Source organism: Harpia harpyja, chromosome 2, assembly GCF_026419915.1.
Source record: "Harpia harpyja isolate bHarHar1 chromosome 2, bHarHar1 primary haplotype, whole genome shotgun sequence".
NCBI classification, from domain to species: domain Eukaryota; kingdom Metazoa; phylum Chordata; class Aves; order Accipitriformes; family Accipitridae; genus Harpia; species Harpia harpyja.
Window position 1 is genome coordinate 42,642,396 of NC_068941.1, and position 72,089 is coordinate 42,714,484.

Below are 72,089 nucleotides of genomic sequence, written 5' to 3' on the forward strand. Positions count from 1 at the left end.
ACATCACCAAAACCAGTCAGCAGAACGCGGCCCATTACTCATGATCAACCGGCTTGCTGGTACAAGGCTTTCATAGGAGGCTTTTTTCCCCAGTCCTTCCCATTTGGGCATTGCTTGGTCGGCTGGCGCTGCAGTAGGACATCTGAATGGCGTGCGGGCTGTCCTTCAAAGTCCTGCACGCATGACAGCAAGTGCCGAGCGAGGGGGTGGCGTGAGCAGTGTGATTATTCTGTCCCTGCCGGCCTGCCGAGAAGGTGCTGCCAGGTAAGAAAGCAGCTGTCTGTGACCTTGGCCAGCTTTTATATGGCGAGAGGCGGGAGGAGAGGCCTTTTCCCACAGACCCTTCACTGCCAGCACTTGCTTGAGAGCTGACACCTATTCCATTTCAGTGCATGAAAAAAAATCAAGGCTTATTGAAATATTTCTTGTAGCGTTTGATATTATTTGTGAGGTGTAAGACACCTAAAGATACACCTAAAGATACTAAAGGTATCTTACCAAAGCAGCTCCCTTTTCTTGACTTTGTCACATATATCTCACTTTTATTAGTCATAGAAAGATATTAGCTGTATGCTCTTATTTAATGTGAACCTGAGGGGTGGATGGAATTCATTTCTATTTTATGCGTTGTCCTGTTGAGTTACCGCAAATATTCATCACAACCATAGCTGCATCAGGAGGCGCTTGCAAATGCCAGTGGATTTGCAGAGAGCCCAAAGGAGGCATTTAGGTGCTTTGCGTACAAGAAGAGGCAACAAGCAGCCAGGCTCGGCGGCTGCGGGAAGCACCGTGCAGGAAGCAGAGCCTGCTTCGGCTGCAGTAGCTCAAGCTGCTGGTGCCGACAGTCATTTGTTCCTTTTGTTCGTTTATGCCAGTCCTTCTAGAACAACTACAGCATCCTGGTTTCTATTCCTGACATAAAGTTCAGAAGGGTTTTGAAAAAATAAGCTTACCTTTTTCTCTTCTTGCAGACAGTGTTATGGGAAGCCTCTGGGCTTTGCTTTCTGTTTCAGGAAACAAATTCACTTTGTTTCATTTGCAAGTTCCTGTGTTTGAGCTGGAAAACCCTGTCCTGAGAGACCTGTTGCCTTAAACTGGCCCGTGGCAGTAGATTTTTGCATCCGCATGCATGTATGTGTGTGCGCGCGCGCGCACACACACGTGTATATATATGGCAGCAGCAAATTCTGAAGGGCATGGAATTATGTTCAGAGTGTGTCTATAATTCAGTTAGGAGAGGAACGTTGCTCAGAAGGTGGAGCTGAGGGTACCCGATATTTGGGCGTTACAGAATCAACACACTGCCTGCTGCCTGCCATGGCGTGTGGGCCAGGTCGCGTGCTCGCTTACTTCTCGTTTGCCAAAGAAGAGGTGACTTCCTTCACTTTTTATCTGCCATTCTACAGCCCAAAGCCCAAGAGCGCTTCACCATGAAGCCCGATGAGGATTACAGGACGTTGCAGAAAGCGTCCACCGATGTAGTACACTTAATCATTGGATAAAAAGTATAAAAAGGCTGGGAGACGATGCCTTTCAACTAGAATGGGGGAGGGGGGGGGCATTTGCTACCCTCTCGCTGACCCATCGCCGGCGGCGGGAGGGCCGGGGCGGGGAGGGGGGGCCGGGAGGGGGGGGGGAGCGGGGGTTCCCCCCGCTCCCCCCCCCTCCCGGCCCCCCCTCCCCGCCCCGGCCCTCCCGCCGCCGGCGTCGCCGCTCTCCCAGTGCCCATGTGCGGTCGGTCGGTCGGTCGGGACATGCTCACTGGGCGAGGACCGCGCCGAGGCTACCGCACATGCTCACTGGCCGCGGAAAAGAGCACCGTGGGAGGTAAGGAGTCGCTCCGGCCGCCGGAGGAGCCGCGCTTTCGTTCCGAGAGGGCCGTGAGATGGCTCGCCGCCGGTTGCCCGGTCGCCACAGGCTTTAATCGCGGTGGGGGGGGGGGGGGGAGGGTGGTGCAAGGGTCCGGCCCGGGAGCTCCGTTCCCGCCGGGCGGCAGCCACCGAGGCCCCGTCAGCACCGAGGCCAGCGGCGGTGGCGGCGGGGCCCGGCCGCGGCGGTGGGGCCGGGGCGGGAGGCGGGCCGTGCGGGGGAGCTCCGTTCGTTTTCTCCTCACGCTCTCCCCGCCGTGCGCCGGCAGCGTTCGGCAGCACGGAGGCCGCTCCCTCCCCGGTGCTGGGGCCGGTGGGAGACCTCCGACCGGGCCGGGGAGGCGAGGAGGCCGGGCGAGGGGTAGGGGACGCCGGGGGCAGCTCGGCGACCGTCACCGGCGCGGAGGCGGGGGGGGGGGGTTGTGTGTCTGCGGTTGCCGGGGGGGCTGAAGCATCCCGGTGGCTCCCGGAGGTGGAGGGAGGGAGAGAGGGGCAGCCACTGCTCCTTGAGACGAGTTAAAAAATAAAATAAAAGAAAAGTGGAAAATGCAGCTGGTGCTGAGGCATCTGCGAGGTTTCCGCTGGCCCAGGGACGCGCCTGGGAATTATCTGTGGGATGGGAAACAAATGGAAAATGCCCGGGGTGTCGCGCGGCTGCGATTGGGGGCAAGGTGAGGCCGAATCTGGCCGAACACAAACTCGGCTCCTGGCCTTTGGGGTACGCGCTTTTGCACGTGAGAAGTTAAAATATTAAACTGAACATGGTGAATAAAGCACGTTATTGTGGGTTGTGTTTAGTCATCTTTGCAAGGCCCTTTCAATGCTGGCTCCGCAGCGAGAATACTTCCTGCAAAATAGTTATTCGTGTTTAAATTCTGTGCATAAAATTAAATTTGCAAGCCTTTCTCATAACTAGCGTTATGAGATAGCATGATTGCTATTTTATCTGTGCAAGGTCATAGAGGGCTTGCAGTTCCCTGCCTTGTTAGATGACTGGTTGGTCACATTTACCTGTTTTTAATGCAGTTGATACATGACCTTTTTTGGTGAGGAATTCTGTTTCCAAGTTTCTGTGGATTTTGAGTTAGGCAGCCTTTGAAGGACATCGTGTTTACTTCTTAAACACACGGGAGCAAAGTTGCACTTAAATCTGTTCCTCTCTGCCGGTCTCTTAACTTTGGGAAGCTGTTTGACTCTCAGAAAATTGCCTAAGTTGCTTGCATGTAAGAGGTACAGCTCAACAGACTCTCTCTCCCAAGGCAACTAAGCTGAAACTTTTGAAAACAAAAACCAAAACCATTTGTTTACTTTTTGTAGGTATGTGTTCCCATTTGCCATATCTAGCCCTTTTAACATAAACTTCTTTCTTTTCTTTCGCCACAGACCAAAGGTTTCTCTGAAGCTTAATCTTCAAGATGAAGTTCTTACTAGCAGTTTTCTTTTTCATCTCGTTCTCCTTATGGGTTGAAGAAGTCTATTCCAAAGAGAAGTCTTCAAAGAAAGGAAAGGGGAAGAAGAAGCAATATCTATGTCCCTCGTATGTTCCTTGTTTCTTTTATGCTGTTGTATGATGGCGGTCCTGCCCTATTTTTAACAGTGGAAATTACGTGGCAATTGAAGTAGAAGGTGATGCTTTCTGCCGAAAGAATGGGGTTTGGGGTGGGAATAGGAGGAAGAGGGTTTGACCAGCATCATAGCTAAGTTCTGTCACTGAGTGTGTTTCTTCTGCAGCAGGTCCTCTGTTTTAATGAAAGGAAAAATCTAAGCCATAGTAAATCGTTTCTTTCTTTGTGCGGGATTCCAACCCAGTTTCTTGCTATTTATGGGGACACATAATGTAGTCCCATAGTGCTATGCTGTCTAGCATCGTGTTGCAGGTGTACTGAGAAAAGCAAGGAGGATGCAAAACTGTCATACTGAAATTCAGTTTCTGGTTAGCTTAGTTCTGTAAGAGAAGGCTTGTCCTACACATATTCTTATTGCATGTTGAATAGAACTAAGGTCTTCAGCATGTTCCGTCAATGATTTACAGTACTATAACATTTATGGAGGTGGATTGATTGTTGCTACAAAGCATGCCCTTACGGAATAATGTCTCTGTAAAAATACAGAAATTAAAATCTGTGATTGCCAGTTGAATAGAGAATGTATTCTGGATACCTATGATTACTTGATGTTAAAAATACTCCCTCTTTATAATGCCTGTCAAGTTTTAGGTTGTGATCCATAGGTCATTGCGAAAGTTTTATTTGTGAGCACCTTTTTTGTCATTTTCTTGGCTAGTCTTGCTCATCTCTTTAGTGTTATGGTATAAGTATCTGAGGAGAAGATTGATGGAATATAGTAAGTTGCCAATAAGTGTAGAAAAGCGCTGTGTCTGAAATGATCAAATTGTTTAGACAAATTTAAACACATTTATTCTTTGACCATAAAAGAAGAAGACTGGAAGATGAGACTGGCTATTTAACATTAATAGACTTTTTCCAAGCTAAAAAAAAAAAAAAGAATAACAAGACAGAAGCAATGTTTGAATAATACTTTTTAAAGTTCGAACTCTATTTAAATATTGACAGTGATGTTTATTTGTAACCCAAACTTTTTAGAAAGTTTATACGTATGGTGAGTGCTTTCATTCTTTTTTTATATCAAGCCTAAAAAATGAGATGTATCTTTGGATTTGAATACTGTAAGAGACAAGTCTCAAATGTGATCATGACTCATCTGAAATGACTCCTACCTATTCTGTCCCATTTGAATAGTTATGTTGAGCTCTGAATGGAGCTTTTGGTCTGAGCTACCATGAAGATTTGTAGCAAGGGGAGAAATGTCATAGTTCCCAGGACAGGCGTCAGCAGGGAAGTCCTGCGAAAGTGAGTTACACAGCTGGGAACTGAATCCAGATCTTCCATCGTCTCGCTGAAGCAGCCAGCATTTCCCCCTGTTCTTGACTTGGTCTTAATTAGCATTCAAAACATTGATGTAATTTTATCTTGATAAGTGGGTGGATTTTTAATTTGTTTTTCTCTTAAGCACAGTATTTCTTGGTACCCTGTTCTTTTTGATATCAGTTGACATTACAACTATTAATTATGATGTCATTTGTCACCAATATACTTGAAAAGCATTGAATAAATGCTATAATTTTCGAAGTGATACTTTTACATTCCAGCCAGTTGAAGCTTTCTGCGAAAATACTAGCGGAATCCAGTATTTGTCTGATGTATCACGTGTGCAGTGTTGCTAGCTAGAATTAATTGTTGTAGTGTAAGGCCTGTTGGATTTTCTGAATAATGAACAAGTTGTCTATATCTTCCTTGGCTGAGGTTCACAGCTTGAGAGACAACCACTTGTAATAGCGGGGCTGCAGGACTGCTGTTTTTGTGGCTGGCATCTAGAAGACCTCTCATGTGAATGAGCAATGAAAGTCAGTTCTGTCTTGCAGAGAAATTATCTAATGCTCTCTTAACTCAGGCTACTGATGGCAAACTTTCATTCATCAGCATTTTTTTCATAATCATTCACAAAACCTCTTGACTTGGTGACACTCTGTGTTATAAAAAAGGCTGTGTACTCTTAATAATCTTTTTCCTGTGGAAAAAAAGTAAGGAATCTTTCCTCAGAAACAAACCAAAACACAATGCAGTGGAGTGGGAATTAACTGACACCATAAGGGTTGACCAAAAAGAGTCTTGAAGTGGTTGAATGAAAAATTTACTAGTAAAGCGCAAAAGAAATATTTTAGAACAATGCCTTGTATCTTTTCTAAAGAAAAAAAGCAGCATTTTGCATCATGTATAAAATTGAATGGTACAAATTCCTAATGAAAACATACATTTATAAGTTAAAATCTTAATCTACCTTTAATTTGCATCGGTTACTGGTCCAATAAAATTTAAAGCTTAATTGTAATGAATTATTGCTTTTTGTGTCCTTACAACATGTGAAAGCTAAATTTTACCTCCTCAAGAGAACAAAACCCCATACTAGTAATTATATAAGGAACAGTCTTCTCTTTAGAAGCTTTATAATGAAATTCAAAGGTATGCAAATATTTTTCCAGGAAAGATTTATACTGAATCTGATGTTACTGCCTGAGTTCCTTAGTTTGATGTTAAGAAATGGATGGTTGTAAGGCTGGTTTGGGACTTTAGCATGAATTTGTTTGTACGAAAACTGAGCATACTTGAACTTTTCCTTTTATGGCTCTCCAGAATACAAGCCTTTCGCCAAATGTGCCCCTCTGGCATGAAGTTAACTACTATTAGAACAAGCTGGAAACAAACTGATTAGAAACCCCATAAAAAGTTCATTATTGTCTCATAAGCAGATACTTGCTTCCTTCAATTAGGAAAACTGTTTTGTATCTTAGAACAAAACCTCTTACTTGTGATTATTCATAATGCTGTACTTCTCAGTGCATTGTTTGATAGTGGCTTGATTGACCATCTGATTTTCATTTATTTCTGAAACTGTTTTTCCCAGCTTTTTTATCAAGGGTTTTCATGAAGCTGATGCTTAATCATTTGGTTCTTATTTGATGTAATGTTTGCTTAGAACAGATGTAAGATTTTACATCTTACATTTAGATCATTTTCCTTCTCTACCTCAGACTTTACAAATGAAACACAGAGTAATTATACTTGTTTCTGATTCCTGATTGTTCGCCGAGTAACAAAGAAATTGATATATTAGGGCTAAAATCCTATAACAGGGAGTTTTGCAGCATAAATCTGAGAAGCTGGCTTCCACAGATGCATAGTGCAATAAAATATAAAGCTTTAGTGTAACAAAACTCTTGCCTGTTGTCTCCATGGAAAATATATTAAAAAAAAAAAAAAGAAACAGGAACAGGTCCACCTCTTCAAGAAAAAAATTAGAAATTTTGTGGATCACAGTCTTCTGTTAACAAAGCTTATTTTGAAATTCACTATACTGTATACAGATGATTTCAGTATAGCTACAGATGGATTTAGTCACTTGATCTCTTTCTTGATCATAGACTACCCATCAGCTGTATTACCTCTGTTACTTCTTACTAACTTGTTCATAATTCCTCATAACACCTGTTTCTGGTAAATATGTTGGACACTTTGCTGTGACTTTTTCTAAGAGCACTGCTGAAAAATGTTTTTCCTTTTGTTAAGTCATGATAAATACTTCAGGTTTTTAATGATGTTTGAGCTTCTGCTGTTATTCCCACAATACTTAGTAGCCCAGAAGGTCTCTGCTCAAAACTACTTGCAAGATCTCTAGAGAAATGAAATTGTAAGGGAAGAGAAGTTTAGTTATGACAGTGTTAGAGAAGGCATAGAGTGTCAAATAGCAGCTAACAAAATCAGTTACAACTGTGCTCCTAATCACACCTATCCCTGTTAATTACAGTTTTAGTCGACTCAGCTGTTCACTTGCACGATGTTCGTTTCTGAAGATCCCACAGTGTCTCTAATGCTATGGCAATGCTAAGAGTATAACCTCAATCACTAAATCTCATTCTTTTTTCTGGATAGCAAGACTGTGCTTTTAAAATAGCATCCCTCCTCACCTTTATGTGTTTTTCCACATGGAGATTTATGTTCATGTAGATGATTAACTAAATTCTCTATGATACCTATAGAGACTTTTTTACCCATAAAGCAGGAGTAGAAATCATATTTTGGCCTGTATTCAATAAAGCATATCAGCTACTTCAAAAACTGTGAAATGGCCCTCTAAGCCCTCCAGAAAACATGGCTTGTGCCATCTGCCAGGGCAGAAGCTTAGAAAGGTCACAGATGCCAAGGTTCAATAAACAGCTTCTTTTAAAAAATAACAACAAAAGACAGTGGAACTGGGGAAAAAAGCCTTTGATGTGTTTAAAACATAGAGTTGTATGAAAGTCTGTCCTAAAATTTCTCTTGGTTAACTGGCAGCTTCTGACACGCTCTTCCCACAAAGACTAAAGAAGAAGTTCAAAGCGTGTCTTGTATCTTGGATCCTCTCCACCTTTCCACAGACCTTTTTTAAATTATATCAAGCGTTTGGGCATACATGGCCTTTCTATCTGTAATATGTGATCATCTCCCAAACGTCAATGGTGGGAAAGTGGAATCATCTTTGTCTTCGTTCCCATCTTGTAGAAGACACTGTTGATAGTTTGTGAACATTCTCATTTGTAGGTATGATGGGAGGGTTGATACAGTTTGTGGGAGAAGAAGGAATGAAGTTGAAAGAAAAGCCTGAATTTGGTTCTGGAGGCAGTTACATCTCACAGTCATTCTGAAGTACATTGCAGAGCCCGGGTCTGGTTCCTATAAAAATTCTTTTGCCCCATAGTAACAGCAGTTGGTCAATGGTTTAATTATTCTGTAGCATGTAACGCTCATGGAAAGCCGTGATCCTGGACAGATAGAGCCACATTCCAGGAGGTTTGGGAATTTGTATTCACAGTCGATAAATGCGCTGGGGAGTAAAAGATAAAGCTATATAAGCAAAACCTAAGTTCTTTTGTAAAACAGTAATTAAGCGTGGTAGGCTGGTTGTTGTTCAGTAATCCTCTCAGCGAGCAGTGTTTACTCCATTCTGAACACTGTAGTGATTGAGATGCTACAATCGTGCGGTAAAGTTACAGACTTTGTATTTCATATACAACCTCCAGACTGAGAAAATACTTGGATCTGCTGGTTAAATTACACCTCCTAAACCTAAGCGCAAGGAAAACCATAGGCCTAAATTCTGTTCTCAGCTCCACTAAATGGATCTTATATAGAATGTATCTCCACTTACACTTTCCACTTATATCTCCACTTATACCACCATACAAGGTGGTTGGCTTTTACTAAGATCCATGCATTGTCTCAGTACTTACCTCATTTGGAAGAAAGACTGGGACAAGGAACTGATGTGGATAAATTATTTTTAAAAAGTCTGTGGTTCTGCTTAGACATCTGGATGCTGATCGTGTTTCATGTCTGCATGCAGTATCAGGATACGACAAGACGCCCGTTATGCAGAAAGGTCGCTTAGGTGGTAACTTCAGTAGGATGCAGAGGTGCCTAAGATAGGAGCAAACTAGCTAATTTTAAGAAAAGGAAGCATTGTTGTGAGCTTGCTGTGAGCAGTACTAGTCAGGCTGGATGAAGTACCATACTAACCTGGTTCTCCTGGTTTGGGGGCTGTCATCTCTGTGGCGGGCAGATGAATCGGCTTGCTTTTCTCAAGTTTAGGGAATAACAAGGCACTTCAGATTACCCCTTAAGGTGTCCAACCCTGGCAATCCTGAGTGTGAAACCAAAGCTGGACTTAGAGGTTTAGACAAGGACTGAATTAGTGACACTAACTGAGTTATTCACACCATGCAATGTCAGGAAGGTTGCTTACATGCCCACATTAGGAGGCTGTGTTCTTTGGTCTATCTACAATAGGAGATGAAAGATGAGTTATTTCACCTCCACAATTCAGGGTTCACAATTCGAGGTGCCCAGTCTGGGTTTCTGTTTCAAATTCTGCTATGAAGGAGCCTTTCTCTTTGTTCACCACACTGGATTACCTCCAAATTTAGGTACTGAGGTTACATATCTAATTTTAGGTGTTTAGCTGTCAACTACATTTGTGAGGACACATAAACAGTTATTCAGAGTTCCATAGTTTTAATGTAATTTGAGTGATACTACTTTGCTTTGGAGGCATTGTAATTATCTTCCCTAGTAATGGAGATGTCACCTGGTACAGTTTGAAAATGTAGCTATTAGGCATACTAGAGATCACAGACGTCACTCAGAAGAATGATATAGTATCTCTTTGATTTGTATTAACCTGGTTTTGTGCTTTGAGTTATTGCACTTCAAAAATCAAATGCCTGCAAATCAGAACACTGATTGTTTATATCAGAGAAATAGCACTTACAATATATGGTGAGATGACAGGTACTGTGTTTCCCAAAACTTATTTTTATCATTCTCAGGTATACATTGCCATGTTTTATGACTAAAATGTCAGTTTCCATCACATAGATTAGATAAACTGTGCTGGAATCTATTGTTTCAGCATTATATAGGAAATTTTGCTGGAGATAACAGAACAGTGTGAGTTGGAGTATGTATTTTTATCTGTCAGACAGTAATCTAAAACTACGCAGGCAAAGCTTGATGCTAGATTATCCAAGCTATGTGCTCTAAGCAAACACCAACAATAGAATAAGCACGCTACCTGACTGTCTGGACTGCAGTGTGTTGTGAAATGGTGTGTGAATACGTCCCTGTGACATGCCTTTTTTTTTTTTTCCTGATTGTCATGCCATAGTAAAAAGTATATTCATGTTCTCGTCTAAAATTAGAGATTCTTCACCATAATGGGATCTTGATCTTAAGACTAGGGATCAGGGCAGTAGGTGAATGAATACAACAGCGAAGGTTCTCCTTCCCACTTGTGTAGAATATCGTTTATATTCTTTTCTCCAGTCATCCTTCTGTAGCACTGTGTGTGATAAGGACTCATTGTAACTTCAGCGAGCTCTGAGAGACTAAATGTCATGACAACCCATAGAGATATAATGTCTTCTGACACATTTGCTTAACGCAAACGTAACGAAGCTATATAAATTTCAAACCAAGTGTAAAATATGCTTCCTTTTGCCATGCATATCTGCTTATCTAAACTTCTGGATTTTGATTAGTGAATTATGAAAATAATTATCCGTTGCCATCAGCTGAAAATGTTAATCATGTTCTTCAAAGCAGTGATAAAATGTGTAGACCTGCAGTGGAAGAGGAGATGGACACCTTACAGCATGTCCTGTGAAATACAGTATTTAAAGTCATTCTTTTATTCGTCAGTGATACCAGAAGTAACCTCCCAAACACCAGAGAAAGGCTAGTTATATCACACACAGGTATTATGCTGAAAGACTAACTGTATTTGTTTTCTTTTTGGCTTTTGAGGACACTGTTTGTAGAAGTGAGAACACTTTTGAGAATACTGTTTGTTTTTTCTTTCTTTGCAGAAAAAGAGAAATCATTCTTTGGCTTTGTTTTTTGTTTTTTGGGTTTTGGGGTTTTTTTTCCAAAATTGTTTTTTGGGCAAAATTCTTGTTAAGGCAAGAATTATTACTATTACTTGCTTTTAAATTCCCTTTATAGCAAATGTGAGACTTCTGTTGCCTTACCCCTTGGTATTTACCATATCTTGCTTAGAACTCATCAATTACTATGAAGAGTGCTACTGCATTTCCACTTCTTAATGCTTTCCAGCAGCTCCGCATACATTCAACGCAAGTTGAAATAAATGTATTAAAATTACAACACAGACTGCAACTGGTTGAAATCTAAGGGAAATCTTAGGCTAGTTATCAGCTTTTCAGAAATGTGAAAATTGTAGGTTGAATAAGAAAAAGTGGTAAGTAACTTCTCAATTGGTGTGAGCGTTGTTATAAGGGAGTCAGACAGCCTTCAGCAAATTGAAGTACAGCTTCTTTTAGGAAGGGAGATCTCAGCTCAAATTCTTTTTCTCTTATGTAGTCTATGGATTTGCCTATTGTTAATTCATTCCAGAGTGGCCAATTAAGCAGGGGGCGGTAGTGGCTTTAGGTAGATATCTTAGTGGCATGAATAGTCCCAACCTGTTCTCCAAGCACCGAACCCATCCCATTCACTGTTTCGTTAAGTCATTCTGCTCATCTGTCACTTTGAAAGTGGCATAACCTCTTAACTCACCAAAAGCTACACATATGATGTATAGATTTGCAGGTGAAATTTAGGCATTTTGATCAGCAAGGCTCTCTGAAGGAAATCCAGTCCTTGTGACGATGTTTAGTCGCATGAGTGCTATTCAATGATGGCAGTTCAATGACAGCATGCTGTAAAAGACCACAGTGAAAAATATAACTGGCACTCAGAGCTTTTTTCCAGTAGCTATTCTAACCAATTCATTCAAAGTCACCTTTAAAAAATACCAATTACTGACTCTCTGTGCTGCTTCTCCCAACTCAGAACAGCCAATGCTGTTGTATTTCACTTGGTTCTTATATAAACGAGGATAAATGTGTGTGCATTACACTTGTATGAGTTCAGAACACTACCCAACAACTTTCGGAAGATGTGATCATGATGTTCTTTACCAGAAAGCAGTACTGCTGCCCGTTCTTCCCATCACTGTCTTCCCAGTGCAGTAAATCTCCTTTGCCTAATTCATGGATGACCTTTGAATAAACAGCGTGAGCAGATATCTGTATTAACATATTTCTGCAGTGCAACTCAGATCTCACAAAACTACCACCTTATTCCTCGTACTTGAAGAGACAAATAAACCTGTCAGCTCTATTTGGCTTTCTTTTGCTGTTTGATGCTCGCTCATTTAATTTCTTAGACATTTTTCCTCTTTTCCTCTTTGCATTTTAGAAGCATCTGTATTTAATTTATGTGTCCATGTTATCCCGTGTGGTTCTGATTACCATCATCACTATTTAATGAACTTCTTTGTATAATCCATAGCAGAAATTAAAAAGAAATAGGATTTAATTTTGTTCATTAGTTGTTTGGTTTTGTCTTGATATTTCATTAATACTGGGCATATATGATTTAGAAAGAAATCTTATTGCCTGTGTTAAGGAGACCCTCCTTTTATATAGTTTCTGTAGGCATCTGATGTAGATATTTTAGATGTTCAGATGTGTGACTTGCAAGGAAGCAATGCCATGAACCTTTTTGTATCAGATATAATAGTGTACAGAGTGTTTGCCTGTCTTTTTAATAGTTAAATGAACATTATTTTCTGTCTTGTTCCTGCTACAAAATGGAAAATAATCTTAACATTTAACTTTATGTTTTCCTATTGTCCAATTAGTGGTAACTGCAAGAAAAGCATACAAAGCTGGTTTATGATATTTCTGTAGCAACCTGTTCATTGGTAAAGGTCATCACTGAAAACTGAACACAAATTTCAAAATTACAGAAATAGAATAGAATAGAATAGAATAGAATAGAATAGAATAGAATATTTCAGTTGGAAGGGATCTACAATGATCATCTACTCCAACTGCCAGACCAATTCAGGAAATAAATTAGTTCTTTTGCATAATGATCCAAATCGAAGTCAAATATAAAAAGCTATAAACACAACCCTGGGAGAATTGTTTGAAGGTGAATTTATCAATTATTCGAAGGGGTTAGAACACCTATTGCTATTTAATCACTCTAATATTAAATTAGCAGAGGTTTATTGACCACGGAATAAGGACATACTAGTGAAATTTCACATACATTACTAAAAGTAAAAAATTCCTTGTGTTATTACTGGACCATTTATCTCTGGATAAGTTCTGACAGAACAAGTAGTTCACCTATGTGGTCGTTAAATACCACAGAGGATTTAGTGTGTTTGCAAGAGATGGTTGGGGAGTTATATACTGCAGCCACTGTACAATTTTTTCTCATCCTGTATGTTATAGTTTAAACTATACTCATGGATACACACTTTTTGGTAGCTGTATCTCTGGGTAGCCTTCAGAATTCATACTAATCCTGCTAATGACTGGTGGGTAGTCCGAAATTTCAAGGAGGGTTGAGTGGTTATTTACCATCGTAGCTGACTTTAGATATACTTTTCTCCTTCATGTATAACGTCAGGCAAATATGAGCAAATAGTTGAACAGATGTGCATCTTTAGGTTTCAGAAATATCCTGACTACAATAGGGAAAACAGAAAACTGATTATTTTGTTTCTGAAGGATAAAATGCTCAAAGGGTATCAAGGAGACTAGAGAATAGAATGCAGTTATGTTATCATAAATGGTTGACATGTTTTTAATAATAGGTTTTATTTATAAATATTTTAGCTGTTAAATGTTAACTGAGGAGATTAAATCTCATTGTGAAGGCATACTAAGTGCTACCAAGGCAGCAGATCTTGTTCATTTCCTCCTGTTGTTTCCCTTATGGTTTGAGTTAAAACAGTCGATTTTAAAGGTGGGGTTATTCGTAAAAGCTCCGCAAGGGCTAGGATTCGGTCTCATCTCTGGTCTTCAATCAAATAGTGATATCATGCAATGGTAACAGTTATTAATTAATTTATTTCCCAGTAGTCAGTACGGAAGATGCTACTATAATTGGACATCTTAAAATCAGGAGGTCTGATACATTCATACAACTCTCTTTTTTTAAACTGGCCAAAAGCCTTTTGGAGTGTTAATATTTTCTTCAGTAAATGTTTGGATAATGCAGAAGTCCCAGAGGACATGAAGGAAACTGAAGGATGAGAAGAAAACTAGCAGTGAACCAAGGTGTTACAAAGAATAACCCATAGGTCTGTCAAGCTGACATTGATATGGGAAAGAATAATGAAAAGAAGAAATTAAGCAGGGTAAAGGAGGCAACAACAGCTGATACTGATTATGGAAAACATTTGGGAAATAAACTGGATCATTTTTTAAAATATATTCATACATTTGTTTGCTAGAGGTAATAGTGTTGATGCATATGACTTATGCCTCTGTAGGGTGTTTGTCTTATTTTTATATGGCATTTTGGTTACTAAATTATAATGACAGAAAGTCAGCAGAGTAGTCGTCATAAAAAGGATGGAAAAGTGATTACAAGACAGGATTCAAAATCGGAAAACACCACTGAACAGGTTCTACAGACAACATACAAGTTCATTTACATGACATTATCAGCCTGCTAGGTGCTTAAAGTACATGGGGTGGGGACTTATGCACCCTTATTTCTTTTTATTACACTCAGTTTCATGTTACTCTTGTAGCTACATTTACCTGTCACAGGTTCTTTTTAATTTTAGCGATGGTTTTAACTCCCAGCACAATAACGGCAAGGTAAATGGAGATGTTTAAATTCCCCCTGCAAAATCAGAGGAGAGTCCAAGGCCTCGTTTTCCATAAAAATGCTTTTATTAGCACTTGACAAGGAGATTATGCAATGGCTCCAGCTCTCGGTGGAATAGCTGGCGCTGGCATGCGAGAACAGGAGACTGCCAAAAGCCTCTGCATGGTTTGGCACCTACGAAGTGGCTGTCAGTTTACTTATGTTCCTAATCTGACAGTCACTAAAAATAGTCCAGGTGGCTGCTTTCTACTGATGAAGAAATCATGTCCCTCTGGATATTTATGTTAGGAGGGAAGGGAACAATTAGCGAATTGCAGTTTATTTCCAAGTTTAACAGTTAACGCTATATAGGAGAGCTTTCGTGTTTGTTATAGTTTCTTGAAAAATACTGAACCATTACAAGGAAAAGAAGGCTATCCAGTGTGGAACGTGAAATACCGAACCTGTTTTGCTCATGAAATGGCATTTATGGCATGACTTTAAAATGACTTAAGTTTAAGCACACAATTATTTCTGTCTTAATAGTAACTAATGCACTTTTTTTTTTACAGCCAGCAATCAGCTGAAGACCTTGCAAGAGTACCTGTTAATTCTACCAGCAATATCTTGAATAGGCTATTGCTCAGTTATGATCCCAGGATAAGGCCTAATTTCAAAGGTTTGTCACATATTTCAGCCTTGTTTTTAATCTTTAGAATTTAACGTTTGCTCTTTTCACACGTAGAAAATTTATATAGAGGTAATATTCACAACCTACATTTCTGTATTGTTTTTTTTAAAAAATGGAAATTTCCCTAGATAGTGTGAAACTGCAGAAGATACTTAACCTTTTGAGCTGAAAGGTAATATGTTAGGATTTCATGATCATAATAGCATGTGATGCTTTATTATCATTATTATTATTATTATTAATACTACTATTATTTTATAAAAGGTTTTTTTAAAATAGAATTAGATTTTATAGAATAAGTTTTTAAAATGTCTTTTTATCCCTACATTTTAGTTAGACTTTAGTAGTATCTCCGCTTTACAGTATTTTAAAACATCAAAATTCTCTATAGACATCCTTTAAGATGACTTTATAAAATTGGGATCAGCAATATCACTATTTGGAAACCATACAGTTATTAAATTCTTTAAAGATATGTTAGTAATACAGCTTACATACTTTGGGGTTTCAAATAGGTAATGAATTTAAACACTTTCTCTAACTTTAAAACATCTCCCTGGTAGTCAGATGTAGGAATCTTCCATGTAGGCAAATGTGATTTCCTTACATATCCAGAAAAGGTTGGAACACATATTCTCTGCAAAACCTCTAATAACTCATACAGCTGTAAGTTACACTTCCCAGGAATTAGATTATCTCCCTGCTGGAAAAAGACATAGATAATTTTATTGCATTACAGACACTGCAGTTTACATATATCAGTTCTTTCATTTTAAAACTTACATTTAATTAAATGTACATTAGGAGATATTTTAACATGCATATCAATAGTTTGAGAAATTGGAAATCTATAATCTTTATTGTGCTTTTGAAGAGACCATTTTCAGATGTTCTGTTTCACTGAGTTTTATAAATGTATTAAACTCAGTTCTCAGCAATTGTCCTGCTTCTTTCTGATTTTCTGTAGAATCATATTTATATGTTTTCAGCACTGAGCCTTGTCACAAAGAATAAATGTCCAGCCTCTGTTCTACCTGTTCTTCAGCATGATCAGCTTGTAATCACAAAGCATGTTGCAGATTTCTTTATATTTTTGATAACCCTGCTGGCAGTCTGGTAAGAATGAGGACGGAAGGAAAAGGGAGGACATGTAATGTTAACTCACAGGAAGGTGGAAGAAAAAGAACATTTTCTGACAAGTGGTTTGCCTATGTTGAAATGTTCCTCACACATGAGTGGCTTTCTTGGATGGCACTTCCTATTCAAATCTGGAAGAGATAGTACACTCTTGGCTACTAGTGTTGTGGTGGGTGCTCTGTCACACACATCAGGCATTAAACAAAGTATTATGCTTATTGCATAACCAAAAGCATCACACTTAACTGATCTGATTAAAAAAACCCCAACAAAACACAAACTGATTTAACTGAAAAAAAGTGAAATTTATCTTAGTGATTTTCTGGTGAACCAAGAGAATGAGTTTGAATTTATGTAAAATGTACACCAAAATATTTTATGCAGACAAGCAAACTATAAGATGAGGCATATATTACTTTGTACTGTATTTGCTTACTCTATGAAAATAGTCTTCATATATTCTTATATTTCTTTTGTTGCTGAAAATAGGAAGAAACCCACTAAATTAAGTATTCGTAACAGTGTAAATGAGATCAGATACATGCATCTAATGTACATACTGACACTCAACATATAGGTGCTAAATAAAACTAGTGGACCATAATTAGTTCTCACAACCATCAGGCCACTTCTTGCTTCGTGATAACTCTCTGTTAACACCAGATTAAATGACTGCCAATCAGTTCCCGCAGGGTGACAGAGGGCGAATGTAGCAGCTGTCACCCCATCCCTCTTCAACTACAGGAATCCTGGCTGTGGAAAAGACGAAAAAATACAGGCCATCTTAATATCTTCACAGCTGCTGGCTTCTAGAAGTTTTTCTTGGCAAATTGGTAACCATTGTAAAATTGAGCAGCTTTCCAACTCTCTTGCAGCAGGGCGAGATAGCTGTGAAAGCTGCATGCAGCAATTTTTATCTGCCTTTATTCATACTTTACAGTTATGTACTTGACTTGCACAAAGAAGTATCCTCTTACAATATAAGTAAACGTCTCATCATAAACCATAAACAGGTAATTTGGGATGATAGATCATCATTATGACCTTGACAGTTAAAAGTGTCTGCTGCTAGAAATGTGAATTACCTCTATCCATTAAACCATGTGTGAAAGTAATACTGGACTGTGCACTCTGTGATAACAGAAAATCATGGAATTCGAAAATTATTCAAATTTGTCATCTGTGAAATGCTTTAAGCTTAGCACTCTGGACTAAGGATTATTTTTTTTTCTGTTTTCTTATCACTAGGTTGAAAAGAGTTTTTGTGATTTCTATTGGCTTTCAATGGAAGTAGATAAAACCACAGCTTTTGAAAACTGTTATATACTAACTTGAAAAGATAGAGTTGTATGACCCTATAAAAAAACATTTCACATTGTGATACCATTATAAAGGAGCTTTAAATGAAAGATAATGTACCTTTACTGGATTGTGCAGTTCACTAGGAATCTTTTTTTTTTTTTTTTAAGGAATTCCAGTCGATGTTGCAGTCAACATCTTCATTAACAGCTTTGGGTCAATTCAAGAGACAACTATGGTAAGACTGAAAGGAAATTAATATAGCACACACGGAGATTTTATTTTTAAATTAAATTTCAGGCTGAGGATTATGAACTACAAAGTAGAAATTATTGTTATGATCATAGACACTGAGAACTGAGTTAATGAGGTTAGCGATAGACTGACTGCGCTTTATGCCATAAACCTATTAATCTATTTCACTCTATATTTGTCCACAGATTGTTATAGCTTTTAGAATCTGATGTATATGAAAGCAAATCCATGGTTTCTAAGATGCAAGAATTACACTTATTTCCATAAGTTATTAAATTCAGGGGAAGAACATATTTGGTAGTATGAATTAAGTAATCTTCCTGAGAGTTAATATATAGGTTGCTTGGTGTATTACTAAAGAAAATACTAGGACTTTATATGAGGGAAAAAGAACATACATGCATAAGGCTGAAGCATACAGGTTCTCTGTTTTGTGTAGACCTGAGGATAGGAGTAAATCGTGGAGGAATAGAAGAAGAAGGAGTAACGGAGTAGACCATCAATGACCATACTCTTACTCCTGTTTATTTAATGGGTTAGAGAGATAAACTGAGGAGTGAGGTTTTTAAAAATGTATTTCCAGTTCAGTCAGAAGATGTCAACATGTCAATAACAGTACCAAATAATCCTCATTACAGTTTTGACTTTTTTTGTTTCTTTAGGAAATAAAATCTATTTCAAAATAAGAAGTCATTTCAGCAAAGCCCTTTCCAATATTTTGGGACTTGAAGATTTTTTTTGCAATAGTATTTCCAATAAATACCATCAAAAATATTGCCAAAAAAATGACATGTAATTGTTGAAGATGTTCTGACCTGATCAGGGTTTTTCTTTTGTGTAAAAAAGAGGGGAGTACACCTTGTCTCACCAGTACGTGGGAAGCCACAGCCAGGGCATGCACTCAGGGTGGGAGTTCTGACGCGCTCCCTGAGCATCCCATTTAGAAATAACTTTGGTGATCTGCTGCATCCAAAGCATTTAGGCAGTTCGCAAAATCAGGCTGCTTTTTTCAGTGCTGTGACTAAGGCAGCATTCCTACTGATAATGGCACAGAAGCAATAAACCATAATAGAGCTAATAAATAATAAAACACCTTTTGTTGGTGGTGAAAGTAAGTACCCACTTAAAATTCAGAACCAGCTTACATGATACCCTAATGACATTTCAGTAGGACTGCAGAGCTGCTCAAAGTTAAACATATGTGATGGCTGAAACAGCTTTTGAACAGCTTGGCCAGAAATTTCTGTGTTATTAAGTAGGAGAGAATAAAGATTTAGATTTGATTGCAAATGATAGTCAGTGAACTAATGGCATTAGTGGGAAGTGATATTAAAACAAAGAATGTAGGTATGCCGAAGATACGCTGAGATTTATTTCTGAAAACAAAAAGGGGACTGAAGTTTAAAGAGGGGCAGGGAGGAAGAGCAGGAAAGTAGGAGTAAGATAACTGTCTAAGATGGCAGGTATATTAGGCCAGATGGCCCTTTCAAGTTTCTGAAATTTATTGCATGCTTTTAAAAGTGACTTTTACAGAGCCTTTTTTACAATTCACTCAGATCCAAATAGTAACAAAACATGAATGTAAGGAGTGTGGTTTCCCCCCCCAAATTAAATATGCTCTCTGCAGCAATGTATGTATGCCTGTCTGTGAATTCCTGATATGGTCGCTCACAAATTTACTAGGATGTTCTCTAAGATAAGTCACGCTCTCCTCCATATTTCAGAACTTCAGACACCATCCTTGCTTTAATTTATGCTTTTATTTAGATTTCTACATCCAGCCAATCACCATGATAGCTAAGCATGTTTATGTGAAGTGTGGATTACTTCTTGGTTGCCTTAATGTATCACAGGAAGCGCTGACAAAAGAAATGGTCAATCTGTTCTTCCACATATCAGTTGGGAAACTATTCCTGCTGCAGTGGGCATTGGGTCCTATGGACATTCAGGAACCACTGCCCTCTTGGGGATAGGCTGTTACTCGTCTTCAGATGGCCTGGGTAATGCGTAAGATAGTAGAAGCAAGTCCCTTAAACTAGGAAAAAACTGTTACGTCCAGAATCACAGGAAAAGTGTTTCCTGGAGCTGAGGCACTAAGTCTGTGAAGGACCAAAGGGGCCTCTTGCATTCAGAAAGGAGAGATATTTGCAGGCAGTGACAGAACTGCTGAAAAAGGTTGGTCAGTGCTGGAGAAGAGAGTGGCTGTCTGCATCTCTGCTGTCTCAGGCGTTTGTGTGAAATCACGAGACATACTGATTTCTTGACTGTCTCTAAAGTTACCAGAAGCTACTAAACTGGTTGGAGTGATATCATTACTGGTACCAAAATCTGTGAAATAATATATTTCTAAGTATTTCAGTTGATGAAGTATCATGATGATTCTTGGCTCTGGTGCCACTTCTGGCTGTAATGGTTGAATTCATAGGTTTTTGCAAAATCTACGTGGGGGTAAAGCATCCTGTTTTAGCCATGCTAAAGGGATGATTCCTTCTTTTGGGTGATGGAAGGGTGGGGAAAAATAACCATGGGTGCCAGGTGATTGGCAATGAGGTGGTGGTAGAGGGCCCAACAAACAAATGTGTAGAGTACCGGTGAGAAAAGGCCATTTGGCATGCTGATCTCCTTTTGTTCAGAAGGATGTTAAAAGAGATGCAGAAGGAAATATCTTCAACAAGATGTCCTTAGACCCTTCTCTGAAATAGCCAGCTCTGGGCTTAATGTCTGGAATTTCTAACTAGTCAACAGGCTCCCACAGTGTCCCTCATCTTGACATCATGGTGGCTGGTTCTGATGGTTCCTCACGTATTTCAGGAATCCCACAAAATTATTTTCAATTATTTTTGCTTTCTGTCCTTCTGGTCCCATGACGATTCCATTCTTAGCTATGCAGTTGGCTCATCCTCAACAGGAAAGAGTAGAGATTACCTCCCACTGAGGTAGAGTCTACTTAGTTTTAAAAGAGAAAGGATTTTCTTTATAGAAAAGCATTGACAGGTTTGAAGTAATATTGGTTTGAAGCAAGATAGGACCCGTAGGGTGGATCCTATGCCCAGAAGCCTGTATTGCTTTAATCAAGCCCTTGTGAAGAAACTGAAGGGCAAATGTTTGCTCTGTGTCTAGAAAGGGTAGTGTTCATATTGTGTTGCTGAATACTCGAGAGAATTATGACTTTTTCACACACGTATCAAACAAGTTACCTGGAAAAACTAAACAAAAAATTAATTAACTACAGAGAGAATAAGAATTTGTACAGGTAAAATGGAGAAGAGCTTATACCAGAGTGGGTACCTTCCAGTAAGCTCCCTTTATTTTGAATCCTGTCATTTGTTTCCTTCTAGCCCATTAGACTCCTTGTCTAGGATCCTCATGCTAACTCTGCTTCTGATTTTGCAGATGTTTTTTTAGACTGCAGATTTGTGGGATAATATGGTGATTATGTCACATTTAGAAACTGTTATAGACTGGATGACCAGTCAAGGATTCCTAGGGAAAGATGCTTTCTGGTATAAATACCCATAGGGCTATAATATTTTAGCTGTGCTGATAATCTGTCTACAGAATCTGTATTCAAGGTTTGTACTTGCAGCGTAACCTTTCTTCACTGACTCAAATGGCAAAACACCACTTCCTCCTTCTTTACTTTAAAACCTTGCAGAAAGGTCTTTTTAATATTTATGTATATAAAGGAAAATTTGGTTTCCTTGTTTTAATCTTAAAGATGACATTTTCTACTTTATTAAAAGACAGTGCTATTACGCTTTTCTTTGTATGAGTGCAGTTCATGTAGAAAAAGCCTTTCATGATCTTCTGTGTGCTCCAGTTTGCAGAGAGTGATGTATTGGCTATGCCTGGTTTCTGGCCTGAGGAGTTTTTCTGGCCACATGCCCGCTGTTTAGTAGGTTTCATTTGAAATATTTCCTAGAATGCCTTCCCTTTCAACCTCCCTGAAAACAACTTGCCTTCTGTTGGAGTTTCATGGGAAAACAAAGCCCTGTAGAATCCTTCTGTGATTCTTTTTACCTGCCAGGTTCCTCCTAGCTCTAACGCTGATAAATATCTCTACCACCCCCTGCCCCTAGTTTCAAGCTTTTTAATTGCTGTTATGGGTTGGTGGGGTGGGGTTTGGGTAGCGGTAGAGGGGCCGCAGGGGTGGCTCCTGTGAGAAGCTGCTAGAAGCTTCCCCGGCTCCGAGTCAGACCCGCCTCCAGCCCAGGCCGAGCCCATCAGTGACAGTGGTAGCGCCTCTGGGAGAACAGATTTGAGAGGGGAAACCTGCAGCGGAGAGAGGAGTGGAACGTGAGAGGAACCCCTCTGCAGACACCGAGGTCAGTGAGGAAGGAGGGGGGGCGGTGCGCCGGAGGAGGGGCTGCCCCTGCAGCCCGTGGTGAGACGGCAGGCTGTGTGCCCCCAGCCCATGGAGGGGAGCGGGGGAGCAGATGCCCACCTGCAGCCCGGGGAGAGAGGAGCCCACGCTGGAGCAGGGGGATGCCCCCAAGATGGCCGTGACTCCATGGGAAGGCCTGCGCTGCAGCAGTCTGTGCCTGAAGGACTGCGGCCCAATGAAGGGACCCACGCTGGAGCAGTTCCTGAAGAACTGCAGCCCGTGGGAAGGACTCACGTTGGAGAAGTTCATGGAGAACTGTCTCCCATGGGAGGGACCCCACGCTGGAGCAGGGGAAGAATGAGGAGTCCTCCCCCTGAGGAGGAAGGAGCAGCAGAGACAAGGGGTGACGAACTGACCCCAACCCCCATTCTCCATCCCCCGGTGCTGCTGGGGAGGAGGAGGTAGAGAGAACCGGGAATGGAGTTGAGCCAGGAAGGAGGGACGGGTGGGGTGAAGGTGTTTTAAGATTTGGTTTTACTTCCCATTATCCTTGTTTTGATTTGATCGTTAGTAAATTAAATTGATTTTGTTTCTTCCCCAAGCTGAGTCTGTTTTTTGCCCGTGACCGTAAGTGGTGAGTGATCCCTCCCTGTCCTTGTCTCGACTCACGAGCTTTTCTTTATATTTTCTCCTTCTCATCCTACCGGGGCTGGAGTGGGAGGACTGAGCGAGCAGCTTCGTGGTGCTTTGTTACCAGCTGGGCTTAAACCACGACAACTGCTATTTGAGTCTCCTTTATTATAAAATGCTGATCATTCTGCAATATTTAAAGAATGTTTGTAAAATGTATAGGAGGAAGACCATGTGCTTCATGCAGACCACTTCTTCAACCCCTGTTGAACCTAACTGTAGTGCACATACTGAATCTTAAAATTCGTTGCCAAAATTTGAGAGGACTGGTTGCAGACTTCTTTCAAAATAGATTTTTACCAGATCATAGTCTATACTGCTACCAGATGCTGTAATAGTTCATATTCTTCTAAGAAGAGCCCTTCTGCACATCATTGTCAGGCTAACCACAGTTTTGTATCCTGACATCTCTTTGCTTCCTTCTACATTTTCTGTATTGCCTCAAGTATGTGGTGGCCTTCCTCTCCAAGTACTCCCTGTCACAAGTTTCTAGTCATTTAGGTAGGTCTGAACCTACCTATTTTAGCTTAATGGGATTTTTCTTCCATTGACTTAAATGGGAACAGAATCAAGTTCTTAAAATGTCACAACATCCTGTTGTTTGGTATATTCAAGTTCATTTGTAATAAAGCAAGGAAGGAAATAAAATAGCATCCACCTGATCTTACTTCCAATTCTTATTTTGCCAGTGCATTCTGCTTTTCAGTGATATAAACATCTCCTTCTGAATGGTTAAGCTGAAGGCAAGTGGTAGACACTGCTTATCATTTGCCTATGGCTTTGAGAAGGCATCTTATTTTGTTAAAACTAGGGTAGTGCACTTGTTTATGGGGAAATTAATTTTGGTGTAATGAATAGTGTAACGCTTGTGAGCATGAACAATATGCAGTATTTATCTCATATGGTTTAAAGTAATTATTTTCACTGAAACAAGAAGTGCATATGGAATGGGTACTTCAGCAAGAAGCAAGTAAAGTAAATTTTCAATTATATACGTATAATTGAAAAAATGCTTTCTGAGATAATGACCTGAATTCCCTCCTGTTCTGAAGCTTCTCTATGAGAGCCTTCCAGTACAAAGTCACTTCATGTTAACTATTATTTTATACTTCTTCTTTGCTTTGACAAGATAATATAGGTCTTTGTATAAATAAGAGTCAGACTACATATTTTTTCAAAAACAAACTGCCAGCCAGTAACATCTCTCAGAACTATGCATATTAATAAATATCGCCTCAGTTCTTTCTACTTAGTTTTGATGCTTTGCTTTTCCTTACAATGCAGTAAAGCAAAATATTACACAGTATAGCGTAATAAAGAAATACCTGGGCTACTCTGACTGGTGGACTGGATGTGGGAAAGTGGGCACCGTATTCCAATTAATGGGATAAATCAACAGGGTAAATTATTCTGCATGAGGTCTTAGCCAAGTGAACTCCTTCTTGTTGGAGTTAGCATGACTTTCTCAACATGACACTTGCTTGGGGCTGTAACTGTATACATTGCAGTAAGTACAACAGAAGACAACTCACATTGTATCAACAGAAAAATGTGTAAGAAAGAGGGCACTAATGTGTAAAATAAACAACTTTATAAAATCAGATTGTTATGCAGAATTCATTGACAAACCAAAAATATGTTGAGAACTCACTGATTTCTAGCATTTTGCTGTAATTGTAAAGCAGTAGCAGTGTTTTCACTGCTCTAAAAGACACAGCCTTTATCTCAGGATGCTTGGTACCTAATAGGCAATTATGAAAAAACAAAACACACCATAGAAGACAACTAGGATGACTGGAGATAGAAGTTATCTTACATATAGAATTTTGGTTTATTTGTTGGGGTTTTTTTACTTTATTTCGACAATACCTTTATTCTTTTTCTGTATGTGATCTGCTTAATTTACATATACATAAAAAAGAGGCACTGACTTAAATGTAAATGTAAAAAGCAAAAAGACTTAGAGGTAAGACTGTCCATCCTTGAGCAAGAGTCCTGCTGAATCCAGGAGGAAGTTTCCTCTGTGTAAAGCCTTGATTTTGTCTCTTTGAGACCTGTTCTGTTTCTGCTTTCATACAGGCTACCTCAGTACTTGTGTCGCAAGCTGGCATCAGTTTTCCTCAGTTACCAAAATAATCCCAAATAACTGTTACAGGGTCTGAGGCTGTATTCTGGGTGTGTAGTGTAAAATCTATTATCTACCTGGTCTGTTTTTTGCTTTTAGAGTGTAATATTTTGCCATCAGTGTGCCACTTAACCAAATGGAGAATAAGCTGGAATTTACACTCACAGGATATCCTGACAGAAGTGATAACCGAGCCTGCTGCCTGCAGCAATTTAGGGTAGTCGAGCTATGGCCTCCCTCTGCCCTGCCGCATGCTTTTCTCTGCGCCTAGGAAACAGGGGGCTACTGTCGAGGGATGCAAAAATGATTCAGGGGGTACAATTTGGTCCTTTTTTTAAAGAAAGTTACTATATTCAAAACATGAGTGAGACATCATCTACCTATTTGTAGTAAAGTCTATTAACCTTAACACTTATTAATGTCATTTAAATAGTGATGACCATCTTTGTGATAGAAGAATCAGGGCATAAATTGTTGTTCTCTTCAGAGTGTGATAGAATTGTTTTCTTTTTCCGTGGGTTTTTGGCTAGAGTTTTGGCTAGTCTAATATTTATGTATTCTTCCCATCAGGATTATAGAGTCAACATCTTTCTAAGACAGAAGTGGAATGACCCCAGACTCAAACTGCCCAATGATTGGAGAGGTTCAGATACGCTGACAGTGGACCCAACTATGTTTAAATGTCTTTGGAAGCCAGACTTATTCTTTGCAAATGAAAAAAATGCTAACTTCCATGATGTCACACAAGAAAATATCCTTCTTTTTATATTTCGGGATGGAGATGTCCTGGTCAGCATGAGGTATTACTACTCTTTTTTCAAATGACTTGATATGAGATATATATGCTGTGTTAGACTTAGTAATGTAATACAGTTTATGACTAATATTTACATTTATATGACAGTTTGTAAACAATATTACAATAAATTAAATGTTTGTAAAGAAATCAGATGAAGATGTTTTAAAACATGTCAGTTGATAGCACAGCAGGTACAAGAAATTTGAAGTGTATGTACGTTTTTATGTCATGTTAAGCTAACACATTAAGTAAACTAGTATTATTGGAAGCAAAATTTAAACCCTTTTGATAATTGCTTAGATTCCTGGAAGCACAATGAAATGGATAAGATATCTGAAGTAAAGCCTTCAGCAAAACAATATAATTTGCACACCACTTGAATTTCTACATCAGCTAAAGAAAATGATGATTACTTACTAATGATATAGGGAAAGGCAGAAATTACAAAATTTGTGAATATAAATTTTTTGTAAAAGTACTGGGACATAATCCTGATTAAGTTCTGTGCCTTACTGGATGTAGTTTTTTTCAGAAGACCCCAAAATATTGTTTAATTTCATTGCAATTAACGCATACTTTTTCGTGGTTTGACTTGGTTTATTGAAGGTATACACCGTGCCATAAAAATAATCATCCACTGAAAATAGCAAATTGGTTGATTAAAAAGGATGTCACAGTGAATTACAGATCTGGAGAGTTAATAGACACAATGATTTGTAGAGATTAGGCTCAGTTTCCTAACAGTGAGTGAATTTTATTCTGGTGTGAATTGGAACATATTGCCCTGATAGAGGAAAAAATGATTACCCGAATATACTGCAACTTTACCGTTAAGAGGGAATGACTTCTGAAGTTATGGTCACATGAGCTATTTTGTCCTGGACTAGAATTGGCTAGAAAAAAGAAAGAAGGTGGGAGAGTCTGGGTTCTTTTTTGCCCCTTCCAAATAAGGATGAGAAAACTCAGTCTCAAGACTTATGCAGATATTGATCAGAAAAGAAAATATGTTGGGCAATCAAAGCATTTAATTTGGCTCGCTCTGAAGGTCCTGGTTCTGATTTCAGTTGTTCCTGTAGCAGGTTTTGAAGTCTGTAGAAATTAATACTTCAAAATAGAAAATCACTTTCAGCTATAAAAGAAACTTCTCATTTGAAACAGCAAATGTTAAATGAAACATTGATACTTTTTTCAAATATTTTTTGAGGTTGCAGCTATTCATAAATGAGCTTATTTCAGGCAATAGGTTAGGTTAGTGAATACTGAGTTAATACTAATGGAAGTGTTTCTGATGGAAAAATTCTTCTCTGAAACTTCCAAATAACATAACCAAATTCAATAAAGTTTGAAATTGATGTTGTCCTCTAAAAATATTCTGTGGATTTTAATAATACACTATGTTCATAAATTATATGTATGCAGGTAAGATTAATTTTTTGAGGCACTGAGGTTTGGTGACATGCTACTAAGATTTTAATTTTTAAAAATATATAATTGCTATGCCTTGTATTTTTAGTTTACAGAGATATTACACATATAAATGAAAGAATCTCCAGTTATCAAAATATGTGAATGATAAAATGCATGTGAGAGAAAGCTGTTGCCTGCATAAACAGCTAAGAATTAGGAAACTGAATGTAGGAGTAAACAGCTGGTGCTTACATGAGGGGAAGTAAGCAGTAGAGTCCCACAGAAAAATCTCTTCTGGGTCCTGTGCTGTTCAACATAAATCATCTCAAAAACTGAATTGGCAGGCACTTTTGATGACGCCAAAATACTCAGGATAGTAAAGGTAAGAGAAAACAATGAGGATTACAAATTAATCTAATGACTAGGCAACAAGGTATGAGATGAAATTCAGTGTAAATAACTGAAAATTATGCATGTGGGAAAAAATTATTTTAACTTTATATAAAAACTGATTGGTTTTGAGGTGGTTATTACCAGCTAGGAAAACAACCTTTGGGTAATAATGGCTAGTTCTCTGAAAATGTCAGCTAATGGCTCTGTACTGGTTGAGAAAGTGAATTGAATTCTAGGAAGTATTAGGGATTAAAGAGAATGTCATGCCACTGTATAAATTCATGCTATACTTGCATCTTGAATACAAGGTGCAGTTCTGGTCTTCCCACTGCAAGAAGGCAGGCAAGTATGGTCAAAGGCATGGAACAGCATCCTTTGTGAATAAAAGCTAAGCAAAGCAGAACTTTTCACACTGGAAAAACCAAGGTAATTGACGTGGTGGCATAGAGGTCTCTAAATCATGAATAGCACAGAGAGAATGGATGGACATTGATTTTTCACCTTCTTTTCCAGTAAAAGAACTATGAGACAGGCTCCAGATAGATAAAAGGAGATGATTAGAGTGTGTGCAGCTTAGCTACGGCATTCCTTGCTGCAGGATGCTGTGCATGATTAAAGTTGACACGGATTCCAGAAAGCAACTGAAAGCAGAGCAGCTTCTTGGAGGCAAAAAAAATCTGTCAAGGTCCCTTAAATACTGAAGCATCACTTCTGGTTTAGGAAGTCCTTGAGGTGCAACTTTTGGGAGGCTGCTGGATATCTGGTGAAATATTTCCTCATTGCTGTAGTGTCATAGTCTTCTTCAGGAGTCTGCCGTTGGCCACTGCTCGAGACAGGACTCTGTTCTGTATCGAACTTTGGTTTAGTTATTTTTATGACTTATATGTATTTTGTCATGTATTAGTAGTTCTCTAATTTGTGAACTACTGTATGTTTAAAACTCTCTATAAAAATTTGTTATTGGACTACTAGAGATAGCTCAATTTCAAACTGCTATGTATTATAACTTTAATTAATTTTTTCTGCTATTTTAGTAGCTGAAAATCAAACACCTGTGATTTTTTTTCTTATTGCCATCTACTACTTACATGGCAGCTCAAACTGTTTGTAAATTCAATTTCTGTATTTTCAGATTGTCTATTACTCTGTCATGCCCTTTGGACTTGACCTTGTTTCCTATGGATACACAGCGCTGCAAGATGCAATTGGAAAGCTGTATGTAAATCAGTCTGTGCATAAAAACAGTTGCCTTCTAGGCGTGCCTGAGAATCAAACAAAAAATGATCAATTCTGTATTGCTCATGTCAACATTTTTAATGAATCTTGAAATTAATATTCACTGGTTCCTACCAATGTACTTCCCCCTATCAAAAATGTTTCTTACGGTTATGGCACCACGCACTCTATTTTTAGCTTTTGCTATCAAACATAATGACAACTGATGAGTTTTTTAAAAACATTTACAATAAACTTAATAAAATGGAAACACATATCATTTGGAAAAAAGAATCCATGGTTTTCCAGGTAGTTTTAACTTCCACAACCTGTGTTGCTTTGTAGGTTGTTGGGGTCCAATTCATCCCCTTGCACTGATGATGCACGGTATCGTTTGAAACTCGTTTGATACGGTACCAAAGGAAAAGTATTTGATGCCAATACATTGAGAGCATTTAGTATGAAACCTTTTGAAAGTGGTTTCAAGATGTGTTGTGGATGTAGTCAGGCATCTCTCCCTTACCAATCCTTCCCTGGTCTCTAGGTGATTTGATTTTATGAAGGGACAGGCAGGTCTCACCTCTGAAGGGCTTCATGCCATGCTGGAAGTTGCAGCCAAAATGTTTCTGAAACCCGTCTTCTTTCCTGCACCCCAAGTGCAAGGGTGCCTATTCAATGACAGCCTTTTCCCAACACTCTGATCCCTGGTGATCCCACTTTCATGGTAATTTTGTTTTTCTGAGTAAGGACAAGTGTGGAGCAGAGAGAAGGAAGGTGGCTTGCTCCGGCCAGCTCCTGGACAAAAACTTTGTTCAGTTGTCACTCCACCAGGTCTGGTGGGGAAGGTGCTGTCAGGGAAGGGAAGACAAAAGTGAAGAAAGAGCAAGGTTAATCAAAGCTGAGCAGGGCATCCCAGTGGGGACAACGGTAATAATAATAATAATAATAATGATATCAGAGCTTTACAATTTTGTTATCGATTGCCAGCATTTACCTTTAGAACTGTAGTATGTCCATAGTAGTTTTGCCCATCATTAATATGTATGTACATGAGCTGAAGTAAACTCTTATAGTAAACCCAAATCAGTTTGGGGTTAAACTGGAATTAGACACTAATATTAATGGAAGTTTGCTCAAGCTTTCTCAGTCTGGGTTGCTTTACAAGCATTGCAAGGCATAGTTATTCAAGGAAGAGCTACTCATAAAAAAATTATCAGTAACTTTATTTAAACAACCTTATTGTCTCTCTCCATGCTAAATTGATATATTCAAATTCAGGAGGAATTTGCTCCTTTGGAAAGGCAGTGTGCACTAAACTTTCTTCTTTCTACCTTTTAATTCAGTTGACAAAAGTAAGAATGGTACCCATGACTTTCTGTCTGTCCCTCCAGTTCCAGCAGTGGGCTTGCTTTCCCTGTTAGCCATTGGCAGTTTTATTCTACTTAAGTTATTTTCAACTCAATATTTTATTTCTAGTTGCTAGATTTCCAAAACGAAAAAGGCCACCAGTTTTTACTAAGCTGTTCTTGTGTCTGCAGTTATGATACCCAGTTCCCTATAGACAAAATTTTCACTGTCCAGTAATTGTTATCATAAAGGATCTTGGCAGTTTTGTGATTTGCTGTATGTTGTAAGGGGGTGAGACTGATTTTATGAATGAAGCATTAAAACATCTAATTTTTTTTTATATTATCTTCCATCATGGAGCTTTGAGACATTGTGATTTTTATAAAGTTGTGAATCTTACAGAAGTTAGCTTATAAACAATTTACCTTTTTTAGTCACAGCTGTTTTTCAAAGGTAAAAAAAATAATCTGTCTAATGCCTCCAGAAAAAGAATAGTTCTTTAAACATTTTTCAGAGGCTTTGAATTGCAAAACACTGCATTCCAAATCCCATCCTTTTTATGTTTCCCCATCTCTGTTCCCATTTAACACACATTATCTCTGTTTGAATTAAGTTAATCCTTAATAAACAGAAGGTAGCAGAAAAATGGCATGTAAAATCATAATTATGATTATGCATATTTAATCAATATTGCTTTATGCTTGAATATTGTGAGCTTACCTTTCACTGCCTCTCACTTGGTGGTGTTGTAGGTACCATGATTTAGACACTCACATGTATGCTGAAGACTGTCCATACTCAGGAGATCATGAAGGCACTGAACTGATTTCAGTAGGACTACACATCTAAATTCCTGGTCAAGTATTTCCTGAATGGCAATGCTTTCATGAATCAGGGCCTTTAATCTGAACAACTAAGCAGAAAGGTTGTTTTACACAAAACCCAAGGTTCATCACAGGAATTGAGTTGTTAAATTCTTTTGAAGTTACTAGGACTTGTGAGTGCTGTTAAAGTTCAGGATATTTTTCATGCTTTGCTGAAGTAGAGTATGAATGAATACGGAGACTTCAAAGTTGTGGAGAACAGAGCTCTGCTTGCTTTGTTTAAACAGTAAGCACTGTAACAAACACCTCTTAATCAGTGTAATATTGCTGATAATGTAATGTTCCACCCACCAAGTCCTAATTTAGGCCTACATAAAAATTCAGTTGTGGATTATTTCATTTTTGTATTTAATTCTTTGAACAGGATATAGAAAGAAAAAGAGAGAAAGAAATACAATACATGTATGCTAGATTTTCTTGCAGAGCTTACTCTGATTGAGATGGTTCTTTAAACAATTATTATTATTTTGTTCTTGTAGTTGGTTACACAACTGATGACTTACGGTTTATCTGGCAGTCTGGAGATCCTGTACAGCTAGAGAAAATTGCTCTGCCTCAGTTTGATATTAAAAAGGAGGATATTGAATATGGTAACTGTACCAAGTACTATAAAGGCACAGGTAGGTAATATAAGTAATTTCCTTGGTAAAAAACTTTAAGCTTCCTTCAATTACTGTTTATAGTTAATGGTTAATATTCCTGTTCATGCCTTACATTTCATGGGATAAAATAGATTACTTTTAACTAACAAGTAGTTCATATAATAGTAACTATCATATGTGATTACTGCAAACTAATTCAAATGTAGAAACATCTAGGTTGAAGATGAGATTAAATGTTTGTCTTGGTTTTGCTTACATGTCTTGTGATCTTACTATCACCATTTTGTTTCTATAGTCCTAATACCATTTATGCTTGTAAGTGTCTAACTTTTCTGAAAGGATGTTCACATAGAATTATGCCAGTTGCAGCAAAGTAGGATGATTTTGGTTTGGTTTTCCAGTCCGACTTTTGTTCCAGAAGTGGATAGTATTAGAGTGTAACTTCACATGCTTCACCCTGCAGGTTCTTCCTTTCTCTAAGTGTTTTGGAAAGTCTGTCATTATAGAAAGCTGCTTACAATCCTCAGCCCTGTATTTATTTCATCCTATGATTATTTTCTGAGTTTGGGCACAAATTTATCCAATGATTTTTGTACTCTGGCTTCTAATGATTTATCTTTTCTACCTTGACTGATTCCTGCCTATAATTATATCCAAAGTACTCACATACTGTGGCAACCACAAGACTTTCTACAAGAAGAGAAGTCAGCAGGGTGTATTTTAGTGAGTGCTCTTACATCATATAAATACACCTCCCATTAAAACTCAGTGAGGATGGCTGTGGTGCTGCAGCTTCTGAGGATCCCCTGCAAGTTTCTCATTGACTATTCAGCTGAAGTTGAGGGTCTGTTACTTGCAGTTATTTCTGAGCTAGATCCCAAGTCTGAAGAGATCTCAAGTAACCTTAGGAGATCTCAGAGTTAAAGAATTTAACTTGAAAAAGATAATGAAAATTGAAATGGGGTTTGTTTTTTAACTGCAGAATGAGGGAGTTCTTAGCCTAACTGCATAACTCAGCATCCCAGGTGATTTACCATTTGTAATAATATGAAATTAGCTCTCCTCAGGAAAATTCTGCGTTTGTGAAAGCACAACTAAAAATTGGCAGTGATTGCATTCCAATCTAAGTCAGGATATGGTAGAAGCTTACTTAGCAGTGAGAAAAATATTTTATTCTTTATTAAACAATGAATTTACTGAAAAAAATAGGCTGTAAAGTAGTGAAATATTAAAGGAATGGATCTTACAATTCCAAAATAAAAGTTATACAAATGGAAAAATTGGAATACTTACATTGTCTCTGAGGGAGAAAGGAAATACTTACTCAAGATTGCTATCTTGTTATTGAAGTTATCATGATAATTTTGAGTTTTGCCTTAAATCTAAAATTAAACATCTAAAAACTCTTTCGATATTTTAGGTATTTTTAGGAACCTTAAAGAAAAAAATCTAAGAATTGTACACTTTACCATTAAACAGGAAAGAAAATCAGTAGCGTTCTCTCAAGTTTCAGCACTTTGTGACCACAAGTTGAAATGACACTGTGCAAAATGCTCAGTAAAATGGCCACATTGTGTGTGTGTGTATATGTGATTTGAACATTGAAGAAAGAACCTGAGAGAACCATCAGAGGGGGTAGAGTGACAACATGAAGTTTTTTAAAGTTTTCCTAATTCTTTTATTGTGAATCCTTTTTGTTTAAAAATTAAGAACATCCATGCTAATCTCATAATCAAGACTGGAATTAATACTTCATTAATGTGAATGGAATATTTTAGTACTCTGAAGTATTTTTAAAGGGTGTTTTCAGTAATCAGTAGTTGTTTGATTTACTTTAAATTCTTATATTGAAGGTATTTTAAAAAGCAGATTTTGCACACATGGTTAAAATTAATTCAGTTAAGGATTTTACAGGTAATCAAGAGGCAGTGTTGCATGTAGAAGATATTTTTCAAAATTATGGCCTATGTAGGAGATTCTTGCCAATTGCAAAGAACTTAATCTTTACTGCCAATTTATGTCAACTGAAGTTTTATCATACCTACCTAAGTAGAAAGAGGGTCAACAAATTTGGGGTGACTTTTTGTGGCAATAAATTGAATATTTAAATTTGCAAATTGCCTATTCTTTGTTTATCAATATGTATGACAGATCCAAATAGATCCTTGCGAGCTGAATGGTGAGGGCAATAGATACTATTCTCTGCCTGATGGAAGATGATTCAAAGGCATACAGAATGCATTTCTGGCATAAAGCAAACAAATAATGATTTTGAAGGTCATCCCTCATTTGAAAATAAAACCTAGAAGCATCTGGAAACTCTTCAGAAATTATAGAGGGGAAATCTGTCAGACAACAGATCATTAAAGAGGATAGAATGAACTATAAAATACTGTATAGTGTCTTCTACACAAGGAAATTTTTCCTTAATGTTTTATTGTTATGTTGTTTTGGTTATTGTATGCCCAAACAGCACTTTTAAGATAACTTATCATCCTATGGCATTTAATTGATAAAATATAGAAGATAAATAGATATATTTTTGACAGATTCTATCTTCTAAATCAGCTTTGCACCAACTTGATTGATAGATATAGACTGATCTGTATTTTGGAATTGTTGTACTATAACATAGGAATGCCTTTTCGTTGTGATAGAATAGTTTATGAAGTTGGTTTTACAGTGCTATTGTGTTAATATTAACATAAAAATGCCAGTTCTACTAATTAAGTGAAAATATGAACAGAATTTGTGTTCTGGTTATCGGACTTCCTGATCCATCTGTTATCTCCAGCAAAACCTCTAGTATCTGCAGCTTTATTTTTTATTGAATTCATCTTAACAGATATCTTCTGAAATGTTTGTGTGCTTTAGATCCTCTTTTAAAAGATTTGAGGCAGTATTCCTTGTTTTTAAAATTTACAGTATTTTTAGAGTCTTTTTTAAAAAGTCTCTACCAATTTTAGAAGTCACCTGTACCAGCTTTCAGTACTGGGGGAATCTCTGCTTAGTCACATTCAGATCACCTCTTTCCATTCTAAACTTTCTATGCTAATATTTCTTTATTCCATCTTTTGCACAAATTAATGCTAAGTAGGATTTTCAGATGAGCTTAAGCTAGTATGACTGCTAGACCCCATTGGTTTTATCTGGACTGCATCTTGAAGCCAGCATCAAGATGGGAGTCACTTTAACTGCCTGTTACTGATGCACTGTGAAAAGGTGGAGGGTGCCTTATAGAGCAGAGAGAGTACCACATGCCTGACCACACTTGGCGGTTATATACATCTGTGTTTTGAACATTATTTTTTTCAAATTGAACTCTTTGCATTTATAAAGAAAATCAAATCCTTGAACTTTTGCTCTTAACTTAAATAGAAAAAAGCCTGGAAGATATGGATCGGAAGAGGTTGACCTGCAAAGCACATTAAACATTAATGCATTTATTTCTTTAAAGGTTATTACACTTGTGTAGAAGTAATCTTCACTTTAAGAAGACAAGTTGGATTTTACATGATGGGTGTTTATGCTCCTACACTGCTAATTGTTGTTCTGTCCTGGCTGTCATTTTGGATCAATCCTGATGCAAGTGCTGCAAGAGTCCCACTGGGTAACCTGCGTTTACACATACCGTCACAATCCACTTTAACGCCATTGAGTCATTCTCAGTTGCTTTGACAACATGACACTGGACACTGAAAGCAACTTCACTTCCATTATCTGCTCATCATTTTCACTGAAACCTCCTCATTCCTAGTCCTGTAAAATCCACCTCCACATTAAGACTTCGCTTGATAATGGTTCCAGCGTTTGTGTGAGAAGCACACTGTCTCTGATTCTCTCAACCCAGACAAATCTGATCTTATACACGTTCGGGTGATGCTGCAGACACTGTGGCAATATGCAGTTTATAGGAAATTGAACATCTGAATAATCAGTAAGAAAGCAGGGTGATGGGTAAGGCTCTACATAGCTACCTCTTGGAGGAGTTTTTCTGAATTAATAGAAACAGAATGATGACTGGAAGAGAATTAGCATCCTTGTTACCTGATTGGCTTTATTTCATTAGGGGCTCAGTTCATGCAAGTACTTCAGGCTCATGCATTCATGCTGCTCAGCACAGCGCAGTATGCAGGCCCTTCGTGTATTATGAAATAGTAAGACATGGAGTTAATCCAAACAATATTATCTTGACTAATTGGATTGTACATGGGACTCCAACTCTGGGGTGGCCAAACCTGCTGACCCCAAGAGCTCAATGATTCTCCTATTTGGATTCCCTTCCCCATGCCATGACCTCTCCTGCCCCATGCTCTGGCCCCCCCGTGCTTCCCTTTTCCCTGGCACTCCCACCTCCCCAAGTCCATACTCTCCAAATCTTTTCCATGTCCCAGGAGGTTCAGTGCACCTGTTTCCAAGACCCCAGGGGTGCAGCTGCAGAATCCCTCCAGCCACCTGCCTTCCTAAGAAACCTCTCACCCACACTTGGACCTCCACACCCCCACAGGACATGACTCCTGTGCAGCCTCACATGCATGAATGTGTGTCGATAAGCACTGGAGACCCTTGGAGTCAGGACCTGCCACATCACCTTACCAGTCTGTGTCTGTGATCTGCAGAGTCTTGCAGCAGTGGGTAGCTGAAATCCCTGTTAAGAGCTAGCTGGAGCAGGAACGGTGCTGAGTTTTGTTAGGCGGAAAAGCATCCACGTACCCCCTGGCCTGAGCCCCATTACTCCCATCTCAGGTCATCTACCATGCCTCTTCCTCCTCCAGTGGTACGACAGGCAAAATAAACTAAGAGCCGCAAAACCCCCACAATTTAAGAAGGATGTGAAGGTCCCTGAATGCGTCCAGAGGAGGGCAACAAAGCTGGTGAAAGGGCTGGAGGGAATGTCCTGTGAGGAGCAGCTGAGGGCTTTAGGCTTGTCTAGTTTGGAGAAAAGGAGGCTGAGGGGCAACCTCATTGCTCTCTACAACTTCCTGAGGAGGGGATGTGGAGAGGAAGGTGCTGATCTCTTCTCCCTGGTATCCAGTGACAGGACACGTGGGAATGGTTCACAGCTGCGCCAGGGGAGGTTTAGACTGGACATTAGGAAGCATTTCTTTACCATGAGAGGTGGTCAGACACTGGAACAGGCTTCCTCGAGAGGTGGTCGATGCCCCAAGCCTGTCAGTGTTCAAGAGGCATTTGGACAATGCCCTTAACAACATGCTTTAACTTTTGGTCAGCCCCAGATTGGTCAGGCAGTTGCACTAGATGATCGTTGTAGGTCCTTTCCAACTGAAATAGTCTATTCTATTGTAAAATCTGGAGAGCCGTGACTGGAGTGCTACTTCTGGCTTGTGAACCACAGTTGACTACCTTGCTCTAATTAAATGTAACAAAACCAGTATTTCATTATATTTATTGTATCTTTTTTCTAGGGGTCTATTTCAGAATACAAATCAGGTGGGGTTTTTTTTGACCTTTAAAAATATTAATAGTTACTTGGGGAGGAGTCACAATCTGTATTAGTTTGATAGCAAGTAACAAATATAATTTCTTACCTGGAGAAGTAGCAAGGATTCATTCCATAATGGGAAACATAAGACATTTTAAGAAAAAAAGTGTGGGGAAAATGTAGCGTGCATTAAAATAAAAAGATAGAAGCAAGAACTGGAAATATTTTTCATATAGTGAGCTCCAATATGATTGAAACCTGACCTGTATTTCCACTTTTATCATCCTGCACTTCAAATAGCCAACCAGGTAGGCTTATTAATTATATATTGGATTTATAAGAGGCATAGTGCTGATTTATGTAACATGGATGTCTTTGTGACTAAACATGCACGCTGATTTATTGTTTGTTTCATTTATTGTAAGTGTTTATTGGCTCCTTTTATGTATTAGCATTTTGGAAATAGTGCATTTTCAAAGGTACTAACCATTGGCCTGGCTATGTGACTTATCCTGAATCCCCAGAGAAGCAAAAAACCTTAAATCTGACAATCCTTTAGTCATGAGTCAGTATTTAGTAACGCAAGTTGTTAACACTGTCACTGGGGTAAGAGTTATGTGTCTCCAATTTGAAGGAGGGCAACAAACTAGCTCTTCTAGCTACATCCTTGAAGATAGTTGACCTTGAAATCTAACAAGATTAACATTTGTGTGTCAAGTGAATGATATCTAATCCCAAGAAAGTGTTACCAAAGGCCTCTACACTCTCAATGGCTAGATACAGATCTCATCAGATGAGAAGCTACTGCAGATTTACTTAATATCTTAATGCAGTCATCCCTACAGTTAAGTATAGTGGGCCACTGCTCCCCATGGCAAGGCATCTCAGAAGTTTCCAGGTGATTTAGGAATACAAGACACTTTGCAAGCCAGTAAGCAGAATATGTTTTTGTAGACTGATTAATGTTCTGGGAAAGGGATGTTTGTTTGAAGAAAAAGCATGTGTCCATGTAGGAACTGAATAAGTTGCAAGCCCTATTTATACCTGTCTCATTTCACCCAACTAGATCATCTGGTGGTAGGGAAGTCCACAAAGGACTGGTGTCTGGACAGCTGTGGCTATGCGACACAAAGGCTGATACCACTGAATGCTTCTGTCTAATTAGATGCTTGTATTTCACCTTTTAATGAGCCCGACGGGACTCTCTTCACTTCTTCACAGATGGAAAGAATGCCAGCATCCATTTAAAAAATTCCTTTCTTTCCTTCACTGCCATGTGATCCCCAAAGGGAGTAAGATCTTCCCTGGAGCTGTAGGGATCTGAAGGGATATCGGACTTCTGTGCCCCCGTAGCGGCCTGACGGCATGGAGCATTAGTCCAGAGTGCAGACGGGGGGGTACAACAGGGTAACTAAAAGCTTGGAGTAGTGATCAGTAATATATTCCCCACATACAAAGGACAGCTAGGTCTGCAGCCAGGCATGCCCCTCCCCCCGCCGTCACTCCTGTCCTCAGATCTGTCTTAGTTCTAGTTATTTAATTTTATAAAATTGTAACAAATGTAGGGTCTCGAAGGAAAGACATAAAGATACATGTTAAAACTGTAGTATGAAGAAGGATTGGCAAGATTATGTCTTTTAGTTTATGAAGTTTAATGAGAGAAGAGAATGTATTAGAGATACCAAATTATAAGGAAAGCAAGACAGAATATTACCTTTTTCAATAACATTAGTGAGATGAAGCCAGATATTTTTTAAGCAGTAATATAAACCAGAAAATGCTATTTTATACAGCACATAATTAATCTGTGGAATTCACTGCCAGGAGATAGTGCTGAGGCCAGTAAGTTTGATGGATTCAAAAACGGGAGATTTATTTATCTGGCAGCATGTGCTGAAGTGCTTTGCTGGACTGACACTTTCAGATATTATCCACATGTAACCTTAGGTAGAATTTTTAAAGTAGTAGCTCGGTACAATCATGCTTTAGTCTGGGAGCTGACTAACCTTACTGATAAGCTAAACTTTGCCATCAAGAAGGATGCCACACTAGGGGCAAAAATGCAGAGGTATTTCCTAGAAAGGCCAACTTTCCCTTTACTTTGCAAGTGTGGAGGAAGGAGCTCTGTCCCTTCTCTTTAGTGCTCCCTGAGAAGAAAAGGGGGATTTTTTTGTTTCCTTTTTTTTAAAAAAAAAAAAAGTAATCTTGCAGTTTAATTGTTCATTAACATGTTTGAGCCTCACTCATGTTTGAGCCTTGAGCTTTGGATTGTGTTAGGTAGGTACCTAGTGCAGCTGCTGCCAGAGGTGCAACTTACAACTCTGATGCTACGGTCTCCAAGGCCATGCCAACTCTGATCTGGCAGCACATGGTTGCTTAATAGAGTATTTCTGTGCTTCCATCTCATTTTAGTGTTACCCTGGAAACCTAGAAGTTTCTCAAACTCTGAGAATGAACTTCTCATCCTAGGAATCCAGACAAATGGAAATTAGCGGCAGGTCACCATGACCTCAATTGCTCCACTAAAATCTTTTCAGCCAGTAGAATTTGTAAGTTATTTTTGTAAAATTAAATCCAAGATTGTAAGATCTAGTATTTTAAGCTCTACGAAGTGGTTGTACAAATGTTTTCAGCACCAGGCATGGAAGTAATACTCGCATATTAAGATAGTAAACATTTTTAAAGTTAGTAAGAAAAAAATTACAATATCCAAGACATTGAGCCAGTCCATATCATTGGCTAATTTGGTTATTCAGTGTAAGGGTAGAGGCTGCCATTCAGAAGTCGAGCATAGACATGTGTGGTACTTGATACAGTATACTGTTAGAGAACAAACAGCAAGCTGGGCATAGGCAGAGGTGTCCTGTATATGTTAAGAGGCAGTACAGCCTTATTTGTACTTGTTATTGCAGTTCCTGATGATCCATAATTAGTGTTCATCCCCAGACAGCTGGTGTTGGTCAGTGAAAATAAATTTTTTTAACAGGGGACTATTCTATGCTCACTTTCTGTCCTCATGGGAATGTTTGTACTTGAATGCTTCCGATACAGTAGATGGAAAATAGGCCAGAGTGGACACTGAGGATTGTCTATTCAGTATCTGCCATGTCATTCTGATCTGAGATAGCACATCTGGCCATTCTGTGTTATCCCAATGGACAAAAAAATCCAGCTTTGCAATGATACGTTGATATTACACATTTTAAATAAAACATCATAAAATTTTGTATTTTAAAATCGTATGACTGTAATAATTTCTTTATACTTTCTCTTCAGTGTTTTAGCAGCTAGTAAATTGCCCATTTGAGATTAATACCAAATAAAGTATCATATCAATCTTATTAAAATCCAAATGGGAACAGTAGCAAAAGAACGATGTGTTATTTATGATCAACTAGAATTGAATACTTTCATAGGCCAATACAGATACTTCCAGTTTTATTAAGATTTTCACATCCTCAGTTACTTAAAATGGATCTGAAAAAAATGATCGCTCTATGAATTACAAAATTTTTCATGTTTTGGATAGCACATGCGACCAATATAAGAAACGTAACATTTTCTTTAGACACAAATTACATTTCATGAAGCCACCCACTCATAACTAAAGATTTTTATCATTAGCATTCACAAAACCAAAATGCAACATTCTGAACTGGGAGGTTGAACTAAGTTTTGTGCACGTGACAGCCATTTCTAATGTTAGCTTTTTCCAAATGTCCGTGCTACTATTTCCATTTCATAGGAGCCTGTGGGAAATCTTTCTTTGAGATCAGGCTTATATTTTGTCTCTTATGATGTGAGCCCTGTGTTGTTGGTGACATTTGGAAGCCTTGTTAGGAGAAATACTTGTTGAAACCCAGTCCGACGTTGAGTGTGACCTTTCAGCAGTCTTTGCAGATGCGGGTGTTTTTCATGATAAGGCCTTCCTGAAAGGCACTTTATCTAGAAAGCTTCCTCTAGATCCTGGAAGCTCGGATAGGGAATGTTTGTAGACCCTCAATCGCCTCAGTGTTTTCATCTTCACAGTGAATTGGGAACACAGACTTTTTAATGTGCTGATACAGCTTTGCTCTTCAGCAAAAACTTTTAAGTATCATATATTTCTCTTCCATCTTCCCAGACTTAGATGCACATTGTAAGATATGTCTTTGGAAAGCCCATTTCCCAACTGTGTGATGTGTGATGGGGTAGGAAAACCACAGCAACAAGTTTAGCCTCACTTACTTGTTTCTCTGTTTATAAAATGAAGGTAGTCATTATTAATAATTCATCATTAACTTCAATGTCCTGCCTAAGTATTCAGTTTAACTTGTTCATTGACTGAAGGCATGTGCACTTTGTATACCTGCTGCACCGACCACATCGTGAAGTCCCATTCACTGTTACAAAACATCATTCAGTATTGTCTGTTTCAGAGGAAGAGCACAGCCAGTGTCAATAAGGGTAAGTTTTCTTTAATCAATATATTGTTTTTCTTTTTGTAGGTATTTTCTCAGTGCTCAGCTTGGCATCTGAATGTACCACTCTTGCTGCTGAGCTTCCCAAAGTGTCTTACGTGAAGGCCTTAGATGTCTGGCTGATTGTTTGCCTTCTCTTTGGGTTTGCATCCCTGGTGGAGTACGCGGTGGTTCAGGTAATGCTAAACAATCCAAAGAGAATTGAAGCCGAAAAAGCAAAGATTGCCAAGGCAGAGCAAGTGGAAGGAAAGGGTGGAAATGCTGCCAAGAAGAACACTGTGAATGGCACAGGGACTCCTGTCCACATCAGCACTTTACAGGTAGGAGCGGCGAAAGCTGGGTATGCAAAATCAGCATTATCCTCTATTAGCACAATTCCAGGAATATACTGTCGTAATAGTTTTGGATAATGCTTAACCTTAGAAGTGGCCAAGGCATTAAAAACATGCTGGTAATTAATAGCTACCAGTCTGACCAATTGGTCCCTAGTGATTTGGGGTCAGATGTACTAAATGAAAAATTTGCTTTTAATATCCTAGCGCCATGGTTGCTGCTGAGCTTCAGGTAAATAAAGTAGCAAGCAGCTTTACAGTTGCTATTTTTCTCATAATAAATAGCAGCTGTCAAACTGTAACTATTCAGAGGACAGTAGTCTTAATCAGTATTTGCTGAGAGCATACTCAAATAACACCCGTCCCATTGCTTACCCCGGGATGGCCACAGCTGCGCCGCATTGCATGTCAAGCATCTCTGAAGCCAGGGATCCAGAAGTCTTGGCATGTGTAAACAAAAGACAGGTCTGTTTGTCTGTCAAACAGTTGCTGCATTTCTTGTGTTGCCAGATAGAGTTTATGGGTAAATCGGTCGGATCTCATTATGCGGGTAAAGATGATGTACATCTTCACTCAGGCCAAAGTTTTCCATCAAGTTGCTAAATTCCTGGTGTTGTAAAACTCCCCGTTTGTGCTCCAAGAGTTATCAGACATCCCAGGCCAACTGCCCTCAGTCCTGAGGGATATTTAATTGACATTTATTCTACAGAAGAAAATACGTTATGCTACAATATGTGGAATATGAATTTGGCTTATAGTTTTCAATGACTCAGCAATTTTGATGTATAAAAAAAAGCTATTAGGCCAGATCCAAGTGATAATTTTGGTAATCTACAGTATGATTTTAATGTTTCTTTAAGGAGGAAGTAGTTTATGCCAGAATGGCAGAAACCCTGTCCTATTATCGAGCTGGCGTTGCCCCATAACTGATTACCCCCAGTCCAGAGGAGCTGCAGATATCACAGAGCGGTGCACTTAACTACCATAATTCTCATCTGGTAGAAGAGTCTTCTGGGAACTGTTTTGGCAGGCAACCAGGCTCAGCTTAGAGCAAGCCCATGACTGCTTTGACTTGTGTCACAAGTAATTCCCCAAGCTCAGGCAACGTGGGAACTGAGTAGAAAAAGATGGCTCCACTACAGTTTTGCTTCCCCTGAACTGAATGTGATATTTTTGTGTTCAGCAATTTGCAGGTCCCAAATGTAGCTGTTTCTTGTGACAAAATAGTTGCAACAGTCCAGCAGAGCAGCATAAAATCTGTTTATTCCTATTTCAAGTACTTAACAAGTGTAAGCGTTCAGCTTGATCAATGACAAGATTAACAAAAAACTACAGTTTTCAGTAGTGTGAACAAAACCAAATTGTTAAATTACTGACTCTCCTCAGTGTGTACACCCTTTAAGGTACTTGCCATTGTCATAGCCATAAGGAGAATAAAATGTTAACTTTTATCACCTGCACTATCCTATCATCTTTTAATAATTTTTTTTCAAGAAGGCAAGTTTGGGTGTACAGTAGATTTTAAGACTTAGAGGAAGGGGAGTTGCTGTCCACCAAGATTAAGCAACATTCCCCATGAGAAGGTTTTTAGGATTCAGACCTCAGTCTGCCCTCCCAAGATCTTGAAGTGTCTCCCCTCCGCAATCTTGCAATGTCAACTCCAGCATCTCATGTTTGACCGGCACTTTCCAGGGTCTTCCCAATTTGTTATCAGAGACCTTTAACATTCCAATATGTATAATTTCTGCAACAATAATCCATATTGGATTTATATGGCGTCCTGGGTATGCATAGCTTCTGATGATCTTTATGCAGAGTTACAAAACATTTGTTTACCGAGACATAGTGGAAATACGTTTTCATTGCTGTAAAAGCTGGTCATGTGGCTGAGTGGTCTCCTCCCTTCATGGCTAGTGATCCAGCTTGTATCCAGCCACCTGCTTTGAAATATAGCTCACCTGAGGAGGGATGTCCTGGGCTGGTAATTTCTAGGAAGATCACCAAGCTGAGATAGAGAAAGGTCCCAGACTGATGAATCATTTGACATCAGGATGTGCTAGGACAGTGATGCTAGATTTTATATATTTGAATGCTATAAATCTGCCTAGCTGAAAACTCCCTCTCTGAACCAGCTGCCTCGTAGGAGTACTTTGAAAGTTCTCAGCCCTGGAGAAGCCTGTATTAAACTCCTAAATCCGAACAGGTCTAAATCTTTCGGTAGCTCTGACTTCTAATCCAAAACTAGGCCTCCCCCACAAAATTTGGATTGCTCCCATACAGACCTAGGAATGATCAAGTAGAGAATGCATTTGTCATATGGCAAATATGCAAGGGAGGGAAACATTAAAGAAACAGGTAATGGAAAAAAAATGTATGTTGAAAGGCATAAAGAATATGAAACAAAAAGAGGCCAGAGAGCTGTCCCAGAACTTCAGGAGCTGTTTCTCATCAGGGTCATGTAGGATTGTGTGTGAGGAGAGAGAAAATACTGTGCTAAATGTCTGGAAAGACTTAGGCGAACCAATGTATAGCTTTAGGAGAAAAGGACAACTTAGAACTATATCCCTGAAACGAGTGTGCATCGCGTAGAAATGTTCAAAGATGTTCTCTTTCCACATAGGAGGTGATACTAAGGCAAAAGTGACTGAGAGTGTAGCTGGAAATCTCACCATAGGTGGGCTTGAAACAGTGGATAGACCAGATGGGACTCAAAGGTAAAGCCAACAGGAAGGACCTGGAAGCAGAAGACTCCATGTGGGGAAAAACAAAGAGCTTGAATAATTGCATTTATAAGTGTTTCTCCAGCTTAAATGAAGCACTTATATATTATGAGACATTAACTGAATGGAGCTGATACATATCTGTAAGTTATTAGAGGGTAATCAAGTTTAAAAAGAGAAATTACTTTATTTCACTTTAAAATGCCCCCAATCCCAATGCCAGGCCAGTTTGCCAGTGTTCCCCAAGCAGCAAGTTGCGCTCTTGCTGCCTCTTGCAGCCATGCAGCATTGCAGCAGTGATGTCTCTGCAGGAGGTTTGGAGAAGGAGCTGGTATGTAAGGTACAGGGGGCTTGCTGGGGTGGGAAGGTCCCAGTCGTGGGAAGGATCAGGAGGAGCGTAGAGAAGCACGTAGGATGGTCAGGTATCCCTGGTTCCAGCCCTCATGGAACAACTTGTTTTCATGTGTTTGCTCCATTTGTGAAAGATAAAAATGGCATCTGGTCTGGAGACTTGGCAAGTTTGATATTGGTAAAAAACAAGCCATAACAAAAACACATGATCGTACTTAAAAATACAAGTACGTATTGTTCCTTTTTTATGACAAGAAAATGGATAAAGGGGTAAACTTCTCAGTATATCCTAAACATTAAAAGCTTGATGCCATTCGTAATTGAAGGTGAGGAGAAGAGATCCCCTGTAACAGAACCTGTAAGGGCCCACGTGGAAGTTTTCAGTGGAAGGCACTTTAGGCACTGTGTCAGCAGAGTCAGTGATCATGACCGATAGTCACCAACAGCGACAGTGAAGATGGCAGGATGAAAACAATGCTTACAATTTGCCAATCACCCAAAGATGGAGAAAGGCTTCCATGGATGCATAGCTACTTCTCCTCTCCACCAAATCCTGGGTACTGGCTGACGTGAAAGCTGTATGTTGCCAGTATACACCAAGCCCCCGAGTCCATGCTTTATGACTCATGCCCCCTTCAACAAAACCCCTTGAAATGTCAGTGCCATTTTAAGCCCTGAGGTTTATTGATATGACTGACTGATTAAAGTCAAGTGGTCCATCTGGCAAGATCACCCTGAATCTGTAGAAAAAAAAGAGAAAATTCAACATAAGCACTTCTGATGTGTTTTCTCTAGGAGCAGCAATGGCTATGCATTTACAGGCAAGAAGCCATGAGAAAGTACAGTTTGGCTCCCTTAGCTCATAGCGGCTGCAAGTAGATGCTGTTCTAAGCAGAGGAGAAAATTATACAACCTGGTGGTAACTGCTGGCACTGGCTTTTTATTGGGAACCCTCAGTAGGAGTTTGCGTGTGTTTCCTAGCAATGCAACATCATACAGTGAGAAAAACAAGCAAAAAGGAAAATATTTTGGAGGTGAATCAGTATCTTTTTGCTTTCACTGGTGGTGTGATTACAGGGAGAGATTGCACTGTTAACTATAACAACACCCCTTGATTTGAAAAGTCACATATTCATCAAGCCCATTTATAGAAGCTGTCCCCCACAGATAATGTACTGATGACTGGAGAGAACATTTGCTAAAAGAATGGTTCTGGCGTATGATGAATAGTGCTATGCAAGGGGTGGTAAGAGCTCTAAACCCAGTTATTTTTAAAAAGAAGTAGTGCTATTGCTTGCCTTATCTTGTCGGAGCCACATCTAAGGTCTGAAACCTGGTATAGGTTAGGTTAATCTCTACTGATTTATAATATACCTGACCACTGGTGGTGGCCTGTGGTGACCTGATATTCCCATATTGTCTTTTCCCCTCGAGTGGCACTCCAGACTCAGATTTTTCTTGCAGAACCACCAGAAACCCAGTTTACATTTTATCTTGTACACAAACCCACAGGCTGCGGTCTATTTTAATAGCTCCTGACAGCATTTCAGGTACAGAGTAGGTACTTTCTGCTCTAGTGACTTAAATATCCGACCTTGGAGATAATTCAGAACATGACTGTAAAAAGGCCCCAGGCAATCTGCTTTGAGCAGGGGGTTGGACTAGATGATCTCCAAAGGTCCCTGCCAACCTCAGCTATGCTGTGATTCTGTGATATTTTGTGTATAAATATTTTTGTGCTGTATTTTGCAAGGAATATTTTGGATGTGATAGCAAATTCCTGCTGAGCTGCACCAGAAAATATACTCAGTCTGAATACACACTAATGCTAAACAAGCATTACTTTATTGATGATCTACATCTGTCATTATGGCAAGAGCAAGAGAAGAGCACAAAGCAAGTGCAAGAAAGATTAATGACGGAGTTTGTTAGAAAACTCCTCCTTCATCTTGTATGGAAGACTCTTACACAACTGGCAGCACTAGTGACAGAACTGCATGCCAAAAAGAGGTTGGGTGCAACAGAAGAGATGATTTTATGGCAGAGAAGATGTGCTGTGTAGGGCAGAGAATGCTGCATTACAGTAGAGAGGCACTTCAGCCTGAGGGGCACATGCTGAGCTTGAGAGGCTGCCAGTGCTATAGCATGTTTGAAGCTTCGCTAGAAATTATGGACAATACATTTCTGCTGTCAAAAATTCTTGAATCCAAAATGATGGCATTTTATATTACACTTTATCCTGATGGATAAAGAGGACTTGATCACAAGATGAACAGTCAATTGAAAAGGATCTTTATTCTATTTGCACAAAACAAATGTAGTCTAGTCCTGGTATTTTTGGTGCTGTGAAAGGACAGATTTCACAAATTTGAAAACTATGTTTTCTCATCTGGGTGGAAGAATTTAAACAAAAAATATGAATGATGCTGGTGAGCTATATAACAATATATATAGCTGTTCAAAACAGCTACAGACCAGAAAGGAAGCTATACTAATTTAAAAAACCCCAACAAACAGCACAATTGAAAACAAACTCCCCAAAGACTGAAAACTACCTCAGCTTCAAGCATTTCTCCTTTCTTCTCACTGGCAAATGGAGAAGCTGATAGCAGTTAATGTAAGCTGAAATCCAGAAAGTAGGTGTAGATAATAGGTGTAGGTAACAAAAGGGATATATGGTTAGCGTAACTGAGGGAAATAGGAAGTTACCTTGCACGTATAGCACAAATACAAAAACCAGTAACAAGAGTATTGGTCCAATACTAGATAGAGATGCTGTAAGTATCAAGTATCAGCAGAAAAGGCAAAAGTGTTGCACAAATATTCTGCTCTGTGTTTGGGGAAAAGCAAGATACATTCAATCAGATGATGAAATGGCTTTCATTGACAGTAGCTAATGAGGATGTTAAACAGTAGCTATTAAAGTTCGACATTTCACAATCGAGAATTCAGCTTAAGTTGCATCTAGGATTTTTTTAAAGAGCTGGTCCATGAGTGCTGTTAATGTTGATTTTTTAATAAATCCTTTAAAACTGGGAGGGTTCCAAAAGACAGCAAGAAGCTAACTTTGTGCCAGTACTTTTAAAGGCTAAAGTGGCATAACATGAATAATTATAAGCCTGACATCAATCAGTGGAAAATATTGCATAGCTAACAGGAGGTTGACTAATAATTATTATTCATAAGTATTAATTATCATTAATATTATTCATAATTCAGCCCCATGTTAGCTAATAAATTTAAATGGGTCAGTGAAATTAAAGCTGATCTGTATGTTTATTGATTTAATCAAACTGAATATAATTTTTTAAAAGATTATCAATTAGGTTGACAGGGGTAATGATGTGGAGGTAAGAAACTCTTAAGAATATTTGCCTTGGCTTCATATGTCGGCCTGGTTACATCATCTGAATTATGCAAAATCAAGGTTAGATTTGTTACCATCTGTAAGTACCAGCAGTTAATCAGACTAACTATAGTCATTGCCGCGTGACTGAAAATTGAAGCCAAATAAATTCAGGTTAGAAATAAGGTACATATGTTTGTGGGGAACAAGGTCATGGAAAAAATTCTCCATCCTGGATGTTTTTAAAGGAAAATCTAGTGTAACTAGTTTGGGCATTAAATGTGGAGAGTGAGGAGAAGCGCCAGAAGCAGCAGAGGCAGTGATGGGGAGTTAGTTCCCCCTTCCTGCCGGTCTGCATGCACAGGCAGCACTTCTTCTTTCTTCTTCTCTTTCCCCATTTTCTTAACACATTGCTCCCCTAACTCTGCAAACAAAGGTTTTCTGAGCCAGGTACGGCCCCGCTGCAGTGGCACGCACGCTGCAGCTCTGGAGCAGTGGCAGCAGCAGGTGCTGAGCTTGGCAGTGAGCAGTGGTCAGCCGGGATTTTGTAAAAGGTGAGAAGGGATCATCGCAAGGGGCCTTCTGCCTTCTAGGGGTCATTTTTAGGTATTTCTGAGCTGTTCATCGAAAGGCAGGTATCCTGTCCAACATACCAAACGTAGACAAGGTGGCCCAGTCCTGGGAGAAACAGGATCTAGGTCTGAGTTTTGGGCCAAGCCCTGAGAGCCACATTGCCTTCCCGTGCTCTCCTCAGCCCCCTCACCTCCACGCCAGAGGGACGAGGAGCAGCTGCCTAGTTCCATCGGGGACGTGGGGAGGCCCTCCACTATTCCAGCAGCCTTCCCTTCCCAAACAGCTGCTCCCCATCCCCTGCAGGGGAAAAGCCATAGAGCTGGTGGAAGCACCCCATGGGCTGGGTCTGGCCCACGGGTCATGATGATGCAGCAGGATAAGGCAAATGATACCAAATATTTTCCAGGGACAAGTTCTGTGTCAGGATAAAGTCAAAAGGATATAACACTTAACAGTGTTTTGCTTTCTTTACAAGTCTTCAGTGTAGTACTCTAAAATCAAGTCCTGTGGTACCATTTTCCACAGAAATGGTTCCTGTAGCCTTTGGTAAGTGTCAGGAATATTGTTATGCTTCTAGCACAGACCAAGACAGGATGACTAAAAAGCAGATAAACTACTTCTAATATGTGTTATCTCACTTTGTTTAGGGAAAGCTGTAGGTCAGCTGAAGCACATTTAGATTAAAACAACACAAATATTGGAGAGTTGAAGAGATGTATGAAAAGAAATTTAAAAATAAGTCTAGGCAGCAACTGCATATAGAAAATAGAAGCACCTTATATTTTTAAACCCAGGGAAATGAAGGAAATTATTTTTAAAAGCAACATATACTTATTAAAGAAAAATTTGGGCCAGGTTGTTCTTACAAGGGAAATTGTGTCACCCTGATAAATCAGTACTCCAGCTGACACTAAACTAAACAGAGCTCTGTGTGAACACGCTGCAAACAATCCTCTGCTTATAAGGCAGAGGTGACCTAGAAGCCATTCCCTTAGTTCTCTGTCCCACAAGTGAATGAGAACTGACTTGTAACAGCCTTTAGGGGAGCACTCTCTAGATGCTGCAGTTGGAACAGGACTATTCTGTATTGTAAATGAGAGCGCTTAGGCTACAATTAGTGTCACTGAGTTTTACAGTATATCGCTGGTAGTACAAGGCATGGACTACAAGTTTGCAAATCCAAAAGGAGGCTTATAATTTCATACATGATTCTATCTCTTGTAATGGCCTTACTAAATCTTACAAGTTTTGACCATGGAAAAAATGTAATATTCCTGTGACTCTTCAGTTAACATCACCCCAGTCCTGCAAGTTACCCTTTCATTGCACAAGGGTCTGCTTTATATCTTTATTACCTATATCATTGGGTATGATCCGATTGGAAGGAACCTCTTGGATCACTGACTGACAGCCCCCATGTCACCCAGGGTCACATAATCGTGTTCATATGTGTCTCAGTCGCCACCTTACTATACAGTTTGCCCCTGCTACTCCGATATTGAACACTATCACAGGCTGTCAGCTCTTTGGTGACTGGGAAACAGTTGCAGGAAATTTGTATGTATAGTTCTGCCTTACCATCATGGAACACCTATCTTGTTTTTCTTTTTTATAACCTGTAATCTTGATTTTGTTGTGTAACCTGCACCTCAGTTTTAGTGCATTGGTTTCAAAAATTACTGTTTTCCTGAGAAATATAAGTCTGGCAAATCTGGGGAGGTCTGTCCACTCTTTGCTGAGGGAATAGGGCCATGCTGCTCATCTACCTTGCGCCAGAATCAGCATTGTCAGTAATGGGACTAAAAGCCCCAGTCAAAGTTTAGGTCTCTTCCTGACTACCGCAGTTCTTTTCATCCAGGATACTTTGTCAGCTGTCATAGAGAAGCTAATAATATTCTCCAGAATGTTTTTTATTCATCCGTAAGTTTGGTACTGTATTTCACCATTAGTATTTTAGTTACAAAATGTGATGTTGCAAATATCCCAAACTGTCAGCTTAAGACTGCAGAAAACCAGAAGTGGAGAGAGCTGAGAGTAAAATGCCCGAAGGTGTTGTGGAGGAGAGATAGGCTACTGGGAAGGAGGGACAGGCAGCTTTTGGAAGAACCAAGTTTTAGTGGATCGGTGGCTCCAGGAAGCCCTAGGGAAACTTGTGTTAATGTTGGTTGCACATGTGTATAACCTGATTTGTGAACCAGCATTTTTCCCAACTAACACTTAGGTTATATTTGTGAACAAATGGCATTATTGATAATGCAGTTAAGTTTCATAACCAGTATTTATTATTTTTTTCTTTTTTTTTCTTTTTTTTTTTCCCTCCTTTACTGTATAGTCCAATTGAAATGAAACATTGGGAGAGATTTACCCAAGTCATAAAGCACGGTGCCTTGCAAGTAGTCTCCAAAACCCTTCAAGCTCCCTGAACAGTGTGGGGGTGGTCCTCCTAGAGATTTGTCGTACCTGAAATATAAACTTTGTAAAGTCCAAGGAAGGGAATATAGGAACCTTCCCCCCCTGCCCCGCAAAACACTTCAGTTTGAAGGGCACCAAATACTTCTAAATGTTCATTGTCATGCCAGTACAATTGTCTGGTCTGTAAAAGAGAATAATTCACCCGGGGTTACCCCATAGCACAGTAGTACTTGATCCTCAAGAGCACTGGCAGAGCTGTAGGAAAGACAGGTATTCAGTTGCTGGATTTAGATTTCCCAATTGCACAGTTCTCCAGTGTATGGATGGGAAGTGCTGAGAACACTGTCACATCTTTGTTTCCTTTCTTTAGAGAGGCACCAAGGACTGCAGGTACAAAGAAAGTGCCTTCTCACCATGCAAGGTGGTCACCCTAGGATGAGATACAGGATCTTGAGCTGGCTACTATGTAGAACCAGAATAGACTTTAACTGTTGCATCAAACACTGAATTTTAGGGTTAAATCTGACTATAGCTTCCAGGCCTCAGAAAAATGTAAGTAGTGAATAGCATCTGTGCTGCAGGTTCATCAGCACAGAACCGATTTCCAAAAATACTCTCTGCAGAAATATTCTCTCCCCTTCTATCATCTTAAAATGAAGGAGTCTAACTATAGCAGGTTGCACAGCATGAGGCACCTTGTGCATGAAAAATTACACAATTACGAATGTTTGGATTAGTTTATATGATTGACTGATCATCCTTAAGTACTTTATAATGCAACCATTCAGCAAATTAAGCTCATGTAATGTATCCCTATCAACAAGTAATTTCCTATATGTTTGTTTGCGGTGTTCTCTAGCAGCTGCGTTAAGTTTGTTAATGAAATATGGTGAGTAGATCGTGATTCCCCTCACTTTTTATTTCATAGGTTGGTGAGACCAGATGCAAAAAAGTTTGCACTTCGAAATCTGATCTGAGATCCAATGATTTCAGCATTGTTGGAAGCTTGCCAAGGGATTTTGAATTATCGAATTATGACTGTTATGGGAAGCCCATTGAAGTCAACAATGGGCTCGGGAAATCTCAAGCCAAGAACAACAAGAAGCCTCCTCCTCCCAAGCCTGTCATTCCATCAGCAGCAAAGAGAATCGATCTTTATGCAAGAGCACTGTTCCCTTTTTGCTTCTTGTTCTTCAACGTCATCTACTGGTCCATATATTTATGATAAAACTTTTATTTATTTTTTTCATATGTGTAAAATAATCCCATTTCATTACCCCTTCCCAGTCATGAAGGCCACTGTATGAAATTATTTGCATTTGCAAAGCAATATGTTGCATTTTGATGCCATGCGATTGTACTGAACATATGGCATCTGAAATTTGAATGAAAGCATGACACTGCAATGTCTGTGCTCTGACCAGCGTTGTATATAAATGTACAGCATACATCCTGCTTTAGGAATATATATGAAGGACAATGCATACTACATTATAAAGCTGAATAACGCTCTTCAGTTATTAATAACATACAGAGATTTAAAGTGTTTCTGACAATGAAACTGATGTGCACGTTGAGTATTATTAAAATCAGTATTCTAGTATATGTAGTATTTAACAGCTTTTATGCTGACTTCCAGAGGAGAAAAACCCAAACCCCAAACATCTTGTTCTTGTGTAATTTTAGATGGCACTGTTGAAGAAAAAGCTAAGATGTAATTCGTATTATTGAGACTTTGTAAGTGAAGGCAGCATCGAATAAGCTGATCTTGTCTATGTGGAAAAATAAAGATCAGAGAATTACTAATTTTGTAAAATCAGCTCATTTGGAAAAAACCCAACAATTGTATCTATCAAGCAGGCACACTTAAGTGTGTGAGAATATGCTGACAATAAAACATTGGGCCAAATTTTGACTGCTGTTTCCTTAGGCGCAAACTAGATACAATATGTCAAAAACAAACAGTCCACTTTCTAGACTAAAGGCATCAGGAGTTTTGGAGAAACATCAGAAGATGCAGTTCGGTATCAGGTTAGGTTATACTTTTTTACATTACTCTGTCCTCTGGCTCATCTTCTGTAGTATCTGGCAAGCCTGCAGTACCTAAGTCACCATTTTTTGTTGTTGCATTGGATACCTCTTACTTGATTTATTTTGTTTATCCCCTTGAAAGCTTTCAGTTTAAACAAACCAGTTGTTGTCAAGACGAAATACCATTTTTACCACTAATTACACTTTCTTTCGTTTGCCTGTCGTAGCACAGATGACCGAAGCTAACACCTAGCCACCAGTAGAAGTGAAGACATGTCCAAAGGTCTAAGGGGCTGAAACTCTTAAATATATCATGAGCCCTTGTGCCTATGTGTTAATTAATGGCTGCCCTCACCAGCTCATTGATTGGGCCGCTACATTTTGGAGAATAAGGTCCTATGCATGAAACAGTTCTGATAGGAGACTGCTCTCCATTTTCCAGAGGAAACCCTATGACATGGAGGCTACCTAAACATGATCTCCTCGGGGTGCGTAGGGCAGGACCCGTGGTCTCCTGTGGATGCCAGGGTACATCCCTTCATACGGGCAAGTCGGGAGGTGAGGTGCAGCCAAAAGAAAGCTGCTGGTATGTAGGCGTCCGAGTAGCGTGTGTTCCGTGGGAACACAGAGGGACTTGGCCTCAGCCCTTGAGAGCATGATGTAGAGAAACATGCCTCTGCTTGTAAAGCTGGGGCAACACAGTTAGTTAAAATATGAAAATAAGACAGTTGTCACTAACTTGGCAATTCATAAAAGGAAATACAGATTATTGGCTCCTCATAGGCTAGGAAGGGACTGAATTAAATATGTGAAACCTTCCATAGCGCAGAAACAGACACAATCCCGCTTGATGTGCTACATTTCTAGCTCATCCAGGATGCGTTGAACCAATGCAGGCCACAAGTGGACTGTTGGATCACTTGGCTATTGCCAACCACGTGAATGTTGTCCACGTAGGATAAGCCTGCAGAACCAGAAGGGCAAAAGTGGGAATATAAAAAGAGCGAAGCATGGCACGCTGGCTTCACTGGGCACCTGGTGGATCTGCACACGCCCAGGGTTCTTTCTAACCACTGCCACTATGTGATCAACAGCCTGGTTGCAACGATTCGTGTTTGGGTTGAAGAGATCTGCTCTTCAGAACATGGCCACACGCTTTTCACCAGCTTCCTGGCCACTTTCTCGTGGAGATTTCAGGGAGCCACTTTACCAGGTGGCCGCAGTTTGTCCTTTGGATTTCTTTCTGATCCAAGGAAATGCAAGGGAGATCCCAGATGTTACTGAGCTGTGTTGAACCGGGGTGGGGGGAAAATGATATCTTTAAGATCTAGTTCAAAGTTTCAATATTTCTGTCTGTTGAAGGTATTTACAGAATTGTCAGAGACTCTTAAGAAGCAATAAGGATAAGTCAAAGAGAGGAAAGAAGGGAGGGGTAATTTTTATACGTACAATCAGATTGCTATATTTATAGACATTATTTATTCTCATACTTGTATTTTTTCTTACAATACTGGAAGGCAAGAAAATGATTACCCTGTGTCAGAAATTATATTAATTTTGGAAGATAATTTTCTTGTTAGAACTCTTATTAAATGATTTATCTGTAATTAATGTCCACATTCTATCTGTATAATCTCAATTATAGATTTTATTGTTAAATTAATCTTTGTTCCTTCTTGCTTTCCTACTTACTTGACGACTTTTGTGTTTTATCATAAAACATTTAATCAATAATACACTGTAATTGCTTTCCAACTCACACACAGGGAAGCAAAAGGAATGTGTATTGTTAAGATAAAGGTTTTTCATTCATTACAGCACAAAAACTAAGGACAGAAGCAAAGTTTAACAGCAAATTTGGAACAAAATTTAAAATAAAACGGTATCAGCTATAAAATATTAATTTTCTTTTTACTTACACTAGATAATATTGCAGTATTTGTATTACCTCGGAATATATTAACTTCTCCTACTAAGCAGTAATAATTGATTTATTTTATTTTTCTTCTTTCTACTAAAGGTCATTGAGAGTTTTGCGTACCATATCACATTGTGGTCCTCCAGCACCCTCTAGTTGTGAAATTCTGCCTGTTGACTAATTTCCAGAACGAGGTGCAAATATAAAACTGTATAGGCAGTATAGGATGTCACTTGATAGTGATAATATGAAGGGAAAAAAATATTAATAAATTTAAAATAAATGGACATAAAATCAATGGACAGCTATAGAAACTTACCATGCAATATGAATTTAAAAACGTAGAAATTACGACATTCAAGTAGTAGCAAAGGTGAGGCTCATGAAGTACACGTTAGTAATGCGATTAACTAGGCATGATGTCTGAACAAACTGCATGACAGCAAAATCTGTTTCTGAGGGAGAGACCATCTGTGTTTCAGCTGACATTTACTTTAAGTTCTCCTGTTTACTGGTAGGAGAGTTACACATTTTTGTTCTACCCTTAACATAAACCTCAGAATTTTCTTGGCTCTTAAGCATCGAGGGGTAGTATCCAAATAGTTCATTCCTTTCTTTCATAGTGTTATGGGCTTTTAGATATCTTTCTATTTCAGGATTTTAGAACACTTTCAAACACTGCATCAGGAATTTCCATGGAGAGGAATTAATTAATTTCTTAACTGCATTCACAAATTTAAGCTATACAATAAGTAAGGATGTGGCTTGAAAAGTGTATGAGCTGCTATGCGTTAGTTCCCTGCTAGGATGTGTGAAATGTACCGTGTGGAGTAATGCACACCTTTCTTTCTCGTGCTGGTTTGACACCCCGTTTTAGGAGCAGCTCTGTAGTGGGTTTTGGTACCTCCTCTTTTTTTTAGTCTTGCGTTAATTCTAGCTGAGGTGGTGTATGTGAGCAGTCTGTCTTTTAAGTGAGGAAGGGAGTTTATTTCTGTAAGTGCAGCATACAGAAGACTGACCACTTGGAAGCATTGCCAAGCAGCTTTCATTCTTCAAAGTCTTCAAATTGATTTGGACTTGGTAACAGGAAATGTATGGGTAAAGGGAGAGTGTCTTCAGTGCCCTATTAGCCATTAAAGAGAAAGTAGTAACACCGTCTTTTGGGGTAGTTTCAATGAGCGTGACCACAGAGACAGATCTGGCTGTATAATCATTTTGAAGGAAATGCACTTACAAGTAATCTTTATTTGAAAATACTTCACTCTGAAGAGAGACAATAACTTACTGAAGCAGTCTGTCATAGCTGTTAAGGTAATCTATTAAGAGACATTATAATACAGTTGAGACCATTGGTCTCTTCTTCAATTAAAGCAGCTTACTGTTCTGGTTATTGGATGACTTGTGCTGAGGGTATTTATAGAATAGGTAACAATAAATTATTTATTTCCAGGGGAGTGCAACCTGAATATATGCAATGTCAAGTGATTTTTCAGGCTATAGAGATAGCTTAGTGATGAAATGAGTACAGGTGTGGTGTGTAGCAGATAAGGGAATGATGGGACACTGTTACTTGATGCTTTGGTTTACTAAATCCAGGACTAGAGAAGATAATGTGGAAAGAAAAAGAAATCCGGATACAGAGAGATTGAATAATAGCTTTGTTTCTGTCTACAATTTAATTTAATGGTATTGAACAATTTCATTGCTCTGTATAGTAATATCATAAGTTACCTTCTTTTTATATAAATATAAAGAATTAATTTAAAAAAATGGGAAAATTAAGCTCATCTGTGGTGCCAGAAAGATACAGAAACTAGTTCTTTTCATATGAAGCTCTACACTTAAACAAACAATGGAATATACAGAAAACAAAATGCTGTTTTAAAGACATAAAATTCTCATTGTTGTGGCTTTGTCTATACCATTGCATCAAATCAACCACAAACAATCTGGACTGCTTGCAGCGCTCCCTTGCATTTTGGCTTATTTGGGAAAGTCGCCCGCCCCTCTACCTCCCAGCACCTGCCCTCATTCCATCAGTGGTAATAGTGTCAGCAGACATTTAAAAAAAAGATTACATGGCAATTTTGAAAGCCTTCTGAAAACCCTACATTGTCTACACCGCAGCCACTAAAATGTCTGCAGCTAATGCGGGCTTATCCAAATTAGCTTTAAACTAGCTGACTGGGGACTGCTGGCAAGGTAGCCATGGTAACGGCGAGCTCCGCCTGGGAAGCCTACCTGCTGGCGTAGGAATTGAAAAAATATACTTTGGTGTTAACCCCCACAATGCTTTATGCTGCCTTGGCTGTTACACTCCAGCCGTTGGTTTAAAGTTAGCTCGTGTGGGTGTTTACCAACCTGCGAAATGTAGATGTACGGCTGTATGACGCACTGTGTGCTAGAAGTGAATTATTTCTTCCCACTGGTGATGTGAAAAATGCCCCTGTAAAATATTCTCTCTATGGTTCTCAATGACATACAGGATTTCTGCCATATTTAATTTTGTGTACTGACAAGTGTTCACCAGTAGTGCCAAAAATGAAACTCATTTTCCCGAACCAATGCACGTGTAAAAGAATGAGTTGGATTTGCCCACCTGAGCATGAATGAGGTTGCCTCCTGAGTCTAGGTCGTAAGACTATCCCTTTTACACATTAAAAGAGCCATTCTGTTTAAAGTCCCTAACTCTAATAGTGGATATTAGGTCGTAACCTTTTAAATGAATTATGCGACTAAAGAAACTAGTGAGACTAATGAGACTGACTAAAGTCTTTTTTGGCTTCCAGGTTGTCTGTGGACGTCAACCCTGGTTTTGAGGGGCACTGATTGCTTTTCAGCATGGTGTTTCTCAACACATGAGTGCCTATCAGGGTTCTGGAGAACAGCATCAACTGACTCCCTCCAAACAGGGAAGGTATGTGAAGGGCCTTCAGTCTCATTAGTCAGCTCTTCTCTGGAGTATTGAGGTAAATCTAAAGTCTGCCTGGCACCGTTAGCTATCACACAGAGACAGCAGGTACGTTAAGCGCACGTCTCGTAGTATGAGAAAATGAACGGTCTTTCCCCTTACTGTCTGAAAGTATGGTTTACAGTGATGGAAACCAAGCAGTAAGACAACGTGGGTTACTAAGAGTTTCTATCCCACCAGGCAGTTGCTTAAGCCACATAACGTGCTTTGAAAGGAAGAAGTATGGGGACTGTGGAGTAGAAAGCATAAGGTTTTGGATAACTCTTTTCCACCTGATGAGTTCTTCAGGCTGTGGCACTGGATAGTGCGGGTTTTTTCATATATATCTGTGTATGTCTGTTTCCTTCTATGAGTATCCACAGTGGGAGTCATTTTTCACTTGAGGAAGCAAACTCAAGAGGGTTTTGGGCCCAAGAAACCCTCCTGAGTATAGCAGGTCAAGGTGTTGTACCAGTGCCTCCTACAAAAACCTTTCAACTCAGAGGAATCCTTCTGTAGCACCATAAATTGCAAGAAAATCCCTGCTGAAATGGTGACTGCTGCTGAGAGGAAAAGCTGTGTGTAGGCAGCCCCTGTGCTTCCACCTTCTTTCGCTGTAGCATACATCATGATAATCAATAGCACTGTTTAGCTCTTCTGTTCTGCAAAACACTCCTTTTATCAAGACTGAGTTATTTCCTCAGCAATACACTTCAGCTAGCCTACCTTTCATCTCCGTACAGTCAGAGCAAAGATCGTACATGTGACTCTGACAGAGTTCATAAAGGCAGGCCAGTGCTGATGTTCAAGAACAGGTGATTGGTAATAGATGAGAAGACCTGGGACTCCCTTGTTTCTCAATTTTTAACATCATTTATGTTATCCTATTTCAGTTCTGTCCCTATAACTCAGAATATTGTATAATTTGAATAAAATCTCACTACATGCATTATATTTTTGAGTTAAATGTATCGAATCATGAATTTCTTGTCAAAAGCAGAATACAAAAAAAGGTAGTCCATGTGGCATTTTTTTAAAGATTGATTTCCTCTATTAACCTTAAAACTTGCATTTGACCCAGAGGCTAGGGAAATTTATTTCTCAGTGTTTAATAAGCCTTACATTGTCATAACAGATTTATCAGTGTCTCAGGCGAGGCTTGCTCTTTCAGATTAATTTGTTTGTTTCTTTCACTCCCAAAGGCCAGCTCATTGGAAAACATTAATTTGAAGGCTGGCTATTTCAAAGGCATAATACTGACAGGAATGGACTGTAAAGGCTAATGTTTTTGACCAATACCACTCCAGCAGCAGTTTCTGCTTTTGACAAAGCCTATCTTGCTACCTGCTCCCACTTCTGACAAATCCTGTTTAGCTTCAGCCTACTGGAGGGTGTAAAATCTTCGTAGGCTTTTTAAAATATCTGTCTGACTGTGCCAGCTTCTGAGGCAGCTCTGCTTCCATTCCCCTTCTGGATGTGCTTCAGGATCAGGCTATTACAGAAGCAATCTTCTTTTTTCAAGCAAATACAAATGATATACAGCAACCACCGTGAGCTCTAATGTACTTCGTGGAATTAAACTGTAGTCTTCATTTATTAATTCTTTATATTTTCTAGTTGGTTGTTTCCCCGAGGTGAAAACTTTTTAAATAAGTAAATTTCTTAAATGAATAAACAAATGTGCATAATGGCAGGAGAGGATCACATTGGCCCTGCTTTTTTTCTCTGGACTTAAAGCTTTTCCCTTGCTGTGGTCTTAAAGCCAAGAAGGCTTCGGAGGATCTGCTGCTGCTGAAGTCATTGTGGCTGCCCTACGGAAGGATGGACGAAGACAAGACCCCCTCCCTGCGTAGGACCTGCCCTATACAGCTGCCTTCAATGCAAACTAGCTGAAGCAAAACACAGCTAGGTTTCCCAAACCCCATGCCTTTGCAATAACGTGTTCATCACATTCTCCACTTGATGAGTTTTCTTGCAACAGAGAGGCACTTTATTTAGAAAAATAACAACAACGATGCCATAGTAATATTCCCAGACACTGCAGTTTCATGGGAGTATTTTACACCACTACTGTAGAATACTGAACGTTATGAATTTCACCATGGGAGATTTTAAACAGAAAATGCATATCCAAGTTGGCAGCACTTTATTATCTGTTACTCATAAGCATGGCTTTATTGCTTTATTTATCATACGCTCCCATATTGTTCCCATTTCAGGAACAGCATTTTAAAATGGGAATTTTTCTAAGTATATGAAATATTAAAACATATTGTGGTTTACCCTATTTTTTTCCCCAGGAATATAAGAAAGAGATAGTGTATTTTACATTACAGTGCTCTTGCAGCAAGTGTACTAGTCTCTGTGAAGAAAGTCTTGATGAAATTAAATAGGTGGAAAAAAATTTCATGGAGTGTGCAAATGAAACAGCCAGGAATAAATCCATTTATGCAAGACTCACACTGAGAGTATGATGAGCTTTGACAATTGGAATAAATTATTTTGGCTGAAAGGAGATTCCAGCCTTAAAAGACAGGACAACACTGAATCTTTCAACAGTTTTCATTTCTTGGCTGAAAAGAAAAATGTAGCTTTATAGAAAAGACCAGGTAGTCTTGTCCATACTGACCTCATATCTGCACCTGACCAGCATGCTCTCCTGTAATACGGTCTTTCTGCCAGTTCATGCTGCAAGAATTCAATCGATGGAATTATTTCTTCTCTGACGAAGCAGTAAAAGGACTGCTGTTAGCTGACTGGTGCGCAGTGCATGACTGAAGGCATGGCTCTGTATGCAGTCTAAGTTTGAACATCATAAGCAAGTGACGGTCTGTAGGTAAACACAGTATTCAGTAACCAAAGAGAGCCAGGTGTCCCTTCCCCAGGTATCCTGTGCAAGTTTGGCAGACTATTTCCTCTATTTTCGTACGTTCCTCCGCATCAAATGATAGATGATAAGAAGGCTGCTTTCTGTTGCGCTAAGGGCCTTTTGTTTAGATTGGATGTGGCTGGGATGAAAAATAATCTGTTGCTATACATTGTACACTGCCTTAAGGCACTACTGTAATGCACACAAATAATAATAAAAATTATTTCAATCATTATTAATAATAGATTCAATGGTATACAGTAGTGATATCTGTATTTGTCTTCTCCTGGTCTTAACATTTCTGGAAGTAGTCTGGCTCTGATTTCAGGTGCCTGATACTCCCCCTCATTTACATTGGCTTTACACTGTAGTTCTTTCTGATTTACTCTCAGAGGAGGATCAAACCCGCCCCACTGCATGTATACATTTGTCCCTTTAATATTACTCCTTTCTGATCTCTAAAAAGGATTCTTAAAATAACCTCACAGTTCATTCTTCGGATCCAAATTCCACAGAAGAATCTGCAGAATAACAAAGGAAGAAGTTGTATCTTTTAAAACAGTACATTTATTCATTTATAATTTAATGTACATCTGCATAAATATCCATATTTAATATAATGGCATTTTTAGGACTAAGCCTTCATGAAAACAGCTTGTCAGGATTTAATAACTTACCAGTATTTTCCCCTTCCATTATTATTATTTTGTTTGGCAAGTATTTTCAACATACATCCATATCATACTGTGTATTTTTCATTTCCCTGTAAAATAAATTATCCCCTGCCATGGCACAGAGTGAGCTATGTGGGCCGTGGGATATTAAATCACGTACTGGAGTAACTCCTTCAATTGCAAGTTCAAAACAAGTGTTGTCACATATAATGTAATCAATAAGTACTCTCTTTTAAAGAAAAACTGTGATTAGTTGGTATCCAATATTTTACTAGATTGTTAATATTAGCAACGCTCTATAGTAATTAATGAGTATATTCAGTTAATTACTAGTAAATAAATTAATAAAAGGGATACTGAAAAATATGGATATGTTTCCTGGGGTTTGTTAGCTAAATCCTTGAGGCGGGAAGCTCACATTAGGCGATGAAGTCTCTCACTTCTAGGACAATAATCCAACAGCAGTGTAGATACAGTCACCTGGGGTCTGGTTTATAAACAGGAAGTTAAAAGTGAATGCCACACATCTGTCTGACTCGTGGATTGCTTACGGCCTTCTGCAAGTTGGAGTGGAAGCCCAGCATTGCTCTTCTCAGAAGGCAGGGTTTTCTTTCATGGTTGACATTCAAAAGCAAAAGATTGTGGGAGCCCATGAAGGATGGTGCTTTCAAGCCATTTAAGTTCACTGTCATTTCATGGGATATTGCTGTAATTGTTTACCCATATGTATCACGCAATCATTTGTCAATAACACCAAATTGTCTGTTCTTCTAATGAGGCACTGTATTGAGATGAGTTATAATTAATAAAATTATAAAATAATCAGATGATGAATGGAGAAAATTCCACTCCGAAGCATCACATTTACACTACAGACATTTTTTTGTGTGCAGTGCTGCAATAGCTGCGAAGAAGTAATATTGCATTCTGCTATCTTGTTCAGCAGCAGTGCTCAGAGCGCTGGCGAGATTTGTGATTTTCCCTAACTGCCTCAAATAACCAAACTCTTCTCACTGTAAAGAAAATCTGAACTATTGCTACTATTCTGGTATGAAAACATCAGTAAGAACCAACTGACTCTGGATACACATCTGAGGCTAGAAGTTTCTGATCTCTTTATATTTCCCTTGCTTTTTCTAAAGGAAGCCTTGGGTGTTTTAGGTAAGCTCATTTCATTGCCTTTGACTTTTATTTGCTATAGCTGACCAGCCTTTAAAATTAAGGTCCTATTTTGTTAGTACTACTAAAACCACAGGGAGCCCAGCAGAATACAGGCAAACGTTGGTGAGGGCTCTCCTCCAGAAAATGTCTTTCAGTATTCATATTCACTTCAGATACCATCAGCGAAGACTTTTTATAGTTTTAGTTATAGAAAGTGAGTTCATGAGATCACATTAGCAGATCTGTTTGATTTCACAGAAAGGCCTAAGTGCTGTATTCACAGTAGCTACAGCCGGTACTGACAGGTTGGGTACCACCAGGTTGTGGGAGAGAGGATGGATCCCTGTAGGAGTGTGCCTGTCACTGGTCTGCATGTTCCTAGCTGTGGCATAAATCCTTTCTCTGTCTGTAGGTTGATTTTCTTTGTAGCTGGTTTAGATGCAGGACAGTGATGTTTCTAAGTTCAAGGTTAGGTGGTTGTTGTGTACGCTTAACTACTGCCTTTGAACTGCCCTTGAAAGCCCATCAGCTTGTCTCTTTCTAAGCCCTTGATGCATTCATTGTGCTGTGTATGTTGAGCCGTAGTATAGGAAACCGTAAATTTAAAATTGTTCAGAACCCAGCTATCTGCACGCATGATCTCTGTGCGTACCTCTTGTTAGGGCAATGCAAGTAGCAAGGAATAAGGTAAGTCCCAGGTTAAATGGCAACTACGTAGACTCTAATAATGGCTAGCAGTTAATCGATACAAGATAACTTTCCATTGTAACACAAATGAAGTATCAGGAAAGACAAGCAGCATCATTTATGTTGTCTTTAATGCCACAAATATTATAAGCAGAAATTTTTCTACTCTAAGATCTGCTATGAAACCCTATATTTAAAGCAATTATGCAATTAGAAGAATGTTATTTTCTGTGCATTTACTATGATGTAGATGTATTTCTAGTCCAAAGTATGTAATTAAGTGCCACGTAGGAATCGGTTATTTTTTTCTTAAGTTTCTGGTTTGTTTTTTTCCTTCTGTAAAAGTTTGCCATTAACACCACACTATCACAATTAATCTCTGGGAAGATATGCCTATGCAAAGGTGAAAGTAAAAATATCTCTTATCTCTGCTTTGAACTAGTTCTTGGACTAAACCACTGAAGTGGTTTTTCAGAACTAAAAATAAACTTCTGTTGAGCACAACTCTGTACATTTCCACGGTAACTCAAGTAAGCTGTTTCTTGACAAGATGATTTTCTCAATATAAAAATTATTGATGCCAAACAAGTAAATGGCGAATGCAAAAGATATTTCTGTTGCTGAAAGATAGTAATGATGAGAGCTGATGTTTCAAATCACAACAGTCCTTTTAATCTTATATCCTATTTTTGACGGGATTTTCCAAAGAATAGTGTAAAATGCCTGCAGTGGGTAACTGAACAAAACAAAACAAAAACTTTGTATCTTTTGGATATTTCCTTAAGAAAGGAATTATTATCTCGTCTCATGCAATTCTATCTATTCCTCCAACTTAATTTATTTTTAATGTTGCTAAGTGCTTGCGCTCCATAGTATAATTTCTGCAGCAGCACAATATGTCTCTTACTTATTTGTGTCATAAAATACATTATTTTAACATTTGCTCAAGTGTTTTTGTATGATTGATATCATTTTTCTATTATTTTTTATGAAAAACATAACAGGGAGCGTTTGAGTGATTGATGTTTAATCTCTTACTCACTATAGCTTAAATTTCCCTTTATTTTCCTAGTGGCAGAAGCCCTGACAAAATTATAAAACTATGAAATTGATCTAAATAAAATGCACTGTAATAACATAACCATTTTTTAAACTAAATCCATAACACGAATGTCTCTCTTTTTAAAACAAGAGTTGTTTTGGTTTTTCTTTTCCTTTTTAAAATAAAAGAATAAAAAATGCAGCTTTACACAAGTTGCTTATAAATGAATCTATGACCTAATTCCCAGTTACCTGCGGACACATGAAACCATATTACGCTGCCAGTTCAGTGTAAAGTGGTTATGACTGTGACCAGTGGTGTTGGTATAAATGGAAACTGATGCCTGTGTACCTTCTGATACTTCTGTAAGCTTCAAAAGGGAAAGAAGAAGAAAAATGGAGGCTTCATTTACTCCCTTGGTGACCGCAGTGAATTTTGTTCTGCTTTACTGTGGAGGGAGCAGAAAAGCAGTCTGTTACCGTCATATATCTCACGACGTTGACAGCCAGCCAAATTGCCTGCGCTCTACTGAGCAGCCTGGAACTGGGCATGCCAGCCCCAAGGGACGGAGGTGACACACCACCCCTTCCCTTTTCCCCTTCCCCTTCCCCTTCCCCTTCCCCTTTTCCCCTTCCCCTCGGCTGGCTCCTGACCAGTTTGGTCTCCAGGCCAAAAGCAGGGTTAAGGCTAGCATTGTCATGGCAGCTTCCCTGCATGTTCAAAGAGCTCTCGGCCTCGAAGCCTTGTGGAAAGGATGTGGATGCGATCATACAGATACTGTTTCGGGCAAGAAGCTAAGTAGGAGAGATTCACTCCTGCACTATGGAATATTATGAGAAGCTGTCTTGCTTGGATTAGAGTTTAGTGTAAAAGTTAGGGCTTCATTAGTTCTGCTGTGGTGGAAAGCATCTTTGCAAAGCTTATGTGAATGCTATCCTGAATCCTGTGCGAGGTCATAAACCGAATTACAGTATTGACAAGCAGTGCAATACCGCTGTCAGAACTTCCACTCTCTATAGGAGTTCAGTGTTCATGAACTAATTTTAACATGTCGGGATACAAAAAGAAGTCCCGTCTTTGACACTCTTTGACCTTGTCAGGATATCAGATTTGCAACAGGTTCAAATTCAGAAAAAATCAGCTGATTTCTCCAGGTTTCTAAGGTAGGTGGAGTAGGCATGTCTTTTATGGATAGTTTTTATGAATGAAACATTAAACCGAGAACGTGCCTTCTCCATGCCGAGAACGATCATTACATGGTCCGTTTCCCACGGGTTGGTGTTTGTCCAGTACCCTTGTTCAAAATACTGCCTCAGCACACTCACTACAATGACGGAAACAACTTCCTACAATATTCATAAAGTTAAGTGCAGCCATAAGGAACGTTTGAGCAAGCATATACAAAGGTTTTATTATCACCGGCACATATTAGCCTCAGGTTTCAATCTGTGTATAATTTGTAGATCCAGAGCTGCTCCTCACTGTCATTGCTTGGGATTCCAAAGATGCGAGATCATCGCATGGTGCTGCCATTGCTGAGGGAGAAAACACCTAGTTTTCAGAAAACTGCTTCCATTGCACAGAAAAATGTCCAAGTCACAAGTGAGTAGAAATCAGAGAATGAGTAACAACAAAAGCGTACCCCAGATATGTCAATAGAGAGCGGACTATAACATTCTCGTCAGCTTGTATTTGCCTTTTAATATTTTAGCGTGTTGTTTATGAATGCAGGGAACTGAGGTGGAGAGGCGATTTGACAAGTGCTGGCAATTTGACAAGTACCATACCTCAGCAGAGTACAGTCCACCAGTACATGAAATCCGATGTCTTCATCATCTCCAAAGGGCTTTTCGTTATGAATAACGAGTAATACATTTCTCACAGGTGACAGGAAAGATGCAAGGCTAAAGAGGAATTTGAATGATTAAGAACTGACCTGAAAAATGGGTGTAGGTTTCATATGTCAAACATAGATGTTGGCATAGGAAAAGGAATAAGAGCATGATGAGAGTAAACAACAACGCTGGAGTCAAGGCTGGCATTGCTTATGGAACAGATGGGAGAGGTGGCAGATGAAAAGAGAGAGGATCAAGGCTGGCTGTTACAGTCTAAAGCAAAAACCCAACACATTTGAATTAGCTGTGTTCCACAGGGGGAGTGGGGATGGTAAAATCAAGATAATGGGAGAGAAAAAAGATTCTGATCACAATGCTTTGGAAAACCAGATGGAAATTAGGCAAGGAAGGAGACAGCAAGGAAGAAGAGAGGTAGCAGGTAGGCGGGAAAAAATTAGGACAGGGATAAGAAATGCATTCCTTGGGACTGAGACAAAGCAATGGAAGTTTTTTATACTGTTGGAAGAAAGGGGAAGATACTGCCAGACAAGAATCACGGATTTAGCATGCATAGTCTAATCTGAAAATCTTCCTTTTATGTTTTCTTGGAGCCTTAATAATGCAATTTGCTATAATCTCAGTAGAAAAAATGGAAGTAATCTATAGCAGATTTTCCAGACACTCAGATAGTTCAGCATATACCTAAGTGATCTTATAGGCAAGATAAATATAACGTTTCTTGCAAATAGCAAGAATGCATGTAGCTCAGATAAATATAGTAAATCCCAATTTTCCGTACATTTCTTACAATGGTTATCTAAGTTAGTAACAAACTGCACCGTCACGGCTACTACACAGCAAAGGGAACTTCAACTTGTATGATTATCACTAATTATTTTACATCAGTTATACCACAGGGTAGTGATGTTCCTTTTTTCACCATCAGAATCACATAATAGAAGGTAGGATAAGCTATTCCTTAGTGCATACCATCCCCGGGTATATGTACTGTTAATGGGAACAGTATGTGTTTGCTAATCAGTAGAGGAAGCAGAATGAGCCTGGGAGATCAGGATGTACTTTTTATTTTTAAAAAGACTCTTGAGATCCAGAATGAACATATGGGACTAAACAATTTAAGAAAAATTTGGAACTCAAAACTTTCATTTGTATTTCCTCTTTATTTACATTTACTGGTATTTGCAAAAGTTCTGCAGATTTCAAAAATCCAAAGACAACCATCTTTTTTGAAGGGAAGAATTTCTTCACCGGCCATGGAATCAAAGGATTTGTACATTGGTACAGCATTTTTGCATCCCACAAAACCTGCATATTTTAAGATTTTTTTTAAATGAAAAAAATAATGAAAATAAGTCTGAATATAAAAACCAAATATTGATGGCACATAAGGCCAGAAGGTACCACTATAACCATTTAGTTTGAGCTCTTGCCAAGGGCCTTCTCAGAATTTAACTTTTTCAACAAGGATTATTAGAAGACAATCTGATTTTAAGTGAGCGTTTTCCAGGGCTGAGGAATTCACTACAACCCTCAGCACGTGATTACCATGGTGAAGGACACATTACTAAAACAGCAAAACAAAAGATAAACTTTATTTCTAATAAGACTGTAATTAAGATCAGCATTCAAATACTGTTCTTTTTACTGCATCCATCTCCTCAAATGCTTTATATTATCAAAGTTACTTTCCTGAAGCAGGTATTCCACGTCATCAAGTCATTCCTGAACTATCTTTTTGGTAAGTATATGGAGCGATCGCTAAATGTTTCTGAGTGCAAGGCAAAAATTTCCCATTCTTCAGTCATTTCCAAGTTTGTTTCCATGTCTCCTGTGCACCTGCTGAAACACGTGAACACTTAGTTGAATTGCAGCCACTGTGTCAACCAGGATTGTGCCAGGATGAATCGCTGAGGAAATGTATTCCTGATAAACTCATATTTGTTTCTGATCAGCACATATATTAGCCCTTTTTAGCTTTCTCATCAACTTCTACCTTATGTTCAGAATGTCGTCCATTAGAACCTATTAAATCAAATGTAGCCATCATCGAATCTTGCATTCTTTGCAATAAGTAGCAAATCTCTCCCGGACTTCCATGGAATCAGGATTAGGCACTTAGCCTTTTTAGGGTTTTGACATCTTATTATTTGATATCTGGCCTTCTGTCATCTGTCATTGTTTTCATTATTATTGCACTGCTATGTTCCTTTCAACAAGTGATTGATGCTTATTATTAACAGTCCCCCTGTTGATGCTTTGTTCAGATTCTGAACTAATGCATTTTTATATGAGCTTTTGTTGTGGATTTAGAAGAACACATATGAGAATATAATCTTCTGGTTTTAAGATTACAATCCTTACTTACCTCTCGCTAGATTCTTTCCCGTTTCTTGTGCAAAAAGTATTGAATGTGATTCCCAGTAATGTAGTCTGATTTTTTTATGCACAGTGTTAATGAGTATGTCTATTCTTAGTACACGGTCATAAATTACTATCACCTATAAATTTCTTTTTTCTCCTTTGCCTGCTTGCATCTTTTCGATTAGCATAGGACTGTTATAAAAAATGGAGAGTTGAAGAAAGCCATATTTTATTATCAGCATTTTTCCCCTGTTATTAAATTCTGATTAAACTGTTTTCTGGCTGATTCACTAGCCCATGCCATCCTTTTGTACTTACTCATCTCAGTTGGAATCTTTTATTTTTCTCTGGCACACCAACAGTAGAATATGGCCATGTAATTTGACATTTTTTCTACATGTTCTGACATGATGATACAAATCTGGAATATTACATGCACATACATACACACACAGACACACATTGTACCTGATGTATACATATACATACTCACAATTCTGTAATGGAAAAAATTGCGTTAGAAAATCAGCAGCCGGTGTGGTATCAGTTGTGACTGCCATGGCAGTTGTTATTCATTCACCACAAATAGTCTGTACAAAACCCCCAGCTGCAATTGGTAATTAACTTCTTACTCGGGTCACTTTTGTTTTACCCCCCTCCTATGCTATGTTCTGTAGGTCTTTAACTTGAAAGGTGTAGCAAGGACACTGTCATGACAGAAAGGGTGTTCAAGACCTTCACCTATAAACTGTTTTCATTCAGGTAAGGTTACTCATTGTGTAGTGCCCACTACAGTGGGATCAAACTTAGTTTAGCATTATCCACAGTTTAGTATAAACAATAAAATAACACTTTACTATCTAACCAGGTAAAACATGCATCACCATGAATTACTCTTACTGTATCTGACAAAGGTCTTGACGTGCATGTGGAATAGCACCGTTCTCTATGACACAAAAAAAACCCCAAACCCCCAACCAACCAAAAATAACAGCTTAGAGATTTAAATCTTTTCCATAACTGTAATGACAATTAGTTCAAAAAGTGGGGTTCTTCTAGATTTCATTTTTATGTTTTGCATCATCTTAATGCTTTTTATATTTTAGTTCATTATGCAGCTGTAATGTATATTGGCAAATAGCATTTATTATTAAAATTATTATTTAATTATATTTATTATATTAATATTATTATAAAATATTGAAATACAATCTTCAAACTGAGCTCTTTGCTGCATTTTTAACCTCACTTGATATACATAAGGGGATTCTTCAGACCTGGGTGGAAAAAGTGTATGTTTATGATTTATCTGTGCTCCTGTTAAAGACCGACAATACTACACTAAAATATTTATTAAAAGTAAATGCCTGTAGATCTCATTGTCCAGGGTGCAGTGAGGAGTACCTGAATGCAAGCTTTCCTCTGATATCTTAATCTGTCGATTGTCACAGTGACACTGTTTGCTCCTTTCACAGAATTCAGCTGTAGCTTTTACCATGGAGCACAAAACCTGACTGCTGGGAGGGACCAGGTAGGGGGAGACCAAGGAAGGGCTGTAGCGACTCTGACATTCTAACCCATATAATGCCATAGGGTCTAGAAGCTCACGCTGCTAAAGCTCACTCTCTTTTTCAGGCTCATCCCATTTTGTGGTGAGAGAGAGACGATGACACAAGTACAGACAGAAGCTAGTACAGAATTTCCCAGTGAAATGACTCAAATGAAACTAAACTGGTCATGAATTAGTGATGGGTAAAGGGCCTCAAACTGCCTACAGGATATGTACTTATATTGACATCTGAATATCTGAAGCTTCGAGACCCTTCTTTGTACCTGGAAAGGAGAATTAAGACAATTTAATAATTAAAAAAAAGGAAAACGCAATGCAAGATCAGTATCCTTTCTGACATGGGTATGTCTCATCTTTATTAACAAAAAATGAAATAAATAAAAATGCCAGCAAACGATCATTTAATAGCAAATTCATTGTCACGGTCACAGTATTGCTACACTGCCTGTTCTTCTATAAGATATGTGTGTGTGTCCGTGCGTGTCCGTGTGTGTGGACCATAGCAACAGACTTTGTGCCAAACTGAAAAATGTTAAATTTAGCTTGCAGTAAATAATATGTCTAGCTAATATGGATGGAACTCATCTTGGGAAAAAAAAAAAAGTCCCCATTGTACCTGAAAACGAAGTGTCTGAACAGCTTTAAACCTTCCTGCATACCAACTCGTCTGTTTTGGGTACGGCAGTTAAAAATACACTTTTCAGATATACCTGGGAGGTGGCTACATCCAAATGGCAGCCTGGTGAAGACTAGTGAAATAAATAAACAAACAAACCCTTTAAAAAAATTTAAGGGTTTTAGTTTTGGATGTTGTTTTTTTTTTTTTTTTTTTTTGCATTTCAGTTTTCCATCTAAGCTAACATCTCCCGCTGTCAAAGAGAGAAATCGGCGCGTGATTGACTCACGTCCCCGATTGTTACCCACTGAAAGCAGTGCGGACACGAGGGGCTCTGCACGCAGGCGGCAGTGTGCGCCGGCCAGCGCGTTCCTCCGAGGGGGGGGGCCTTTGGGCTGAGGTACCCAACTTCAGACACGATCTTTCGGGGGGGGGGGGAGCAGGCGCGGGAAGAGGGAAATGACACACCTCCCCCTAGGCGCCGGGGTCGGGACGGGACACGGAGATGGGGCCCGGGGCGGGGGCTGTGGGGGGGCTGTGGGTGCTGCCGCCGGCCCCGGCCCGGGCACCCGCCGCTCCCCGCGGCCGCCGCAGCGCCGCTGTCCGCGGTGCTGAAGGTTGGCGGCGGCGGCGGCCCTCGCCGCGGCCGCGCGCGCAGGGGCGGGGCGCGGCGGCGAAGGGGGCGGGAAGGGCGCGCTCCCGCCGGCCTCCCTGGCTCGCGCAGGCGCGCCGCCGCCTCGCCGGGTGCGCCGCCCGCCCGTTGAGTGCGAGGAGAGCGCGGGCGAGCGCGTGTGAGGGCAGGGCCGGGCGGCGGGCGCGCTCAGGCAGCGGGAGCACAGCGGCGCCGCCGCCAACGGCACGCGGCCACCCCCCCACCCCCCCTCTCCACCAGC

General features: G+C 39.3%; 1 protein-coding gene across 4 annotated transcripts; it reads left to right on the forward strand.

Moving 5' to 3' along the window:
• The first annotated feature begins 241 nt into the window (after positions 1-241).
• GLRB (glycine receptor beta) lies at positions 242-53,370 on the forward strand. Of its 4 annotated transcripts, none has more exons than XM_052778062.1 (10): positions 242-264; positions 3,252-3,405; positions 15,229-15,335; positions 17,954-18,021; positions 25,748-25,977; positions 28,909-28,991; positions 31,702-31,842; positions 35,282-35,434; positions 41,755-42,047; positions 52,390-53,370. In XM_052778062.1, the coding sequence occupies exons 2-10, from the start codon at positions 3,284-3,286 to the stop codon at positions 52,684-52,686; spliced, it is 1,494 nt and encodes a 497-aa protein (XP_052634022.1). In that variant the 5' UTR covers positions 242-264; positions 3,252-3,283; the 3' UTR covers positions 52,687-53,370. The 4 variants fall into 4 exon arrangements, with proteins under 4 accessions (XP_052634022.1, XP_052634007.1, XP_052634030.1 ...); XM_052778047.1 differs by lacking the exon at positions 242-264 and adding an exon at positions 1,722-1,827; XM_052778054.1 differs by lacking the exon at positions 242-264 and adding an exon at positions 1,817-1,929.
• The last annotated feature ends 18,719 nt before the right edge of the window (positions 53,371-72,089 follow it).

Coding starts and splice junctions, on each gene's coding strand:
- GLRB (XM_052778062.1), top strand. CDS start 3,284: ATGAAGTTCTTACTAGCAGTTTTCTTTTTCATCTCGTTCTCCTTATGG. Junction 25,978..28,908: donor GATGTCCTGGTCAGCATGAG/GTATTACTACTC, acceptor CTGTATTTTCAG/ATTGTCTATTACTCTGTCAT. Junction 35,435..41,754: donor TGCTGCAAGAGTCCCACTGG/GTAACCTGCGTT, acceptor TTCTTTTTGTAG/GTATTTTCTCAGTGCTCAGC.